Source organism: Apium graveolens, chromosome 4 (assembly GCF_009905375.1).
Source record: "Apium graveolens cultivar Ventura chromosome 4, ASM990537v1, whole genome shotgun sequence".
Classification (NCBI taxonomy): Eukaryota; Viridiplantae; Streptophyta; class Magnoliopsida; order Apiales; family Apiaceae; genus Apium; species Apium graveolens.
Window position 1 is genome coordinate 75,264,476 of NC_133650.1, and position 72,089 is coordinate 75,336,564.

A 72,089-nucleotide genomic window follows, 5' to 3' on the forward strand; every position below is an offset into this window, starting at 1 on the left:
ACCACATAACATCTACTATGCTAGATTCTTTATGTTATTGGCTAACCATGTTGCTGAAGGTTTGGTTATATCAAATGAGAATAATAAACTCAAATGCTGGGCACAAGAGAAAAGGGTCCTTGCAGACCTTTTGAGAATGAACCTCAACAGCCAGGTGCCATTGGTATACTTGCCAATCATGAATGCACCACAGGTAAGTGAGGTAAACACTTCTATAACTCCTACTATTTCCAACCCCATTGTTTCTTTGCCCTCTAGTGTGGCCATGGAATCTGTGTCCTTGTCCAAACAGGTTCCTACCAAAGCCACCAAAACCAAAGTTTCAAAACTCAAGTCAAAGAAACCTACCTCTGTTGTTTCTCAAAAGACACCAGTTATAACAACTACCATAAACTCTGAAGGGAGTGAACAGGGTATGAGTGGTGAGGGGAGGGGTGAACATGAAGAAACCCCCCAGGATAAGGTGGGAGAGGTGAGTGGTACCCAAGCCATCCAAACCACTGTCTCTCAAAAGACTGTGGTAGTTCAAAAGGAGTCCAACACATCCCTAGTTGCATCCTCCCAAAAGGATGTAACTATTGAAAATAGTCCCCAACCAGGGACACAGAACAAAAGAGGGAGGGACACTGAAGCCACACATTCACCAATTAAAGCCTTTTCAAGGAAGAAGAAGGCCAAGACCCTAGTTTCCACACAAGGGACACACACAGCACAGATACATCCACCTGTATCCGAGCCTTCACAAATTCAGCTTGATGTGATTCCAGCAAATGTGGAATCACAGCCCCATTCTCTCATAATAGAAACACACCAATCATCAAACTCTCCATCACTCTCTCTGGATGTGGATATGGTATTCACATCAATTCCTAATTCTCCCTCATTAAAACTCAGGGAGGAGCCCCACTCAAAACCTGATGATCATCATCTTTTAGATGATTTGTTGGATCATCAGCCAATTCTTTCAGATGTAGTTGAAGAATCTGTGTTACCCCACTTAAAATCAATCCACACAGATTCAACAATTATGTCACTTTCTATATCTACATCTTTTCCTTCTTCAACGGATATCTCTCATCCGTTGACGAGTGGTTGTTCTTCAACGGATAAGCTTAACAGCAGTTATCCGTTGATACCATCAGTTTCCACTTCAACGGATACTCCCTATCCGTTGATTGTCTCTACACACATAATAGAAATAATTCCAACTGTAGAGGACATGGCTACTGTACAATCACTTTTAGGTTTGAGGGAAGGGAGTGATCTTTTGAGTGAGAGGCTGGGTTGCTCCCAGGAAAAAGGAGAGGTTGAGAGTCACCATGTGCATGCTATTTCTTCCAGCATGGCAAAAGTGAGTGAGAGGAGTGCCACCTTAGAAGGTGAGGGTGCGGGTGTGAGGGTGTGTGTGAGCCAGGGGGAGCCCCTGATGCAAGAACATAGAGAAATTGAGAGAAATGCAGGTACAGAAGCTATAAGGGTGGATCCAGCCATTGCTAGTGAGTCAATGAAAGTGGATGATGCAGAAAAGGAAAGACAATTTCAGCAACATTACAAAGCTGTCATTGATAACATTTCCTTGGATGCTGACACTTTTACTCATCCTGTTTCAGCCTATCAATTATTGGCTGCTCAGGGCAATGTGGAGGCAGAACAGACATTACACATTGTACACACTTCAGAATCTCTTCTCAGAGACAAAGCTGCTGTTAACAGGCTGCCTTCTCAAGCTGGTGAGCCATCTGAAGAGTTTGGAGTAAATTCTAATGATGATGACTCTAATTCTTTGGATGAGAGCATGAACTTAGGGGGAGTAGCAGGCCCAAGTTCTATTCCTGATCTTCCTGAATGGGCATGGGCAAAAGCATCAACACCAGGAGAGTTTGGTGTCACTTTGGTCAGACAAGTCATTACAATTCAGAAGGCCCTTCAGGAGACTACAGATGCTGGTACCAAGGCAATTCTTCAAGCTCATCTGGAATCTCTGCATCTCTTGCAGTTGCAGCATTTCAAACATAATCTAAGTGTGGATGAGCTCAAACAGGACATTGCTGATCTGAAATCCCACAATGCTGAGAAGTTGGAATCAGTCATACCTTATGGTACTATGCAAGATTTGTTGGGGAGACTGAGGAAAGAATCTGATGCTGACAAGAGAATGGCCAGATTGGAAAACAGGGTTCAAATCATTGAAGATTCTATGGTCACCATTCTTCAGAATCAACAAACTCAAACAAATCTACTCATGCAGCTGGCAAATGCACAAGGCTTGACTCCTACCCTTGATGATAACAAAAAGGGGGAGAATAAAGGGAAAGGGGAAGGAGAGCCATCAACAACAGTTCAGATTTCTCAAGTGCTAGTTCCTGTCATCACCACTTCTCCAATTATTCAAGTCAAAGGAAAGCTTGATGGAATTGATCTAATCCAGATAGCAGCAGCTGAATTGCAAGTCAAAGAGTAAAGGAAGAAGATTGATGAAAAGATGCAACAAATATTTGGTTCTACAACTTCTCAATCACAATCTGTGAAGCACAGCACAAAAGTGGAATCAATTATTATGGAACTCAAGCCAGTAGGGAGGAATAAGGATGGAGAAACTTCTTCCAAAGATCTGAAACCTATGGTCCTCAAGCCCAACAACAGATCCAATAAGGACTCTACAAAGAATCCTCTGAAAGAAGTGGATTTTCCTCTTCCAAAAGCTGATGAGGACAAGCTTTTGGGTAGAAGTATTTCATATCTCAAAGAGACCATGGATGTGACTGTAAGGAGAAATATGGCTATTATCTTCAGAGAGGGAAAGAGCATATGTGTGATGCAAGGACATCCCAAATTCTCAATAGCCAAGAGGGAAGAAACCAGAAGGTTGAAAGAAGAAGCCAAACAGCTAAAGGCTGACAAAAGAGCACAAGCAAAGCTTGAAAAATAGCTAAAGTCAAGTCAGACTGAAGAACAGAAAGAAATTGAAGACAAAAGTGAAGATGAAGCTATGGGGGACATGGTTGGTACTGAGATGGAGGAAAGAAGTAAGGGAAGAGAAGAATGGCAGAAAGGGAACAGAAAGAAGGTCAATGCAAAGAGAAAAATGGTAGATAAGACTGAAGAAACCCAGTCAATATCCAAACCACTACCCTCTATTCCTGAACCCATTGTGCCTGACCCCTTCATGAACATTCATGGTGAAATAATCATTCCCAAGGAGGAACCAATTGATTGGGACACCATCAAATTGCCCCCCTTCCTAACCTCTTCTCCACCATCAAAGAAGCAGAAAAGAAGAATCAAATCAACACCCTCTAAAGCCTCAATCAAATTCACACAGAAGCCTAAGCCTAAACCTCAAGCCTCTAAAGATGATTATGTTCACATCTGTGACATAAAAGAATTTTCAGACATTGAACTCTATCTGGATGAGCTGGAGGAAGTAAGGGGAATAGCTGCCTACAGACAGCTACCAGAAAGACTAGTGTTCAAATACAAAGGAGATGGGGAAAGAACCTGGCCTCTTTACAGAATTCTGAATGAAGGCTACTCTACCTTGATCAGAGTCTACTCAGCCATACAAAGGGATTCTGGCTTTACCAGGACTGCCAAGACTGAGATTCTCAACAAGATTGCCAACATGAGGAAAACTTGGAGGGAGGCTTTGCCTAGAACTTTACTCATTCAAGAAAGAGGAATTACAATTCACAAATCACCTCACTGGTTGATGGAGTTCAGAGACAACAAAGGAGTCAGAAGATTTTTCAGAATTGAAGATCAGCTAAAGATTGCCAGTAATGAAACTCTCAAGGATATGCAATCTAAGTTAGACATCAATGAAGAAGATGAAGCTGAATTCTACAGACAACTTCAACTTCAAATGGAGGAGAATGATAGGAGGCTAGGAAAGAAAATAAGGGATCAAAGGAAAAGAAAGTAATTTGCTCAGGCTAAAGGAGCACCCTTGGAAATAATGTAATTCTTCAATTCTATCTCGGCATATACATTTTTGTAGCACTTTTGAATTTCTGCTTTATTACAGTTTATATTTGTCAAGTGTTTTGTTATTATCAAGCTAACCCCAAATTTATGCCTACAGTTCTAGTAGACATAAATAGGGGGAGATTTTTAGGAATATGTGTATTAGTTTGATGATAAGTTAAGCAAAACACTTAAGTAGAAATCTAGTGTTTGTAGCCTCAACGGATAAGACCATCTTTGCTATCCGTTGAATGAGTAGCTTTACTTAGCAATAAGTTTAGTATTGTAGCACATTTCATTCTCTGGTTTCGAGTTATAATTCTTAGATGTTGTAGGAAACTATCAGTCATGTTGACTACTAATGGATATACAAATAGGAGGGCTAATTTTAAATATTTCATGCCTTGTAATTTTGTATAAGTGAAGAAGTATCAACGGATATTGAAGACCTTCAACGGATAAGAAACAAAGCTTCAACGGATGTCTCTAATGCTTCAACAGATAATATCCATCAACGGATGAGTGCTTCAACGGATAAAGACTTCAACTGATAATGCATCAACGGATAAAGCTTCAACGGATAAAGCCTCAACGGATAAGGCATCAACGGATGAAAGCTTCAACGGATGCTTAGTTCATTAGCAGCTGATAGTGACAATTCACAAGCTGACAGAGGCACATGGGTTGACATAGACAAACTGGAATGTGGAAACCTCTAGGAGGAATCAAGAAAATGCAGCATTTCCATTCTGATGCAAACAAGGAAGTATTCAAAGATTCACAAATTATCCTAGATTGCATTGGATAGAGAAATGAAGAAGAAACATGTGAAGAATCTTTTCAATTGTATTTTACAGTTTTGTCTTCACTTGTAAACTTGGTGATATATATAAACCAAGTAGCAGCTAGTAATTAGATATGAATTTTCCAGAGCTGTTTAGAAATATCCGGAGAGAAAATCATCTAGTTTGTACTAGGAAGCAGCTGTGATTTAATTCTTTGAATCACAGATTTTCTGAAATAACACATCTCTGGTGGAACAACAAATCCACCAGAAAAGTTTTTAAGTTCTTTGTGTTCCTTACATTTGTGTTTGAATATATATCTGTCTGTATCAGCTTCAAGTAATTCACACACATTTGTTCACTTAAACACTTAGCCTTAGAAACTACTCAAAACTTGAAAAAGTTTTGAGATTTACATTCAACCCCCCTTCTGTAAATCTCATTGTTAGTCCACTGGGAATAACAATTGGTATCAGAGCAAGCTCTTAACATACAAAGAGTTTAAAGATCTATTCTGCTAACATCATGAGTAAGAAGGATATTGGTGTAAAGATTCCAATCCTGGAAAGAGATAACTATCATCACTGGAAGGTGAAGATGCATTTACATCTTCTCTCTCAAGATGAAAGCTACATCAACTGCATTGAGAATGGTCCTCACATCCCACACAAGGTGGCCACAGCTGCTACTGCTACAGTTGCTGTTGGACAGTCTATTCCCAAGCCAAAGGCAGAATGGACTGTTGAAGATATTGAAGAGGTCCACAAGGACAAGAAAGCCATGAACATTCTGTTTATGGCCTGGATCAAGATATGTTTGACAATGTCATCAACAGTCAAACTGCTAAGGAAATTTGGGATACAGTGCAGCTCATCTGTGAAGGCACTGAGCAAGTTAGAGAAAATAAAATGTAGCTTCTCATTCAACAGTATGAATATTTTCATTTTGAAGAGGGAGAATCATTGAATGATACCTTCAACAGATTTCAGAAACTATTGAATGGATTAAAGCTGTATGGGAGAGTGTACCAAGTCAAGGACTCCAACTTAAAATTTCTAAGGTCTCTACCAAAGGAATGGAAGCCTATGACTGTTTCTCTAAGAAATTCTCAAGATTATAAGGACTTCACACTTGAAAGATTATATGGAATTTTGAAGACTTATGAACATGAGATGGAGCAAGATGAGCTGTTGGAAAAGGGAAAGAGAAAAGGAGGATCAATTGCACTTGTAGCTGACAGTGAAAAAGTTGAAGCCAGGAATGAAGAAAAGACAATGCCAAGTCTTAAAATTGGCAAAAGCAAATCAGAATCAAGCAAGGGCAAAGAGCAAGTTGCTGAGGATGAAGACAATTCCAGTCAGGATGAATCTGATGATATTGATGAACATTTGGCCTTTCTGTCCAGGAGGTTTGCAAAAATGAAGTTCAGGAAAAACACAAAGTTCACTAAGCCAAACAAAAACATGGTGGACAAAACAAAGTTCAAATGTTACAACTGTGGCATTAGTGGACACTTTGCAAGTGAGTGTAGGAAGCTAAATTCTGAGAAAAAGAAATTTGAACAAGTTGATTACAAAAAGAAGTATTTTGATTTCTTTTCCACGACCGCGTTGTCGGTGTGTCCATTTTTCCTTTCTCGCAAATGTCCCCCATTTATCGGCTTGCAATCATATTCTTTTTCGACACGTAATTCTACCTATCGCACGAGACTATTCTATTTCTTTTGTAATCGTCAGAGAACAGACTCGATGCAAGAGGAGAGTTTGTGAATAAGATTTGGATTGAAAACTGAATAGGGAATAACGCCACAAATGATTGGGAGAATTTGTAAATCAGAAAATTGAAGGAAGAAAAATGAGTGAAGAATGAGACAACCATATTCGTACTCAAGATGGCCAATCCTTCATACTATATGGCATACAACACATGATTAGGTGGCGTCCCACCCGACTCTTCGTCATTTCGACCAAGCGTCATATCACAATACTGTTGTCTCAATCAAGAATCCAGAATTTTAGAAGAGAAATAGTTCAAAAGGAATACAATCAATTTTCTTTCGTTTTCGCCTCATATAATTTATCAACAAAAGAAGCTCATACGTATTCAAAACTCGAGAAGAATATATGTTATCATATTTGTAAAAGAATAACATTATAGATCACCATTGGTCACCATCCACACTTCATTTACGTATGCCTCCAGGGACCATTCGGATGAGAGATTCACCGTTTAGGTTACGTTATAGCTTCATAATGTCTTCTGGAAATGCCTCCATATTCGAAGCTTTAATAATTCGATCATATCGCGTCCTTTCAAAATTTATAATCATTGCTCCCAGTCGCATTCAAGAATCAAGAAAAACGTATACTATCGTATTAGAATAAAGGATATCAGTATTGATCACCTTCCATGCTTCGCCTACATCTGCCTTCAGGATTGTTCGGATACAGGTTTACGGTCTAAGTCACCTCATTGCTTTGAAATGATGCCTGGAAATATCTTCACACCAATTGCTTCAATAATTTAATCTTAATCACGTCGTTCCGAAAGTTAAAATCACGGCTTCAGATTTCATCTATGTCGTGTAAAATACCCATTGATCACGTAATGCCTTTATTTTGTCGATAGAAATATGATTCTTCTCCAATCATCTGGAAGATTCTGCCATTTCCTTCAATCATCCTCCGTCTATTCAAATCACGAATCCCGTTAAATTTCAATAATTTCATAAATTGGGGTAAATAATATTTTAATATATTGATTCATTTATTGATTTTATTTAAACAACATTTACCTTCATTTTTCACATAAAACTTTAAACCTTTCTTCCTGTCAATGGTTCTACTTGATCCTTCGGACTAATAGTACTGAGTTTAAATCCATTATCTTTTTAGGTCATTTTCTGTTGGTAATAGCAAGAACATAGATAGTAATTCGACAACCAAAATGTAAAACTTATTTCATGCAAAATCTTTTAAAAGTTGATTAAGGAAATCTTTTCCAAAATTTTATTTTTAAAGTTTTAAAAATCAAATATTTGGTCGTCATTACTATATAAGTTACTTGCTATTTTTATGATTTACCCATGAACTGTCTAATTAAAAGAATGCCCATATAAGGGTCTCTTCACTTTGGCACTTCTTTCATTGTTCCTTGTAGTCTGCTCGCACTTATTGATTGACGAAACTTTATTTACCGTCGTATATCATTTTATTCCTAACTCGAACCCAATGCTAACGCCTGCCATTGTCTTTCATATTCTCGTCATCGTCCTTGATGTTATGCTTATAATCACGCATTCGATTCGATGTTCTGTCTGTAGATAGGGTCACATCTTTTTGCAAATCTTACCTATACCTAGTAAGTTAAATTACATTCCTCACGCAGCTCCCGATAAGTGATAAGAATCTTCTCGCAACGGTGGTGTCTTCGAAACGCGCAATGTTAGTTCTTCATCAGCTTCCATCCACTAGTTGTCTTCGACGTGGAACTCGTCCTAATACCTAGGTCAACTCATACTAAAGCTCACCTAGCATCTCTTTCACAAGTGCTCACAAAATCAATCGCATCTTCTTCAAAGCCACATGAAAAGTAGGGTAACATACCCAGTCTCCGTCAATCCGTCGATTCCTCATTATTGTATGATCTGAGAACTCAATATACCTATAATGTTGTGATATTCGCCTTACACTTTCCCAACGATCCTATCTTAGCAACTCCATCTCAGATCTACTAACCCTAATTCGCACTCAACTCAATTTATCCTGAGGATGCCTAGGGTCTTTCCTATCCTGTACGACCTATCATTTCTATCTTACTCTCACCTATTCTTATTTCAGTGACCAATAACCTGCAGCTCTGATACCAAAATGTAACATCCCAAATCCGGGGTCAAGATTTGGTGTCACTAAACAATCATTACATAAAATAAAGAAATAAATAAATAACCCCTTTAATCCGGATCGTTTACAGGTTATGGTATAAAACAAGAATCTAACCCTTTACAACTCACAATAACTAAAATACAAGTATAGATACCTTTGAACTAATGCTCTTATCACATTCTTTTAACACCTTCAACCTTTTCGCAGCGGAAATTTTTCTAACTCCTGTTGTCTATCGAAGCTATTCACTTTTTTCCTTATCTGTTTCTGGCATAAATAAGAATTTACAAAGCAAGAGTGAGCCAAAAATGCCCAGCAAGTATATAATTTTGAGTTTCAAACATTAATATCAAAGAAAACTTTCGGACAATATCTTAAAACAATGTTAAACCATTCTATTTATTTGAGTGAGCGAGCGAATAAACGTTGGTTGTCACCAGCCTTTAAATAAAATCCAAAAATGATAAGCGATTCCCCGATTCATCTCCTGAACCAGGGTTTTGTCCGGTTTTTGGAATCATAAAACCTTTTAAGGGAGAGTGTCGTCAATGGCGATCAACAACAAATTAAACTGGACACTAGTTCACACTTATACCCTGCTGATCAGTCAGGATACAGTGCAGATCTATACCTACCTGTATAGATCCAGTCGGGTCCCCAGGCACTACGGCCCATCTCAAGGCACCGGTTATGTTTCGGTCCTTAGGATTAAGTAAAACTCAATCCCCAAAATATCACTATCCAGCCCGTAGAGTGTTTTGATGTCAAATCATTTTGAATTTAAAACATCCCAATTCAGGGTTCGCAAATAACCCGAAAGAATGGGTATTTGCTCAAGAGAGCAATTAAATTATAGGAACAAGAATAAAAAGATCATGCGTAATCAGAGTAATTGCAACGAAATGTAAAATATTTAACTATTCTGAACTTAGAATAGGAGCGAATAATATTTGTAATATTTAAAAGAAGTTCAAAAATACTTGCAGTATTAAAAAAAATCAGGAATACTTGCAGTATTTAGAAGAAAGTTCGGGAATACTTGCCTCAATAAACTTCAATCGCTATTACTAGTTGACTTTGATTCGACTTGATCGTTTAGCTTTATCGTCAAACTACTATTCCATTCTGGATTCGATCCCGACACTCAGGTTCTTCGGTTGGAACTTCGTTGATCCCAACGTCTAATCACTAGATCAATCCTAGCCCACGTTACGTCTCGGGTCTTCCGACTAAGACCTACAGGGTTGGAATACCTTAATTCAGATAACCGCTTAACATGCACCACAATCCTATTCTACCCATACGATTTCATAACCCAACTCGTATTTATATGTATTATCGAAATGCATATAGCAATTATGGTTCACATCTTCGAAACTCGGTTCGGTATTTATTTTCAGAAAATACGTATATTTGTTACCTCGAAAATAGGGTAATCGATTACTTATAAATTATTTTGTGTCACTCGCAATTAAGTTTATACAATATAATCGTATATGGTTATTCGACGTCTTCGATAATTATAGGTTACGTTCCTGTATTTTCGGAATTATTTTCCCAAAAATCGGGCAGCGTCTCCTTTATTTATCGGCCTACCCGTCGAAACAATTCGACGTCAATCACAACACAAACGCAACACCAAACAATTCACAAATCAATTCATCAATCCCATTCACCGATACGAAGTTGTTTTATTACTTATTATTATTCGTTTTTGGTTTCGAAATTTATTTCACAAACAAATTTATAATTTTTTTATTTATAATTTAGGATTCAGAATTTATTCATCACGTTCCACCGTCGACGGCGATAAAATTCGCGGGTTCCCGTTTATAACGGACGTCCAACATGAATTTCACCGATTCGTTATATTATTTTTCTGCGGAAAATCATTAATTTATTATCATGAAACGAGTCAAATAATCCCTGCAGTAAACAAATAAAATATTAATAACAGTCCGATTAAACAGCCACACGCGCGTAACACGCACGCGCCCCCAATATCACAATCAGAAACCACAGAGCACCGGCGAAACAAGCCGGAAAATAAACAAACACAGAACCGACGATCAGGGCAACAGAACACAACGGTGTTCACAAACATAGAACACACACAACTCACACACACAACGCACACACGCACACAATCGCACGCACACACACACGATACACACACAAACACACCCACGCACACACGCATCCTGCACGCGCCACCGCTCGTCGGAAAACACCGGGAGGGCGGCGACGGCAGAAAGAAAAACACAGAAATAACACGCGCACCACATATACATACGTATATGTATATATATATATATATATTTACCGAGCAGGGAAGAAGAAAACGGCAGTGACTCGCCGGAAAAAGGGAAAAATGGCGGTACCAGAGGCACGGAGGCAACTGGCCGGAAAAGAAATAACGACAGAGAACACAGAGAACGAAGAAGGAACTGAGAAGGAGAGGGGATGAGAGAGAGATTTTTTTTTATGAGAGGAACAGAGAGAGTTCGAGAGATATCGAGAGAGGAGAAACAAATAATTGATGTTTATGTGTGTGTGTTTATCTGACTGCCACGAATCAATAAAATGATACACGTGTCCGGAAATTAATAATATGCCCCTGTCTCGATCGATTTAGATGCGATTTACAACTGAATTTTAATCAGGTCCGAAACAAAATAATTTTACAATGTTGCAAATATCCCGAACTTAACAAAACATAAATTTTGAAATTTTAAAATAAATTTTGGGGCGCAATAAATACCCGGATTTAGCGATCGAACGAAACAACGTGCGATTAAAAATACATTGAAATAAATCCATATTACTCTTAAAATATCATAATTATCCTAGAGTAAATAAAAAAAATGTAATTTTCATAATTTTAAAATAATTTCTTAAATGCAGTTTATACATGCTTTTATTAATTAAAAGAAACAACGCGCGAGTGAAATTAACCTCGAAAATTTCCAAAATAATTTTAAAACTGTAGAAATATTTAAAAGTTAATAAAATAAAATTTTCATGATTTTTTTAAACATCTTGGAATTAAATACTGATTTTATAATTAAGTGCAATTCAGAAAATCATTTAAAAATAATTAATCAATAAAATATTGATTTCTAAATTTTATAACTCTTAAAAATAATAAATAAAATTATAAAACAACTAAAATAATTTTAGGAGCAATTTTAGCATTTATGAGAATAAATATTCAATAAAATCATTTTAAAACGAATGATATTCATACAGCTCAATAATTAATTATAAAATTAACCTTTACGTCCAATAATTCACAAACAATTGACATCACAATAACACATAACTGACAGAACCATCACATATTTTATTTATTTAATATTTCGATAATTATATTTACATATCCGGTCCGAAATTAGGTTACTTAGCCGCTAAGTAACTGAAAAGACGATACGATTCTAATACCAAATTTGGATAATTATCAAAATAGAGCTTCCTATAAAATACTTTATACGAAATTAAGGTAATAATGTCTCGCCTTTTGAGAATATGGGTTCTTATCGATATATAAAATGGTTTGCGTATCGAAAATTTCACACTGGGATTCGTACAGGTCAAATCGTACCCCGAATCGAAAAAGTCAAAACATGAAAAGTGTTCAGAATTATCAGATTAGGTTAGGAAGGAGTTTTCGGAAGAGTTTCGGGTTGTAAAAACGCAAAAACGATTGAAGTGGGATAATTTCTGATTCTAAAAAGTAATTTTATAATTATGTAAAAATAATCATTGTTAATTCTATAAATCCTTATAAAATCATATGATTATTCAAAAATTACCAGAAAAATACCAAAAATTATCTAGATTTAATTCTGGATAATTGGAAATTAGAATATCTAAATTTTATTAGAAATAAACCTTCAAATATTATTATCCATCATCAAATAATTCACCAAAATTCACACAAAACTCACATAATAATTATTTATTGATAAAAATAATTACTTAATATTTCCCAGGCGTTACACAATCTATGCTAGATATCATACAATCATCACATACCAAGGTATTAAACAATTAACTAAAGAAATCTATAGTAAATCCGCTATGATCCCATGATCACAATTAGCCCATAATAGAACTCATCGTCACCATGGGTTCATACGAAAGCATGATAAAAACACAACGATATAAACTAATAAAAAATACTTAATAAATAATGAAGTACGTCACAAGAGTATTAAAATACAAAATATAAAGAAAACTAGCATCCACTGTTACAACGAATTAAAAGAATCACAAGATAAATGTATGCTTCCTCTTCTTCGTTGTTGCGTGCTAAAACGGTCTTCTTGATCTTCTTGCCTTCGCTCCTTGTTACTTGTTGTCGAAAACGTCTTCCAAGATTATTTATATAATAGCCCAAAAGAACCAGCGCTAACAGAAGCTCAATAGAACTCGAATTTTAAAAATTAGATTCTGAAAATCCGCACCCAAGCGGCCGCCTCCTCCTTCCAGGCGGGCGCCTGCTACCAGGCGGTCGCCTGCTCTCATCAGGCGGGCGCCTGCAACCCTTCTGGAAAAATTATTATTTTGCTTCTGTTTTTGCTGAATTCTTCGCACATCAACCCGGGACTGACTCCAAGCACTTCCTTAAGCTTATTTTGATGAAATCCACCTATTTAAGCTATTTATACCCTGAAATGCAAAAACACTAGAAAAACGCGTCAAATACACAAAATACTCAAGTTTAAGACACCAATTCAAGCTGTTATGAGACGCTCTAAGTGGTATAAAATGCCACTTATCAACAACATATATATTAGAAGGAACACAAACAAATACGAGATCCAATCTAACAGTGTGGAGTACACATATAAATCTCTATGATGACGAACAACCCATGTCCCAACTTATATTATTAATTAAAATATCATCAATGATCCATTTCATCTTCCATCTCGAGTCCGAACGAATTAATCTACGATGTAAGTCAAGAAATATAAGCAGTTCGTGTCCTGCTGTAGAGTCGACCATTGTATCAATGTGTGTCAGTTGATAGGGATCTTTGTGACAGGATTTATTTAAATATGTATAGTCAACATAAACTCGCCACTTGTCATTCTTTTTTTGTACGATCACGACATTTGCCAACCACTCTGGATAATCGACTTCACGTATCATTCCGTTCTTTAACAGCTTGTCGACTTCTTCATTGATTATCTTGCTTCTTTCTGGTCCAAACTTGCGTCTTTTTTGTTGAATCGGGGTGTAGTTGGGGCCAACATTTAGTTTGTGCGTAATAATGTCTGGACTAATTCTGGTGATATTATCATGTCCCCATGCAAACGCATCTAGTCTTGTTGTCAAAAAATCAATCAAGTTAGCTTCAATGTGAGGCGACACGTCCTCGCCTATCAGGACCTTTATATCTCCACTTGACAACTGTACCTCTGCTAGATTATCTAGCCCTTTTAGCTCGATAGTAGGTGGTTCTTTCTAAACATGTTGTATTGCGGGCTTTAAGCAAGTTTTATAGAACTCTCTCGACATAGCTTGGTCACCACGAATTTGTTGAACTCTCCACGGTGTAGGGAACTTCACCATTTGGTTTAGTGTTGATGGAACCGCCTTCATGTCATGAAACCATGCTTGTCCCAGGATTATATTGTAGGTAGATCCTCCATCAATGACCAAAAATTTCTGAAGCAAATTGATTCCTCCAGCATACGTAGGTAGGTGAATTTCCACCATAGTTCTTTTTGTCTCACCGCTGAAGCCAACGAGTGTGGTGAATCTTTTTTCAATATTTGATTATGTTAATCCCATTTGGTGTAATGTGTCGAACATCATTATATTGGCAGCACTTCCATTTTCCACCTATACTCTCTTTATAAGACAGTTTCCAATGGGCATGGAGATCACCAAACCATCATATTGGGGTGCTACGACATGTTTCATGTCTGATTCGTCGAATTATAAAACAACCGAATCATCTGTTGTGATGTCATCTCTTGAGACTTGTAATGCTTTTCCTCTCACTATCCTTTTAGCTTGCGAGTATGAAGCTCCACAAATTTCAGAACCACCAACGATGTAATTGATTACTTTGTGATGGGGTGGTGGTGGTAGCTTTGTGGGCGTCTTTTCTCTTTGGACGTGATTACTTTTGTGTGATGACATATATTCTGTTAGGTTCCCCTTCTTGACCAGAGTTTCTATCTCCTTTTTCAATGCCACACAGTCATTAACTCTATGCCCGTAGTCTCCGTGGAACTCACACCATAATTTTGAAACATGATTCGATTTGGGCTTATTGGTCTTTGGGGGCCATCTGACATCGTTACCCAGTTTTCCAAATTCCTTAACCAATACAGCGGGCGTCAAGTTAAAATCATAACTGTCAAACGTGGGTGGCAGATTGGGATCTCTTCTCCAATCGGCACGAGTCTGTAACGTGTTTACGTGTTATTCTTCTCGTGTGCTGTGAGAGTACGACTTGTAATCCCTTTTTTAGTCTTTGAGTCTTGACATCGTGACCTTTCTACTCAGCCGATAGTACTTATCCACGTCTTCCCACTTGTCTTCTTATAGGCGTACCTGCACCATGGCTTTAGCTTGGACGACATCCATAGTCTTGCATGGATACTTTGTTAACTCATCGTATAACGGCGAGTCACTTTATAATCCTCTTCTAAATGCCTCAATTGCCGTAGGGGTGTCACATTTTGTTATAGTGACTTTTTCTCTGTTGAACCTGGTCAAGTAATTTCTCAGAGGTTCTCGATACTTCTGATAGACCTTGTATAGATCACTTGTGTTTTTTTCGAATTATTTGCTACTCGCGAACCGTAGGTTAAACGAGTCTTCCAATCTAGTAAACGTCCTGATGCTCCCATTTGGTAATTCCACGAACCATTGTAGAGTTGGTCCAATTAACGTCGACCCAAAGCCTTTGCACATACAGGGCTCTCTATATTCCCCAGGTATAGGCACTGTAAACATTCGTTGTTTGTATTGGGCAATATGTTCTTGAGGATCTTTTGAGTCGTCGTACTGTTTCATGTGAGGAACTATGAAGCATTTTGGAATTTCGACAAGAGCAATATGGTCTGCCAAATGAAAATCGGCATAGCTCATCGGGTTCGCCTTTTCCAGAGGTCTCGGAACATCAGGGATCCGTTGAATCATGTCTTTTACCTCTTGCAGTTCTTTTTTGACTGACTCGGGTATTTCAGTCCTTGATCTAGACTTCCTATATTTTGAATTCCTCCTGTCATTACTCTTTTTAGATTGATCGTCATGATGGCTTTCATCTTGTTGATCAGTGTTTGTTTGTGTCTCTAAGATTTTTCCATCTTTATTCGTCAGAATAACATCATCATCGTTTGCTTGGCGTTCTTCTTCTCCTTCATCATTGAACAGTCGTCGTGCAACAACTTTACTCGTTCGTCGACTTCTGCTCTTGTTGTTGGATTTGATCGTCGTCAGTTCTTTCTTCAAGTCGTTGTTCTCAGATCGTAGAGTTTCCATGTCAACTTGTAGCTTCTTCACGGCTGCCAGTAATTCAATGTTGCCTTCTTGCTGTGAGTCTTCCTCTTGTTGTGGAGTGTCATCGGCCATGTTTATCAATCAATCAGTTTTTAGGAAAATTCCCACAGACGGTCCAAACTATTTTGGGTGCTTTTGGGGTTTAATTCTAAATATATGATCAATGCTTAAATAATATATGAAAATGTATATACTGATTCGATAAAATAATAAGAATTGGTGACCCGAAAAACTTTTAGAAAGAAGAAAAATCGCGGATGGGAATCGTACCCAGCCAAAAGTGATGCCACTATCTTTTGTTTAATACAATAATGTTCTTCTTTTTGAGATACAAGAAGTGTGTTTTGCTTGTATATATTACATTCTCATTTATACACATAATTGTTAAGCATTTTCCAGTAAAGTTTCCTTCTTTTTCTATAATGAGTTGATGCTCTTTTCAAATCTTCATTCCCTATTAATCGGAACCACCTTCCCATGTTTATCACTTAATCATCTATTATTAACTTGGCTAATTGCGTTCCGTTGAGTTGCACCCTCCCGATCGTCATGTCCATCTTTACGTGTCCCCACGTCCAAGTTTACATGTCATGTCGATAACAATAAAAAAATTTGGTTACAACATAGTTGTAAATGATTCTGCCTTCTTAGTTGTTTTTCCGCAAATTTCTTGTCTCCTGGTCCGGCTAGGTTCCGTCTTACTGTAGGTTTTCTGATTGCCCTGCAGATTTTATTATTTCTGCAGTTTTTTCCTCCCTTTTTTTCTACTGACATTTAAGATTTGAATTTTCATCAATTATTATTCCCAGACACATCTTTGTAACAATTTGTCATGCCAAAAAAAACTTTGGGGGACTAATGGTAGTAATCCTGAAGCTGGGAAATGCAATTCATCTCATATTCTAGAGCTGAACAATTCTGTTGTTTATCTATGACTGCTCAGTTTGTTCATTTATTTTGTTTTCCTTTTACGTCTTTGCTAAATGACTTTTAAGGTTTCTGCTGATTATTTTGTCAATTGATGTTTATTACAGTTGTAATAACTTAGTTGTACTACTTGAACAGGAAATGCGTACAAGTAAATATTTTATTGAGGTCAACTTTGTTTATTAATTCAGTCAATTGCAAATATCTGAACTCTCCACAATTCCGGCCAATATTGACGGAAATATGGCCAATGTTCTCATACATGGATGGTTGAATCAGATTTTTTTCGAATATTTGTGATAGGTGTGTATTTTCGCTCACTTGAATGGTTTAATTTGTAATTGATTCTATGTTGTACATATATAAACCTAGCCCACTGTAGAATAGTCAGCCCAACAACAGACTTCAACAGCCTCTAAGATATCTCAATTTCTCACAGAGTTTACAAGTAAAAACTAAAAAGCTAATGAGCCAATGTAGAATGCAGTCAAAGAAGATGCTCTACTGTAATGCGATAAACATTAATATTGTGAATGAACCGAAAACCCGCTAATTATAGGAAACTCGGAGATGAGTCCGGACTCCTGACCCCTAACGTCCGGCATCCCTAGGTTTTATTTAGAGGTTTTATTTATCTAATCATATGCCAATGGAAAACAATTGCAAGAAAAGGTTGTCACAAATACTGGACTGAGTGAACGATTCTGGTAATTACACAGAAATTAGATCTGCAGTACATCATGATTCGTATATGTGTTCTCTATGTATATTTGGATACATGTGTCTGATGAATGAGCTCACTCATATTCATCCAAGAAGAACCTCCTTCCACGGCCTTCATAGCCAACTCGCCAACCTCTTCCACTCTCTTCCTCACAGTCTTCCCCATTTCTCCCTCCATCAACTCTCTCACCGTTCTCTCCAGGCCTTCTCCCTTGACGAAACCTCTCATGCTCCCATCACAAGTCTCCACCATCAGCCCTATCTTAATCTCATCCACCACAATTATCGCATTCAATGGTTGATCTGCCCCCATAGGCCAAGCCAGAATAGGAACCTTTGCACATATGCTCTCCGTCACTGAGTTCCACCCACAGTGACTCATAAATCCTTTCACACTCTCATGCCTCAGAATCCTTCTCTGATCAACCCAGTCTTTTACCACAATCCCTCTCCCCTTAACTCTCTCCACAAACCCTTCGTCTAATTCTTCATTATTTCCCACCACCCACAGAAAATTAACTCGTGAGTTTTCTAGCCCAATCTTAATCTCTTCACTCTGTTCCTTTGTAACTTCCGCCTGGGACCCAAAAGCTACATAAAGAACCGCAGTTTCTTTCTTCGTTTCTAGCCATTTCATCCACGGCTGCTCTTCCTGGCTGACTAATTTTCTTGGCAGTGGCTCGGCCAGGCATAGTGGACCAAGACACCATGCTTTAGGCTTGCGCTCTTTGTTCCAGAACTCCAAGAACCTAGGTTCAAGCTCGCTGCAGCTGTTAACTATAGTACCGTTGCTTTTCAATGCAGCATCAAGTTGATCTACAAAGAATTGGGAACAAACAAGGTGGGGTTCAAAATGATTTGTTGTGAGCTTAATTGAAGGAAAATTTGGATGTACAACTATTTCATTAGATTTCGTCTCCAAAAGAAGTCCTTGACGTTTCAAAACAAGATCGTCATAAATTACTGTTGTGAACACATTCCAACCGCCAAAAGATAGTCGAGGAATACCAAGCTTGAAAGCTGCATCGAGTGTCCAACCAAGAAACAGGTCGGTTACCATAAAATTGATAGTTGGAAGTTCTTTTAATACCCGCTCAAAGTCTGCTTGCATTAACGGAGTGGAGGTGAGGAAGGGGAGAAGTAAAGACCGGGACGGAAGTTTGTCGGTGCTCTCAACCCCAGCTGGTATGCCAGGGACATTGGGAAAAGGAAGATCAACAATGTTGGCTGTGGTGTTTGAGAGTGACTCAAAGATGAATGCGCGGTTAGCAGGGGTGGTTAAAAATGTAACTTGGGCACCATGTCGGAGAAATAGAAGAGCTAATTGAATGGTAGGTATAGTATGGCCTTTTGCCATAAAAGGGAACAACACAACATGAGGAGATGAACCAACATCATGAGTATCACTTTTTGAACTCATTTTTCCTCTTGAACTCTTTTGCAGATTACAACTTAGAACTGCATAAGATTAAAAAGCAGTTCCTATTTACATATGTTGGACGGCAATGGAGTTTACAAATTCACCTTGCTGTCAAGTTGAACTATACGTACACGGTTCATACATAAACTAAAATGTGTATTCAATAATGTACAAATTTAAGATCCGTATCCATGTTTTCAAAAGTAGTTGTAGATAACTGCTCCACATTTATTTTTTTGTTAAACAGGCTGGGGACTCGTGGGTCGACCATTATTATTTGATAATGATTGTTTGTTTGAGGGTGTTAACATTTTCACCCCCCTCCGGAACCCGGATCCGTTCTGTAGAACTAGCAGATATGGCACGTTAACTTTGATGTAACCTACCCATCTTCCAGGGTCAAATTATCCTAAAATCACTTTTACATGCCTAATTTGCAGTTTGTATCACTAACCCGATTAAACCACAACCTTTATTCCTACTAATCTATAATATACCGTCATACAACTACTAGCATACGGTTTCTTGAGGTAAAAGAAACCAACTATGATACATATATATCATCTATAATATACTCCAAATTTACAACTACAAAAATTTACTAATTTAGATAATTCATCTATTACTACTTTCTTTTTTCTTTCTAACTGTTATAAAAATAATTTGTATTGAGACAGTAGAGGTAAATTTGTATCAATAAATTTGTGTCAAGAAGCTGAGTTTCAACAGTGGTAAATTTAAATATGCCCTTATTTCTGTGATTTTACCTCAATCATTCTCTCTATCTTTTCTGATGCGTTCTACTGTGTAAAGTTTAATGACGAATTATGATGGTAGATATGGATATAAGATTGCAAGGACTTGAAAATATATGGTTAAACACATTTATTTGTGTTCATATATTTGATGGTATGTAATGCAATTTAACTTGATACATTCCACTGGACTATTTTCGGAAGAATAGTACTTCTGTTTTGTTATAAAAATTAGAAATGCTTATACCCTTTTCCCCGACTACATTACAAAGTTAGACCTATTAATGCCACCAGTAAAAGAAGTGTTAAGATTAGGGCCAAGATCTACAATCTTTAGCACCTTAATTTACTACAGCAATTATTTAACCATGTTAAACTCTGGTGTTGAGAACCAGACTTCAAACAGATCGAAAGAAATTTCTAAAGCCTTTCTGACAACGTATAGTATAAAAACCATAATATGGTCTGTGTATATATATATTAAACTCAACCAGTGAAGAATATGTAGCTAAACTACATGCTTAAACAGCCTCTCCATTGTCTCAATACTCTAAAAATATATACAAGTAAAAGCCAATGAACCAATATCGAATGAAGTAAAAGGAGATAATAACATAATAATTTGATAGAAATCGCATACTTGCTAGGGACCCGTAGCAAGTCCCTCCCTTGCCACACTGGTCACGCGAAGGACAGATTGAGCACTTAAAGGCGAAAGGTTTGATTGACAGAACTTTTCCCAAGAATTTTGGTCTTGGTTCTCGGATCTGGTAGCTGCTGATGAGATTTGTGATTTCTCGTGAACACTCTGCAACTCCAACAGAAGAGTTCTAGCAGCTTCCCTGGACTCGGGAAGCTGGTCACTGAGCTGTAATGCAGCTACATGGATCAATTTATCAATCCCATACGTCTCCACACCATCAAATCCCTACAGGTATGCATGAAATTAATACCCCGTGCATTTATTACCTCTCAAAAAGCTCAAAAAGATACTAATTTAAAATAATGCCCAGTATGTAGCATGAAACATGATACAATATCAAACTAAAAATGAGCTTGATCAAGCATAAAGTAGACAGATCATATGAAGCTGACTGTTTTTGTTTCAGTTACATAGCTATAGATTAGTACTCCCTCCATCCCATTTTAATAGTCCACTTTGCAAATTTCACACATTAAGAAATAGATAATGCAATGTCTTTTTTTAGTTTTCACACAATTATATAACTTAGTTTTTATACATTATATTACTTAAGAGTAAAGTAAGTGTGTGTGTGTGTGCACACACACAAACACACACAAGTCATTAAATATTGTGCATTTTAAATTTCTATGCAAGGATATATATGAGGAGGGTCTTGTGACTTAATTTAGTCAATAATTTGAAACTATAAAATTTGCATTGGATAGAGAACATGACAAATATTTTGAGAAATATTTTTTTCACAAAGTGGACTATTAAAATGGGATGGAGGGGGTAATCCATTCCACATCTATATAGTTTAATCAATATAAAACAAGTAGAGGAAGAATGGCAAGACACTTAAGTAAAACAAAAAGGTAGAAAGAGAAGTTTATCAAGAATAGTCCTTTTGTTTTCCTAAATTTATTGCATATGACTGATTGCAAAAAAAAACACGAGAAATATACCAGACAAGGGCGAATGCCAAAGAAGGAACAAAAAATCCGATGGTATAAAAAATTTACGACGACTTTTTCTGTTGAATATAAATCTTGGTTGACAGAAAAAACCTGAATCACGAGCAAGTGCTAGTTTTAATAATTACAGGAGGTATCAATTGAACCAGATTTAAAAACATCAAATAAGAGGAAACTTGGGGAATCTATAAGTACAAAAGATATTTATATAAAGAAACGTAGAGGAGGTTATAGTGATGCGTTTGATGTGACCACTCTTTATAATAAAGTTGGGAAATCTATAAGTACAACAGATATTGATATAAAGAAACATAAAGGAGGTTATAGTGATGCGTTTGATGTGACCATTCTTCATAATAAAGTTCTTAAAGAAATTATGAAATTTCTTACCAGTCGAAGAACACTGCGACAAAAGCACATTGACGCCTTTGCTCGAATACGAGGATTTTTGTGCTTAAGATAAGTTTGCAACTTGGGTAACAACAAAACTGGCGAGACCCAAGTAGTCATGGCTATTAAAGTTTTTTCAGCTGCTTCACATACAAATCGTTTGTCCTGTGAAGACTTGAGAAGAAGTTGGACCAGCTGACCAAGAATATTGTGACGTTATTAAAACTAAATTAAAAACAATCACACTAATGAAGTAACAAGTATTTCTAAAAAGAGTGTAGACTTGAGAAGAAGTTGGACCAGCTGACCAAGAATATTTTAAGGTTATTAACACTAAAAATAAAAACAATCACACTGATGAAGTAACAAATATTTCTAAAAGGAGTTAGTTACCAGTGGATCCAGCGAATCAATGATACGATCATTATATGCCTTAAAAATATCCGCTGAAGTCATAACTGCAGTTTTGCAGACAGCACTTCTTGGGTTCTTCAAGGATTTCACAACAAGTGATACTACATTCCCCCTATTATATGTAAAGAAAACATTCTACTCAATGAATAACCTGTAAAGACATCTGTATTATGAATTTTTGCATAAATCTTTAGGTCATGGACAAATGAAACTTACAACATGTCGCTTAACAATTCCTTGTGGAACAGTGAAAACCGCCTTACATTATTGAGGGCCCCACAGACGACAACCCAGTCTTTTGACTCTAGCTCAGCTATGAGAATCTGGAAAAGTAACCAAAATTTTATGAAACCCAATAAAGAAATAGTGATGCAAAACAATAGATTTGAAGATACATAAAATGTAAAGTTTAAGCTACACTCTCGCCTCAAGACTTGTGTTGGGATCTTCAACATCATCCAGATTCTCAGATTCAATGTATTCTACTTCTGCACTAGCTGCCTCTGCCCCATTTCCATTAGGAGATATTTCAACCAAGGGGCAAACTGATTTCGTTATTTCTTGAAGTTTACCATCATTATGTTCAATCTGAGGCTTGTGGAAGGCCCCTTTCGGGGAGTTCTCAATTTGCTTGTGAGATTCAGGTATCTTGATGAGATCGCTGAGCGCGTTATCCGACATTACTAAAGGTTTTAAGAAGGCAAGGCATAAAAAAGACTGATGTAATCAGTAAGAGAATACAGTCGCAGGACTGACTCAGTAAAGAGAAAAACAAAGCAAGCATGTAAAGAAATCATCTGTAGAGTTGCATACTTAGTTTGAATTGCAGCAAATTCAATATTTTTCAAACATGTAGGTAGAAAAAATCCCAGATCCCACAGATGAACTTCAACTTATGTGACCGAATTAGGGATGCATACACATTAAACAAACCACAAATTAAGGAACAAAATGAGCTTAAACAGAAAACACCAAAACAACTGGTCTTTATCTTAATCAAATAGCCATAGGTCTAATATAACTAAATTAACAGAAACAAGTGGTCTTTATCTTCTTCAGATAACGACAGGTCTATTATAATTATAACAGAATAAACCGAAAGAACTGGTCTTTATCTTAATCCAATAACCACAGGTCTTGATAAATGGGAAAATGTAATGGAAGCTTCAAAACTAAACAAATTCGGCATACACATTACACATCAAACAACACACAGTTCGATATATTATCTATAATAATCAATCGCCCTGTAATCAGCATCTCAACTAGTCCATTTCCATAGTTTTGAGAAAATAACTATCTTTAGCATTCATTCCTAGCCTACTCAAAGAACCGACGATAAACAAATTAGGTCATATGGTAATGGCACTCGTAACAAATATGAATATCAAGGTCAATCCATCCTACTGTCATTGAAGTGCTTAACCGTAAGTTGTAACAAACACCAAAAGGTCAACGATCGCCATCACTTCCATTACATTTCCTCTAGTGTGTCTTAATTACCTACATATACACTCAAGTAAACATCGTCTCACACTGTAATCATAACCTACTACGTTAGCCAACAAATCTCAATACGAGTCAATGGCATTCTCTCTTACATTTACGGAAACGACTCCAAAACAACGACACTTGTACTTAATCTTCTCAACTTAATTAAACCTACTGTAGTACTCATTCAATTCAGTTTATGACCTCTTTCAAACTACAATACATAAAATGACAACGCTATATACACACCGGATCATGTAAAGCAATACACGGAAACAGATCTGTAGCGCAATATAACAGAGTTCAGATTACAGGTGATGCTAAAATGCCAAGTAATTCTCGTAACTTTGTACTTAAAGTTCACACTAATCGAGTTCACTACAAAAATCAAACCCTAGGTCAAATCTCTTTCACAATTTATCAGTAAACAAGTAAAATTAAAACAATAAATACATACATTTCATGAAATAGGAAAAGATAACATTAACCTAATTGAAAATGCGAGTTGTAAAATATACATTAAGTGGAGAAAAGATGCCAGAGTAACAGGAGATAGATGAAGAAGATGCTTCAGTGTTATGTTCGGTGGATTATATTGAATGTATGCGTGTATGTATAGATAGAGAGAAATGGAGAGTGAAGAATTGTAGTGAGAGAGAGAGAGAGAGAGTATGTAACCGGCGAGAGTAGAAGACAAAATTACGCCGGTATTAAATAATAATGACCCCAACCTGGGCCAGCCCAGCAGGCACGGATATTACATGTGGCGGAACACCTGCATGGATCCATTAAATTCAATTTTTTTTTTATCTCTGTACCTTATTCCCAAGTTTTTTTAAAAAAAAGGATGCCAAGGCAAAAATAATAAAACAAGTAAAATAATTTCACTTTTCCCTGTTATTATTCTTCCGAGTTTTTTTTTAAGTAATAGGAAATAAATAGTCATGAATGCAAATTTGACATATTTTCATTCTAAAATTTTTACTCAAAAAATGAGATCAAATTATTTTATCTTGTTATCACTTCCGTTAAAAACTAAACTCAGTGCTATTAATTTCGATTTCAACTTCCAATCCTGTCCTATTATATAATATCCCGTAATTTTTAGAATTAGATTAATAATATAATAATAGAATAAAAAGGATTAAAATTGAATAAAAATTTGGATTTAAAATCGGTTTAGAATAACGGGCCTAAAATTTGGATCAGATTCTAATATAGATAACTTGCAGGTTAAGATATAGGGTTTAGTATCGTTATAAATAGATCCTATTCGTCTTCCTCGCCTTAATTATTAAAATTCGTAGTTCTTTTTCTCTCAAAATCAGCAGTCTTGTAAAATTCGTAGAAAATTCATCGTAAGTCGGAATTCAATGATTCAGGACTTTTCCGAAAGGTCTCTTCGTTCTCTACAAGTTTCGTGTTTTCCAAGATAACATTGTTTGGTAGGTCAAAAATAGTAAATTCAGATCTGATCAGGTTTTGAGGTGAGTACTTTTTGGCTTACTTTTATTTTCGGAAAAGTTTTGATACTCTGATTTTTGAATTTCGTATAAGATATAAGAATTCTGTTTCGAACTGTATAAGATATAAGATACGAGAATCTTTTGAAAATTAGTCTCTACATTTTTGAACTCGTTCGTAATTTACGCTATAGTTCTGGAACTAGCCTTAGATACCCTTATTAGGCGCACAAGTGTGCAACTTTAGATACCTATTAAGGGCGCGTGATTATTGAACTTTAGATGCCGACAACTGGCAAAGTGTGGTAAATAAGAATAAGAATAAGAATAAGAATTAGATGCCGGCTACTGGCAAAGTGTGGCCGTAGATCAAGACTGTGGTATTTATAAGAATTATTGTTTCATTCTGTTTTATTCTGTCATGATCTGTTATAAAATCTGCTCTGTTCTGTTTTATATTCTGAATTTTAAATTATAAAACTTTGGGTTGGATCTATTTTTTTTTACAAAAACTATTATTGTTTTGAGAAAAAATGTTTATTAAAACACCCATTATTTTCCGGTTAAATAGTTAGTTAATTTGTACTTGCTGAGTTTTGTAGCTCACCCCTTTTACTATTTCAGGTTTTGTCTAAGAGTTCGAGTTGAATAGCATTCAAGTTTGAGGACTTAGAATTGGAGTAGATTGAGCTTTCGGACTTCCGTTAGCTGCGCTTTCGAATCCCACGGGAGGATAATTTATGATCATGCCTCCTGAGCCAGAGCATGTCGGTTAAATGCGGTTTACCTTGGTTCACGTGATTTGCAGGCTATTGCGTGAGCCCGTGAGGTTTACCTAGTGCGCACCCGAAGGTTAGCAGCTGCGGGTTCCCTACGATAAAATAATAATAATAATAAATAAATATTAAAATTAAAAATTACTATTTTATTATCCGAGTTTTTAATCGAGTACTCTTTCCGAGTACTTCCCGATTATTCCGAGTACTCGTTATTCAATGCATTTGCCAAGTCGAACCGAGTACCGATTTTTAGAACACTGTCTAGCTCACACAAGAGGCCAATAATATCACTCCAAAATAGGAAGGTTAAATCCTTTCTAGATCATTCATATTTCTCATATGATTCATAATATACATGAAGTCCACTTTTATCATTAACCGATCAAAGGCAACTTTTAATATAATCAAAGTATATTAATCATCGTATAGAAATATAATAATTTCAAATCTAAGGATCATTACATCATCATTACTGTGAGAAATTGCTTATGACACAACAGACATGTAAAATCATCATATGTGAGAATTGGGTCTATCCAGCACCATGTATATTTACATATGCCTGTGTTTTCGATTTTAGTATCACAATACCTATGATCAATGAGATGTGATCATCAGTCAACAAACACATTAGTCTTAATGTATTATTATTATCCCTTAATAATAATACTCGTCTAGGGATATTTAGGAATATCGATATTATTCACATAATCTCATTTCTAAGTCACGTACTTAGAGATATATAACATATCATATTCCAATGACACTTATTAATCTAATATTTATATCGCTGTAAATTAAGACATAATGAATTATAAAAAAAAATCGATAGAGCATAAACATTAATAGTCCAACTGTCATAAAGAAAATATAATAGTATTGTCTCTATGGTACAAACACTAACAGTTTAACATTCAAAAAATCCAAATATATTCCTCGGATATCTTTTAAACTTGAAACTTAGGATTTGTCATTCATATTTTGCCTTCTATCATGTCGATTAATTTCTTAATTTTGAATGACTTTTTTTCGGGACCCTTAAAATTGATATGTAATTGATTTATTGGTCAGTTAAAAGTCATAGAAAATGATTTTCAAGTTCAAATTTTTTCCATGTTCTTCTGGGAACATTTATAGAAGTTCACCAAATTTCATAATTTTTCGATGATTTTTTAATTTTCGTTAAACGCATTTTTAGTCGTCGATAAGCGCACCGGCCCATTTTTATTCATTCGTTAAATGTTAAAAACTTCCCAAACTTTCCAATTCAGAAAATTTGAATCTTTAAGATCAATATTTGAGTTTTCAACTTTGTCCCTTAGTCACTTTTATAAAAATTAGAAGTGAGCTTACTTTTCTAGCCAAAAAGTGCATGAATGTTGACTATAAAAAGTCTCTTTATCCCTCATTCCTTCAAGCCTTGGTGACCCAATGTTATGCTGATAAAAATACTCTGGAAACACTCTCTTTTCAGTAGCCAAAGTTACAAAAATGCTTTTTTGGGTTCAATTCATCTTTTGTTCTTGAATTTATTTGTGTAATATGTTTCGGGACCATCGTAGATAGGGCTGAGCAGAAATCCGAAAAAATCCGAATCCGAAACTGAAACCGCTAAAAACCGTTAAAATCCGAACCGCAAAAATTCAATCTGAAACTGAAACCGTGAAATTAAAAATCGAAACTTAAACCGATTATCTGGGTTCTGTTATAGGTAAAAAACAAACCAAAACCCCCCCCCGATCTGAACCGATAATTTAAAATAAATAAATAAATAATATATATTTAATATATATATATATATATGTGTTTTAAAATTAATAAATACATATATTTTTTAACAGAAGTTAAAAGTAGTTATAAGTTTATAACTTATAAGAGTGTCGGACGGTTGGACTGGTGTTGGAACTTGGAATGGATTGGGCTCCTGAACACGGGCTTCATCTTCAGATATTATCACCTGAACTTGCTGTTTGTGGTATTTATTATCTTTATTCTTGTTTTGTAGTATCTTGTTTATTCAATATCTGCTACATATTTTGTGTTTCTTTGTTTTAGTTTTATTTTATGAATGGATTGCCAAGTATGTTCATTTATTCTGTAAACTAGGTGAAAAATTGAGTTTCGCGCGGTTCGGAGAATTTTTTAAATAATTATATAAATAAAGATGTAACAAATATGATATCAAGGATAATGAATAGAAATTAATTAAAAATTTCATAAAGTTTCAAGTCTCGCCAAAAGTGTTATAATACCTCATATGTGATCACATTTCTAAATCATGTACCAAGCTAGGGAAGCAAATTTCCCTCTGATGATTCAGTTATGTTGCGTAGCAAAAGACTAATCTTTCGTTTATTTCTCAATATTCAGCCGCAGAAAATATCTATCATACTTGTTGATTATTCACACTTATATATCATATGAACAACATATTTTTTTAGCATTTGTCTTGAGGTTGAACAACTCATACTTATAGCTTAATGAGTTAATTCACCAACAAAAACAAACACTACTACAGTCTACATTAAGTTTTTGACATTATCGATATACCAGTGATGTTGGCCTATTTATAAAAATTGAGATGGCATTGTTAACCATTTTTTAAATATTAAAAAGGTTATCAAACTGCTAAAAATTTGGGTAAAAAAATTGTATTTATTTACTCCATTAAACGTCATACCCATTTTTAATTCTTGGCACACATTTTCAAAAGCATACTTAGAACTAATCTCGATTCCTTATATTTTGAATATAAATTGAGTAGTAATGATGTTAATGAGTCATAATAAGTTTTTCATTCGTATGTAGACCGGTTTAAACTGTATTACTAAATAGTAAGTTCATAAAAGTACTAAGGCGTAAGAGAAGATTAATAAATTCAAAGAAACTATCTATTCCTAATAAACTATTTATAAAAATTAAAAGGTATATTAAGAAGATGAGTTTGACTCCAAAAAAATTATTTCATACAACAGCAAAATACTTTTAAGTTTAAGCAACATCAAGAGTCTTGGATCACTATGTTAAGCCGTTAATTGTTTTATATTAGCGCATCAGCAGAACATCGGATGTCGATTGCCCAAAAGTAATGTTAAGCCAACAAAATGACCATTCTAAATTGTAAATCAATCTCGACCATGACTGTCTAAATCCTTTATACAATTTAAAGGAGCGTAAGTTATTTTATCAAAATTTTGTCTACACTTTATAGAACGCATTTATATAATATCATTTTTCCACCAAAAATACAGGTATGATATTTCAAATATATTCACAAGATAAAAAGCCTTTCCTATACCAAAATGACATGTGAAAAAAATACTCATGTTAGGTTAGGATTAGCTGTAAACACCAAAAGAAACACCTTAATTATGTGCTAGCTTATATGAATGTAAAAAATATAGGATAAATAACCTTTTTAGCAAGAGAATCATCAAGCTGCTTAGGTAAGTGTAACCAACACATAACAAAATTAGAATCTCACTCCAAAATCTATTCACTATTACTTTGTTCAGATAGTAGATATCACCAAGAAAAAACAGTTTAGGAAGACGCAAGCACTTCCGAGTATAATTCAACTCTAAACTTAAATTTAAACAGTCTCTTCTTTTTTTTTACACGGTTCTCTGTTAATCTTTTATTCATGTTTGCTTGGATAATTTACCTGCCTTGAACTGGATAATTTATATTCCTTGGACTGGTACTTACTATTTTAAAGGCCTACACCAATTTTTGTTTTTTAAAAATTAATAACTTAGTTGATATTGAAAATTCATTACCAAAAGAAATAAAAAATGCCCAAAATCACACCTTTTGTGATAAATATACTAATGATAAACTACTTCACTAACTAATCATATAATTATCTTAGAATTCCCTCAACTTTAAAACTTTTTTTTGCCGGACCTCAACTTTAAACCTTAAACAAACTAATCCAGGTAAATTTCAGAGCTTTGACAAATGCAAAAATCATTTAATAAATATATGTCACGCGATATCATTACAAATCTCAATCTTAAACTTGAAACAAACTTTGTCACCTGAAGCTTAAATTCTTTTGTGCCTATAATCCATACAGTCCTCAAATTACAGGTTACTAGCATCTTGTTAAGTCCATGGCTGTAATCATTGTAATCGTTGCATAAATAAATATAATAATGAAGTATGAAAAGTTACAAACTATAAACTAATGATAGTAAAAATATAAAAGCACTGAACTAAATTATAGATTATAGGACATTTAAATCAAAATGCAAGGTAAGTTTCAACTAACAACATTACCACACATAATCTTTAGCTTTAAGAGATTATGTCCGAGAAAGCTTGATGCATGTAATTATTGGTTGACACGATCAGTCACGGGGGAGGGTCTTCCATTGAGTTCAAAAAAGAGAAGAGGTTTTAAAAACAAATAAGATATGGTTTGGTGGCTTAAGAACACTTGTGAAATATATGTATATATACATGAATGGAGCAGGCAAATGAAAAGTTGTACCGTAAACTATAAACTGATGTGAAATTTCTAAGGACAAATGGAGTCTTAATTAAGAGATTTCTGGAATTTCTTTGGAAGAGTGCTCCACATTAAAAATATTTTGGAAAAATATAAAATACAAAAATTCTATAAAATGAGAGAAATAGGTGAGAAGCAATCTTAGACTTGCCAAATAAGCACCAGAGATTCTCCTTTATATAGATATATAGATGGCCGAAGAGATCAGTCTTTTTATTAACCTAATTTGTTTTAATTTCTGAATAGTTGTTTTTTTCTTTTGATGATAATATTTACATGTATTACATAGGAATTTACAAAATAAAAAGTTAGGAATGAATCTGATTAATCACATATTAACATTGGATTGTTGTAATTTGTTATGCTTTGATATTATTATTTTTGAACAAACGTTCTTTTGACTTTTTCTTTAATTTATCACTTTGTACTTCGTATTTAATTTATTAATTTTATTGGAGACGGTTTTATAACTGAAACCGATCCGATAAAATCTGAACCGAGATTTTTAAAACCGAAACCGAACCGATGACTTCGGTTGCGGCTTTAATTTTCAAAAACCGAAGGTATGCATTTTCAGTTTTATCCAAAACCCGCCCCGATCCGACCCGCGCTCCCCCTAATTGTAGAAACTTAAGAGGAGAAAGATCTTCTAATCTTCACACATAAATTTCCTTATATTCAAGAAACAAAGAAAGGAAAGTACATTATTCTTGATCTAGACCTAAACATTTGTATCTTGTTTTTACCTTAAGTGGTGTAAACTTCATCTTTAGGAATCAAGGAAAGTTTGCATTTGGTGTAACTTTTTATAATCACTCCTTGGTTATTAAATTAACTATGCACTAAGATTAAACAAGCTAGACCACTTGAAATTGAAAAATTAAGTTCAGGAAACCATTTGGCCAAGAACATATATATTCAGCCGAATATAAATTTACAAGCCAAGGTTGGTTTTTGCTAAGTCTTAAACCTTATTCCAAGTGCTTTTCATATTTTTGTAGTCTTGAATATTTAAGTCCATAACCTATGACTTATAAGTCTGTAACATCTTATCTACGAGTGTTTGTCGACCTAACTTATAAGTTGAATTTACTAATAAGTTGAATTTACTAATAAGTTGAATGTTAGTAACGACATACTTTTTCTCAACTTATTTTAATTTTTCACTGATTTATTAACCTTAGTTTTCAAATATATATTTCTAATGTTAATCTAACTTAAAATTCAGGAATTAAGATAATTATATTTAATAATTATTTATTTTAGTTTGTTTAAGGAAATGTTTTTGGCTTATAAGTAAAATTATCCAAACACTTATTGTTGTGTAAGACATACTTGTATAATAACAAGACTAAGTCATATTGACAACCCTAAGATTAAGTTGCTTGATAATCAATATTTGTATTCTGTAATTATATTCCTTGAGTCTATAAAAATGTTTAGTAGATTAGACTGGGGGATTTTTCTGTGAACAGTTTCAAGCTAAGGAATAAACTCTGGAAGAAGATCAAGCCATGATCATGCCTCAGAGAAAAGATGTAGAAGCTTGGAGTTGAATGATATTGTTCTATGAAAAATATTCTAAGTCAAGATCTCGAGAAGTCACAAATCAAGGTATATCGAGAAGTCTAAAATGACTTGTAGAGAAGTCCCAAGAGATATCGATAAGTCATTTCTGCATATAGAGATCTCAGAGATATCGACAAACAATTTTGAAAGTGGATATATTGGACATATTGACACAAAAAAGGGGGTATTTAGATTAATTTTTAAAATTTATTTAAATACATCATTTATTTTAGTAGTAAAAATATTATACTGCATGTTTGATCTCTGAGAAACTGGATTCATGCATCAAACAAATAGAAATGATATATTTTACTTATAGGTTTATTATTTTATAATAAGTTAATGATGAAATGTTTATTAATATTTTAACTAGATTAATGATAAGTGGCATTTTATACCACTTAGAACGTTTTAAAATGGCTTAAATTGGTGTCTTGAAATCAAGTATTTTGTGTATTTGATGCGTTTTTCTAGTGTTTATGCATTTCAGGGTATTAGTTGCATTTCGGAGGAGGAATCATCAAGAATAAGCCTTGGCATGTGTTCACCATTGCGAGAGGAAAAGAACGGGCAGATTACGGCGAAGAAACGGAGCAAACCTGGAATTTTTCCAGTAGGGTCCTGCGCGCCCGCGCAGAAATGCTGAGCGGCCGCGCAGGGTCGGGGAAAAAGCTGAATTATTTTAGACTTCTATTTCTGTTTGGCTTCCAACTTCTATGTAATCTGAGTTTTATGGGACTATTATATAAGTAGATTTGAGACGTTTTTCATAGAGTATTAAGAGGAGATTATGTTTTAGATTGTGTTTTGCAAGAAGCGAAGGAGATAAGGAAGAAGACCGATTTAGCACACAGCAACGAAGAGGAAGCATATATTCTTATGATTCTTGTTTCGTTGTAACGTTGGATGCTAGTTTTCTTGCTTTGACTTATTTACTCTTGTGACGTACTCTGTTTTAAAATAAGTAGTTTAGTTATTATTTTATTGTGTTTGTTATCATGATTTCATATGAACCCATGATGGCGATAAGTTCTATTATGGGCTAATCGTGATCATGGGGTTGCAACGGATTTATTATGGAATTCTTTAGTTAATTGTTTAATACTTTAGTGTGTGATGATTGCATGATATCTAGTATTGGTTGTGCGTATTCGTCTTATGTGCGTCGCGAACATATAAGATAGGGTGTTAATCTCTTGTGAAGCGACGGTGGATCTTGAGATTTAGAACTTGCCATGCTAGCATAGGTTCATGTACGTTGTGCATGATTAGTGGGTAACTCTAATAGTTTTATTTGCCCTATGTAATCAAAAAGGAATAACTTGTGCTTAAATCGTTGTGTTGTCAATTTCTGTAGACATATAGGAACTCAACATAATTGATGACTATTCAACTTCTATCTTAATTGTGGATGCTTGGTAGAATGGTATTAGTACAATGAAAGTTGGCTTTTATCAGTTTCGTGTTATTCGATTAATATCATCACTGTCACATGCTAAAGGTAATAACAATGGCTATAGAAGGAAGTAATAATGAAGTTGTGATCTCATGAGTGTTTTATTATTGATAAATTGAAGTGTTAGTTAAGTGGTTAATTAAGTAGTTAATTATAGTTAATATTTAATCAACAATTTTAAGTGTTATTATCTTAACATTGAGAAGTAATCATACATTGGTGAGTGAGTTTAATTAGACAATAACTTAGTCTGAGTCTCTGAGGGAACGAACTAGAAAGTATTCTATATTACTTGCGAACGCGTATACTTGCGTTAATATTAGTGCGTGATTTCGCCCTAACAAGTTTTTGGCGCCGCTGCCGGGGACTCGGCGTATTTGTTTAGTTTATGTACTTACCATCATTGGTCATTAGGACTCAGTGATTAGGACGTAGTAGTTAATTACTCTTTTCGGTTGTGTTTCAGGTACTTTAGCAAACGTTTATGCAAACTCGTTCTCGTACTCGCAAGAGGACCTTAGATACAGCTGAGGAGAAAGACGAAGTTCTTGATACACCGGAGAAGTTAGATTTTGAGGATTCGGATTCAGGAACTGAGCAGAAAGAACCAGTAAACATGGGAGATCATATTGTTCAAGCTGATCCAGCTCTTATGGATTTTTCTCGGCCTAAAATTGATGACATTCAGTCAAGCATCCTTCATCTGGCTATTCAAGCTAACACCTTTGAAATCAAGCCGGGCACTATTCAGATGGTGCAGAATTCTGTTTCTTTTGGAGAAGCGACAACTGAAGACCCCAACATGCACATAAGGAATTTTGTCGAGATCTGCAGCACTTTTAAGTATAATGGCGTGACTGATGAGGCTATCAAGTTGTGGCTTTTCCCATTCTCACTGAGGGATAAAGCTAAAGACTGGTTACATTCTGAACCAGCTGGGTCAATCACTACGTGGCAAGATCTTGCGCAAAAGTTTCTGGTGAAGTTTTATCCAATGGCAAAGACTGCTGCTATGAGGAGTGCTCTTACTCAGTTTGCGCAGCAACCTACAGAATCTATGTGCGAGGCTTGGGAACGCTACAAGGAAATGTTGAGAAAATGTCCACATCATGGAATGCCGGATTGGATGGTAATCACTGGTTTTTATAATGGTTTGGGGGCCCAATCTCGGCCCATGCTCGATGCAGCAGCTGGAGGAGCCTTATGGGCTAAAAGCTATACTGAGGCGTATAATCTTATCGAGACGATGGCTGTAAATGAGCATCAAAACCCAACTCAGAGGATGACGTCAGGCAAGGTAGCAAGTATTCTGGAAGTTGGTGCAGCCACCGCTATTGCAGCCCAGCTCCAAGCGCTATCAATGAAGGTTGATTCTCTGGCTACGTATGGAGTTAATCAAATAGCTATGGTTTGTGAGCTTTGTGCAGGTTCTCATGCTACGGATCAGTGTTCTCTTGTCAATGAATCTGTTCAGTATGTGAATAATTATCAGCGACAACAGCAGCCTGTGCCAGCGACCTATCATCCTAATAACAGAAATCATCCAAATTTCAGCTGGGGGAATAATCAGAATGCTATTCAGCCACCATATCTGCAAGGAGTAAGTAAACAGTTTAACCCACCTGGATTCCAGCAACCACAGCAGTATGCTACAAGGCAATCATATCCTCAACAGGGAAGTGCAGCTGCACCTACTAGTGCTGATTTTGAGGAACTTAAGCTGTTGTGCAAGAGTCAGGCGGTTTCTATCAAGACCTTGGAAAATCAAATCGGTCAATTAGCCAATGCAGTACTCAATCGTCAACCTGGCACTCTTCCCAGTGACACGGAAGTACCAGGCAGGAAGGAAGCCAAAGAGCAAGTCAAGGCTATTACCTTAAGGTCTGGAAAAGTAGCTGATGCTGAAAAGGCAAAAGAAGTCGAAGCTGAAGTTAGGGATGAAGAATCTAAGCAAAAGGAGAAAGCGGCGGAACCAAGGAAGACTACTGTTGAACACACTCTGCCTGAGGCTAATACAGGGGAGAAATAGCTCTATCCTCCACCACCTTTTCCTAAGAGATTGCAGCAACAAAAGCTGGATAGACAGTTCGGGAAGTTTCTGGAGGTGTTCAAGAAACTACACATCAATATACCTTTCGCTGAGGCTCTGGAACAAATGCCTAGTTATGCGAAGTTTATGAAGACTATTCTTTCAAGGAAGGTGAAACTGGATGACCTTGAAATCGTTGCTCTCACGGAAGAATGCAGCGCTGTTCTGCAGCAAAAGTTACCACCCAAACTGAAAGATCCAGGAAGCTTCACCATTCCTTGCACCATTGGCAATCTAACTTTTGACAAGTGCCTTTGTGATTTGGGAGCGAGCATTAATCTGATGCCCTTGTCGATCTTTAAAAAGCTGGATCTGCCTGATCCAAAACCCACATACATGTCGCTACAATTGGCGGACCGTTCCATTACTTATCCAAGGGGCATAGTTGAGGATGTGCTCGTCAAGGTGGATAAGCTCTTCTTTCCTGCAGATTTTGTTATTCTGGATTTTGAGGAAGATAAGAAGATTCCCATAATCTTGGGGAGGCCTTTCTTGGCTACTGGCCGTACCTTGATAGATGTGCAAAAAGGGGAACTTACTATGCGGGTCCAAGATCAGGATGTGACCTTCAACGTATTCAAGGCAATGAAATTCCCTACAGAAGATGAGGAGTGCTTAAAAGTGGATGTGATTGATTCTGCGGTTACTTCGGAACTCGATCACATGCTAATGTCTGATGCATTGGAAAAGGCCTTAGTGGGGGAATTTGACAGTGATGATGAAGATAGCAACGAGCAATTACAATATCTGAACGCTTCTCCCTGGAAGCGAAAGCTGGATATACCATTTGAATCTCTTGGTACTTCTGACCTTAAGAATGCTGAAGGGAAGCTCAAACCATCAATAGAGGAAGCACCTACCTTGGAGCTCAAACCATTACCTGAACACTTGAGGTATGCCTTTTTAGGTGATTCATCTACGTTACCTGTTATTATTTCAGCTGACCTTTCAAGTAGTGAGGAAGACAAGCTCTTAAGGATTTTGAGAGAATTCAAATCGGCTATAGGATGGACCATAGCAGACATCAAGGGGATAAGTCCTTCATATTGTATGCATAAAATTCTGTTAGAGGAAGGTAGTAAGCCAACTGTGGAACAGCAGCGAAGACTGAACCCGATCATGAAGGAGGTGGTGAAGAAAGAAATTCTGAAATGGCTAGATGCAGGCATCATTTATCCTATTTCTGACAGCTCGTGGGTGAGCCCCGTGCAATGTGTACCTAAGAAAGGAGGTATCACTGTGGTCGCAAATGAAAAGAATGAGCTCATCCCTACTCGAACAGTTACAGGATGGAGATTATGCATGGATTATAGAAAATTGAACAAAGCCACAAGGAAGGATCACTTCCCTCTCCCATTCATTGATCAAATGCTTGACAGATTGGCGGGACATGAGTATTTTTGTCTTCTGGATGGTTATTCCGGGTATAATCAGATTTGTATTGCACCAGAGGATCAGGAAAAGACTACCTTCACTTGTCCATTTGGCACATTTGCTTTTCGAAGAGTTTCGTTTGGGTTATGTGGCGCCCCGGCCACCTTTCAGAGATGTATGATGGCTATATTCTCTGACATGATTGGAAATAACGTCGAAGTGTTCATGGATGACTTCTCCGTCTTTGGACACTCATATGATGAATGCTTGAATAATCTACGCGCCGTACTCAAAAGATGCGTGGAAACTAATTTGGTGCTTAATTGGGAGAAATGTCATTTTATGGTGCGTGAAGGCATTATCCTTGGGCATAAGGTCTCTAGCAAAGGTCTGGAGGTGGATAAGGCCAAGGTGGGAGTCACTGAAAATCTTCCCCCACCTAATTCGGTGAAAGGAATCCGTAGTTTTCTCGGTCATGCGGGTTTTTATCGGCGATTCATCAAGGACTTTTCAAAGATATCTAAGCCGTTGTGCAATTTACTTGAGAAAGATGTGCCTTTCAAATTTGATGATGAATGTTTGGCAGCATTCGAAACTCTCAAGGAGAGTTTGATCACGGCACCAGTTATTACAGCACCAGATTAGACAGAACCATTTGAGATGATGTGTGATGCGAGTGACTATGCGGTAGGTGCAGTTCTGGGACAGCGCAAGAAAAATCTCTTCCATGTGGTCTACTATGCGAGTAAAACTTTAAATGGGGCCCAATTGAACTACACCACTACTGAGAAGGAGCTTTTGGCTATAGTCTTTGACTTTGAGAAATTTCGATCTTATCTGCTTGGTACGAAAGTGACAGTATTCACTGATCATGCAGCTATTCGCTATCTGGTTTCTAAGAAGGATTCGAAGCCGAGACTCATTCGTTGGGTGCTTTTACTTCAAGAATTTGAGTTAGAGATCAAAGATAGAAAAGGTACTGAGAACCAAGTAGCTGACCATCTCTCTAGGTTGGAGAATCCCGATTCTACTTCACAAGATAGGACGTTAATCAATGAATCTTTTCCGGATGAGCAGTTGTTTGCAATTCAGGAGGAAGAACCATGGTTTGCAGATATTGTAAACTATCTTGTCAGCAATATAATGCCTCCTAATTTGACATCCGCGCAAAAAAAGAAGTTTCTGCATGAGGTGAAGTGGTATATGTGGGATGAACCATATTTGTTTAGACAGGGAGCTGACCAGATCATCAGGAGATGTATCCCGTTCTGTGAGACGGAGGGGATATTACGAGACTGCCATTCCACGGTTTATGGTGGACACTATGGAGGTGAGAAGACGGCAGCTCGTATTCTGCAAGCAGGTTTTTTCTGGCCCACCTTGTTCAAGGATGCTCATCAGTTTGTTTTAAGGTGTGATCGTTGCCAAAGAGTGGGAAATTTGTCAAGGAAGGATGAGATGCCATTAAATGTGATGCTTGAAGTCGAGGTCTTTGATGTATGGGGAATCGATTTCATGGGGCCTTTTATCTCGTCTTGCAATAATCAGTACATCTTGCTGGCAGTCGATTATGTCTCAAAATGGGTCGAAGTTAAAGCTTTACCGACAAATGATGCAAAGGCAGTGCTAAATTTTCTTCATAAGCAAATTTTCACAAGGTTTGGAACACCTCGGGTAATCATAAGTGATGAAGGATCGCATTTTTGCAACCGTAAGTTCACTTCTATGATGCAGCGTTATAATGTGAATCATCGAGTAGCTACTGCCTATCACCCGCAAACAAATGGTCAAGCGGAAGTGTCTAACAGAGAGATAAAGCGCATTCTAGAAAAGGTTGTTTGTCCGTCAAGGAAGGATTGGTCTTTAAAGCTCGATGAAGCTGTTTGGGCTTACAGAACAGCATACAAAACTCCACTTGGGATGTCACCGTTTCAGTTGGTGTACGGTAAGGGATGTCATCTACCGGCGGAGCTTGAGCATAAGGCCTACTGGGCATTGAAGAAATTGAACCTGGATTTAGATGCAGCTGGTAAGAAAAGAATGCTTCAGCTTAATAAACTTGATAAATTTCGACTTCAAGCGTACGAGAATAACAAAATGTATAAGGAAAAGGTGAAGAGGTGGCACGATAGGAAGCTACATCCTAAGTTATTTGTGCCAGGGCAACAAGTTCTGTTATTCAACTCTCGGCTCCGACTTTTTCCTGGGAAGTTGAAATCAAGGTGGTCTGGACCTTTTATTGTCAAAACTGTGTTTCCACACGGAGCGGTGAAATTTTTGAGAATGATTCGGACCAAGCATTCAAGGTTAACGGTCAGCGGTTGAAGCACTACTATGGGGACATGGCAAACCGAGAGGTGGTTAGTGCCATTTTGTTGACTACGTGAGAAAGGTACGGAACGTCAAGCTAATGACGAAAAAGAAGCGTTGCGTGGGAGGCAACCCATGAATTGTTGTTACAGGAACCCTTAGAAGTTAATAACCTATCCAAAAACACAAAAAAATCAGAAAACAGGGGCGAAAACAGGGGCTGAAATTTTTTTTTTTCCAGAGACCCTCTGCGCGCCCGCGCAGCTATGCTGAGCGGCCGCGCAGCTTTCTGCGCGCCCGCGCAGAAATGCTGAGCGGCCGCGCAGGGGTCGAGTTCCAGAAAATTTTTTACAGTTCAGAAAAAAAAAACACAAAAACCCATTACAGCCCATAAACCCACGAATTCTTTTCCCATTACCCCATGATTTTATCCCTCAACCCCACTCCTAATCTAATTTAACATACTCCACACCCTATATATACATACACCTATCCCACATATCTCCCACAAACTTCCTACACTTAAACCCTCACATAAACATCAAAAATCAGTTCTTACACACTTTTATTCACAAATCAATGGCACCCAAGAGAGCACGCACTATTGACAGCAGCAGCACAGTTCCTACTGCTGATTCATCAAGGGGTACTGCTGCAAGGCCTCGGTTAACTGACAGAGCCGCGGAGGAGGAGTACACTAGGCTGTTGGGGAAGCCGATTCTGAAGGAGAGGGGGTTTTTACCATCAGGGAGGGATGGTGAGTTGTTGCCCATGATTGCAGAGAAGGGGTGGATAGCTTTTTGTGAGTCACCCGAAGCAGTACCGATGAGTGTTGTTCGCGAGTTCTACGCGAACGTGAAGGCTGAAAAGAATGGGTTTTCTGTAGTTCGTGGGCTGACGGTTGATTATCATCCTGCGGCGATTCGCCGTGTGATTGGACAGCGAGAGAGGAAGCCCGAGGAGGAGAACTGGAATAAAAAGACTGCTGAGGACTTTGACTTGGATTTGATTTGTGCGACTCTCTATCGACCGGGCACAGTTTGGAACCGCAGTCCAGCCAATAATGAGCATCGTCACTTTCCGGCGATCGCCATGAACAGGTATGCCCGTGCATGGAATGCATTTATATGTGCTAATATTTTGCCTTCTTCACATGCACACGAGGTCACAGTTGAGAGAGCACAGTTGTTGTGGGGAATTCTGAATGAGGAATACTATGTGGACCTTGGTGAGTTTATCTACCAAGGAATTCTGAAGTTTTTGAGGGGAGCAAAGCATATGAACATCCCTTATGCATCCACGGTTACGAAGCTATGCCGAGCAGTAGGAGTGAACTGGCCGGCTCATGAGCAGTTGCAGTTGCCAGCAGCTCCGATAGATTCTGGCACTCTGAATGGGATGCAGGAGTGGACCGGTGGTGAGCCTGAGGAGCATGGGCTGGGTTATCATCTTCCAGGAGGGCGTCCAGCACGAGGTGCTACTATGGCTAGGCCAGGGCGTGGTGAGGCTGGTTCTTCGAGAGCTCAGGAGGGTGCTGGGATGGGTGATGCCCAGTATAGGAGGCTTTCACGGAGGATGGATGCCATGTATGAGACGCAGAGCAGGTTTGCTCAGGAGCTCACCCTTGCGTTAGGGACTGCTTTTCGAGGCCTTGGAGCTGATATCCAGTGGCCAGTTTTTGGTGAGGACTCTGCATACCCGCCGCCTGATACTCCACCCACTGAGGGTGATGATGATGATGACTCCGAGTAGGTATACCCTGTGTTCCTTTCTACTACCTTCACTGGGGACAGTGAAGATTTTAAGTTTGGGGGTGGTAGTTAAGGAATATTTTGTGTGTGTCATATAGCTGCATATTCATGATAGTTAGTTCATATAGTTGCATAATTTTTGCCATGTAATTTTTTTTATATATATAGCTTTATTTGTTTGTCATATCATATAGCTCATGCATATACCATGATCCCTTTAGCAATGATTTATCGACTGAATTGTGATATTGATGCGAGTGTAGTGATAGCATTAAAGTGATATTAAGTTGTGTAGGTTGATATGCATGCTAGAAGCACTTGTATTGTCACTAAGTCTTAGAGAATGCTTAAGGACTAGATTGTTGTTATGATCTGATTATTTTCGAGGATAATCTATTTATTATGCTTAGAATTTGATAATAGGTTCTCAGTGGTAAAGGCATGAAAAAAAAATGGAGTAAAAATGGAATTTGTTGCTAGTTGTGGCTAGGCGTCAAATGGCTAGTAGCCGGCTCGCATGTTATGCGAGTAGTCTAAGGTTGAGCAAGATGGAGTGAAACGCACTTGCTCAGAGTTATTAAAAAAAAAAAAATTTGCATAATTGATCAAGAGTGGGCTCTTTGGTATTCGAGTTATTAAGTTCTTAGGGGACTTTGTGCCTAGTGACCTAAGGCTTTTAAAGTCTGGGATCCGCTAACCTAACGCTCGTTACATGGATACCATTGTATAAGTCTTTTGTGGACCTCACTCATTGCACGGTCAAATAAGCATTTGAGTTGTAAATAAAAAGCACGATTCCGTAGTAAGCTCCAGAGTTCTTGTAGTGTTGTATATCACTTTGTGCCTAGAATTTTTATTCTTTGTATAATCGTAGGATTGTCTTGAGGATAGTCTAGTCATAGTAATTGGTCTAGTTCCAAAGCATATCTGTTAAGCATTTGCACACACCACGTTTCTGGCGGTATGTCCGTTTGCATGAGTTTATTGATCTTTAGTGTCTAACTGCATTCGTTGAGACGTGGCAATTTGGTTGGTTAATTGTAGTAAGGGGGATCGTTGCATTTTCATATAGATTGCATTCATGCATATTTTTATTTGTTTTTGAGTCTATGACGCTTGAGGATAAGCATCGATTTAAGTTTGGGGGTGTGATAAGTGGCATTTTATACCACTTAGAACGTTTTAAAATGGCTTAAATTGGTGTCTTGAAATCAAGTATTTTGTGTATTTGATGCGTTTTTCTAGTGTTTATGCATTTCAGGGTATTAGTTGCATTTCGGAGGAGGAATCATCAAGAATAAGCCTTGGCATGTGTTCACCATTGCGAGAGGAAAAGAACGGGCAGATTACGGCGAAGAAACGGAGCAAACCTGGAATTTTTCCAGTAGGGTCCCGCGCGCCCGCGCAGCAATGCTGAGCGGCCGCGCAGCAGCCTTGCGCGCCCGCGCAGAAATGCTGAGCGGCCGCGCAGGGTCAGGGAAAAAGCTGAATTATTTTAGACTTCTATTTCTGTTTGGCTTCCAACTTCTATGTAATCTGAGTTTTATGGGACTATTATATAAGTAGATTTGAGACATTTTTCATAGAGTATTAAGAGGAGATTATGTTTTAGATTGTGTTTTGCAAGAAGCGAAGGAGATAAGGAAGAAGACCGATTTAGCACACAACAACGAAGAGGAAGCATATATTCTTGTGATTCTTATTTCGTTGTAACGTTGGATGCTAGTTTTCTTGCTTTGACTTATTTACTCTTGTGACGTACTCTGTTTTAATATAATTAGTTTAGTTATTATTTTATTGTGTTTGTTATCATGATTTCATATGAACCCATGATGGCGATAAGTTCTATTATGGGCTAATCGTGATCATGGGGTTGCAACGGATTTATTATGGAATTCTTTAGTTAATTGTTTAATACTTTAGTGTGTGATGATTGCATGATATCTAGTATTGGTTGTGCGTATTCGTCTTATGTGCATCGCGAACATATAAGATAGGGTGTTAATCTCTTGTGAAGCGACGGTGGATCTTGAGATTTAGAACTTGCCATGCTAGCATAGGTTCATGTACGTTGTGCATGATTAGTGGGTAACTCTAACAGTTTTATTTGCCCTATGTAATCAAAAAGGAATAACTTGTGCTTAAATCGTTGTGTTGTCAATTTCTGTAGACATATAGGAACTCAACATAATTGATGACTATTCAACTTCTATCTTAATTGTGGATGCTTGGTAGAATGGTATTAGTACAATGAAAGTTGGCTTTTATCAGTTTCGTGTTATTCGATTAATATCATCACTGTCACATGCTAAAGGTAATAACAATGGCTATAGAAGGAAGTAATAATGAAGTTGTGATCTCATGAGTGTTTTATTATTGATAAATTGAAGTGTTAGTTAAGTGGTTAATTAAGTAGTTAATTATAGTTAATATTTAATCAACAATTTTAAGTGTTATTATCTTAACATTGAGAAGTAATCATACATTGGTGAGTGAGTTTAATTAGACAATAACTTAGTCTGAGTCTCTGAGGGAACAAACTAGAAAGTATTCTATATTACTTGCGAACGCGTATACTTGCGTGAATATTAGTGCGTGATTTCGCCCTAACAATTAACTACACTTGTATGTTGTGTTTCACGAAGTAAAATACAAAAAGTTCTCTTCCAAAAAATAAATTATAAATAAATAAATAAATAAATAGAGGTTTTTAGAGTTTTATGCATGTTATTGGTAAATATAGTTTTGCTTACAACCTATAAATTTAACTTAAAATTTTGTGACATTAAGGTATGAGTTCATATACAATGTGGGGTTGAATGTGAGATTGAGATATTTTAAAACTTCTTTTGGTTACTTTTCGCATCTGTAGAGCTCGATTATATATTATATATGCATCAAATATATTTGTGTGTGTTGTGGAATAAAAACCAGGGTGTGTTAGTAATTAATGCTAGGGTTTGTAAGCTTCGAGCTTTAATGGTTGTTCTCGCGTTTGGGACTGTCTATCCTCGCAAGATACCTACGTATCTCTGTATTGTATAAAATCAAGGCAAAAATGTAGTTCTGGATGATGCCCTTGGGGCTATGACAGTGAGGAAACATCAACGACGTAGTGGCTTGTATGTCCTTATTCGAGGATTAAGCCAAACCGTAGTTCTAAGTTGAGGGGTAGAGTCATTTATATAGAGATGAGTCTAGGGTTAGACTTGTTTTGGGAGACTTGGTGGACAAGTCTCCAACTTAGATGATAATTAGGACTCCCATAAGGGAAAAAATTCCAAACCTCCCTTGTAGGAGTGTGTGTTCATTCTGGACACATGTCTTTGCTTTTTTAGCCGTATCGGGCCTATCCTATTAACAGCTCATGTTCGTGGACCTTGATGACCTCTTCTAGTGGGTCTTGACTACTTGGGCCATCTTGAGTCTGCTACGAGCTTAGACCAGTCTGGTATGTATTGGGCTTAGGACAAGAAGCCCAAGTATAATTAATATGATATTTAATGTGTCTTTAGGATGTATTTTCTATCCATATCATTTCCCCCCTAACTTCTGCGGTAACTACTTGAGTTTCCGTGGAAGTTACAATAGTCTTTTTATGACTCAGGGTACTTTCAGCCCTTCTCGGGTATCGACCCTTCATGGATATCGGTCCTTCATGAGTATCGGCCCTTCATGGGTATTGTCATCTTATTGTAAAATGTAGAGTGACCTACACGTTTACAACGACTTGTATACTGCGAGTATACACACTTAAGGCCTTTGCACAGGCTAATTGAATAGTGTTTAACACTAAACTGTCCTAATCGGGACTAAAAAGGGAGTGTTTATCACCTCTTAACCTTCGTCAAGGTTAATTAAAGGGTGAAAGATGCTAACAGGCCCTAATTGGGGCTAATCAGCCCCAATCGGGGCTAATGTCCATGTATAAGCTGTTAACTACGCTTAGAAGAGCCTAATTTTAAGCTAGAACACTCTAATTGGCCTTAATCGAGGCTAATCTGCCCTAATCGGGGCTAATTTATCTTAATCAGGACTAATTAATATACACAAGACATTAATTATCCCTAAATCACACTAATTATATGAGTGAATAGGTTAAACGACCCTAATCAGGGCTAATTATGTCATACGAGTCACTAATTCCCCTTTATTCAGGTTTATTACGTGTAATATACACTAATCGGCCCTAATCGGGGCTAAATCTCACTAGTCGGCCCTAATCGGGGCTAAATCTCACTAGTCGGCCCTAATCGGGGCTAAATCTCACTAATCGACCCTAATCGGGACTAAATTTAAAATCCTGAAATTAAAAAAAAAATCAATTTTTCCCTTTTTTGCAAATAAATTCAAAAAATTTCTCATGAGGGTCTCTGGGAAACTGGAAGGACCCCCTGGACCCACCTACAGGAGGTCCTTCTTGGCCAAAAAGGCCCCTATTTGGCCTGATCGGCCTCTCCTGATCGGACATGGGGCAGAACCTCTTGTTGGCCATGGGTGGATGTCCTGTAAATTTTTTTACAGAACCTTATACCTGCCTTCAAGCCCTTCATGCGGCCTGCTAGGCTTTTTCTGCTCTTGGTCGGCCATGGAACAAACCCCATGGTGGTCTTAGAGCCCCTTGTGGTTCTTCTATCCTTGTTTCTATGAATGTTCTGTACTCATTCTACTGAACGTTCTGTAGTCATTCCACTGAACATTTTGTACTTGTTCCAATGAACGTTCTATACTCCATCTAACTTGTTCTCGTAGACGTTCTAGTCTTTAAAAAATGTGTTTTCACTGAGAGCCATACTTTTCAAGAATTTTCAAAAAAACTTCACAGGAGGGCCACCGAAAAACCTTCAAGAGGCCCTGGGCCAATCATATAGGAGGTCCTGGTCGGCCAAAAAGGCCCTCAATGTAGCCTGGTCGGCCAATCCTACTCTTGGTCGGCCATGGAGCTACCTTCAGGGTGGTCTGGTCGGCCGGGAGGAGAACATTCTCCGAACTTGCTACGGTGAACGTCCTACTCTTTACGAAACTTGTATCCGTGAACATTCTAGTCTTCAAGGAACTTGTTCTCGCTGATGTTCCGATCTTTATGGAATTTGTTCTCGCAGATATTCTAGTCTTTACAAAAATTGTTTTTGTTGAGAGCCAAATTCCCAAGAATTTTTAAGAAATTCCCTAGGAGGGTCACCAGAAAGCCTTTAGAAGGCCCTATAGCAAACCATAAAGGTTCCTGCTTGGCCAAAAAGACCCACATGTGCCCTGGTCGGCCAATCTTGCTCTTGGTCGGCCATGGAACCACCTCTAAGGTGGTCATGGTCGACTGGGAGGTGACCGTTCTTTGAACTTGTGGCGGTGAATGTCCTACTCTTTTTTGGTGGACGTTCTACTCTTGTTCTCGGGAATGCTTTGTTCTTCACGAAACTTATTCAGCTAAGAACCTGATCTTTTTCTAATCTTCATAGGTTTCACTAATCATGGTGATTAGTGTAATTATTCTTCAGTTAAGACTAACGACTTATGTTTAGCCTCAGCCAGGCTTTTCTTGGAAGACTGATACGATAAGCGATGCTCTGCATCACTTTCTTCGATTATTATGTCCTTTTTTCTGATTTTCTGATCATTTTATTCACCATTTTCTGGTGTTTTTTTGAGAGGTACCTGCTAACGCGAACCAGGAAGAGTTGTGACCTGCTATAGCAGGTAACTCTTTTTCTATAAAAGAAGTTGAGAAGTGTTTATTCTCATTCACACTTTCGTATCTCAACTTCTCTCAAATTCTCTGAAGTTTTTTAGAAGCTCTCAACATCTCTCAAGTTCTTCCAAGATGTCTCAAGGTCCTAGGAAACCTTCCATCTCAACCGAAAAGGCCATGCAAAAGAGGGCTACAATCCGTTCTTTGAAAGGTATAGGTTTTGTCTCCCCTTACTCCATTAATCGTTGCTCCAACAGCTTGAAGAGTATGTTGGATGAGCGGTTTGATGAGTACCCGAGTACTGTCCATTTTGATGCATTCCGTCATAAGAGTGTGCTCAATGAAGAGGACGTCGAGGAGATTCGGTCGAGTTACCCCTGGCCCGAATGCATAGAGGTTCGCAGGGCTAAGCCTAACGAGAGGACTTGCAACCTCAGCCCCCAAAGATTATATGTGTACAAGGAAGACCTAAAGTTCGGGTTAAGATTTCCATTGCACCCTTTTATCCTGAGGCTTCTCACCGAGCTGAAGATCCACCTATGTCAGTTTTATCCCAACGGGTGGGCTTTTATCATCGTCTTCATAGTGAGGTGCAATGATCTGGGCATCCCACTGAGTGTACCAATATTCCGAAATATTTTTATGCTGAAGGCGTCTACTTTGAACAGGCCTGGATGGGTCATTCTACAACATAGGCCTTATGTTCCTCACATTGTGAATACGAGTTCTCTTCATGACTCTATTCATCGTTGGAACAAGAAATTTGTGGTCTTAGAATGGAAGGATGGAGACTAAGGGTATACTTCAGACACAATTTTAGCAGTCCCATTGACAGCTCTCACTACATCCTTCATCTTTCAGATGTCGAGCTTCACAACCGTGATCGCCTTATCGATGATGATGGGAGAACCCCTTGAGTTCGTCATAGAGACCAAACTCGTCGAGGTTGGCATTAGCAGCCTCTCTCGAGAGGGTCTTTATTTTTATTCTACATTAACTTTGTGCAAGTTTGTTCTTATATATATTTTTCTTTCATCTCATTTCAGCTGATGAGGCTCTTGATGCCATGACTGATAAGAGCGATGTGGTTACAGGGAGGATGGTAAGGGATGCAGCTAAGCAAGTGAACCATATTTCCAAGGTCCCTGCATTTCTTGAAGCTTCTAGCTCTAGTAAGAAGAGGGCCAAAGATTTTGACGGGAATATGAAAATTTCTTTTGAACCTTCATGGGAATCTCTACCAACGATTCGGTTCCTGGGAGTCCAGCCCTAGCTCTTGAGTGGTTAAAGAACTGTGTTACTCCCCCTGACCTTCTGTTCGTCTCCTCGGGTGAGAAGTTGCTTGAAGCCGAGGTGCTGGGAGCTCATGCCTTGTACCAGGTGAGTGTTTGTGCCCTAGAGACAACATTATGATGTTTTAGTTTAAGACATTAGGATTATTAATGTTTATGTTCTATCGATTATACCCTTATAATTTATTAATTCTTAATTTACTGCGATATAAATGTTTGATTAATAAATGTCCTTGGAATATGATATGCAATTCTATATCTCTAAGTACGTGACTTAGAAATGAGATTATGAAAATAGTATCAATATTCCTAAAGGTCCCTAGTCGAGTATTATTATTAAGGGACAATAATAATGCATTAATACTGGTGTGTTTGTTAACTGATGATCACATCTCATTGATCATAGGTATGATGATACTAAAGTCAAAAACACAGGCAGATGTATATGTACATGGTGCTGGACAGACCCAATGTGAGATTCTACATGTCTGTTGTGTCATAAGTAATTCTCACAGTGATAATGATGTAATGGTTCTTATACGTGAAGTCATTATATTTCTATACGAGAATTAATATACATTGATTCCATTAAAAGTTATCCTTGACCGGGTAATGATAAAAGCGGACATTGGGTATATTATGAATCGTATGAGAAATATGAATGATCTAGATAGGAGTTAACCCTCCTATTTTAGGAGTGATATTATTGGCCTCTTGTGTGAGCTAGAATATGAAATGCGTGGTCACGCTCAAATGTTAATTTGATATGATAGTCTACTCATTGATCAAAGAAACTTGGATTAAACTATGATGAGGATGATACATTACATGCCTCTAGTTTAATCTATAATATTTGGTTAAAGGGATTATATTACATTGTACAATATTCACGAAAGGTTTAATCGATCAGTGATTCAATTATTATTACTTGGGTAGCAATGATGTATTACTAGATGCCGCTCATTGTTTATGATTTTAAATTATATTTAAAATTCATTGTCAATGTAATAATAACCTATAGAGTCACACACAAAAAATGCTTGAAGGATTATTTAATTTAAATTGGATTTAAATTTAATTAAAGTAATTTGAATTATTTATAATATTAATTAAGTTTGATTTAATTAATTATATAAATAATGATTTCAAATTTACTAATATTAACTATGAAATTTATTTGTTAAATAATTAAGTGAGACTTAATTATAATACAAATAGGAATTTTGAATTAATAATAACTTCTAATTAGTTAAGAGTTATAATTCATTTTTCTACTTTCTATACAATATCTCTTATGTGGCTGATTTTTTGAGTGTGCAAGACTTTTACTAAAACCCTAGCCACCAAGAGAAAAGATGGAGGGAGCAAGAAGAAACGAGTTTGTGCTAGTACACATCCAATCCTTGAGTTCAAGCATTCGAGTGGATACCGATAGAGCGTAGATCGCGAGAGCCGGATGCGTGGTGATTGAACAAGCTTTGGATTTCAATTAGTCAACTAATTGGGAAAGCTTCTTAAGGTAAACATTCCGATCTACGAATTAAATATATGTTTTTGCATGGATCCTGCGGTGGGTTTCGAAAACTCTGATTTTTTACGTTTTTAATTACTGTTTTCGTTGCGTTTATGTGCTCGACACCCAACAATGGCATCAGAGCTACTTGCGAAAAGTGTTTAATTCGTTTATGTGTTTACTGGTTTTATAATGATAACATGTATACAATATCTCATGACTGTTATGTATGCGATTTTATATGTTATACATATTGTTATGTTTATATATGCATTTATATGTATATATTTTGAATATATGATATTCATGAGAGTTGAATAATCATATGATGATTATATAATCTATATATATATTGATATATACATGTTTTGTGTTTGTTCTTATTATAAGAATCGTATTTGATACGATTTTGAATCGGATGCAGCGGATTTGTTGAAATCTGTGTCTGGTGTCCGAGTTTGGCGAACGAATACGCGATTTCATATGAAATCGAGCGTCTGAACGTAACTAATAGATAAAGCTATCATCGACTGATCTGTGAGGCATTTGACATCGTTTAAGCCCTGTAATATGCGATTTAATGTTATCATATTTAATTTCAAATTTTCTAATTTTTTCAATATTTGATTTTTATGATTAGATAATGATGGGTATGATATGTTAAGATCAGATTATGTGCTTTAACATGTTATTTTGTGTTAATTGAGTATGGTGGATGGTTATGTCTTATGACCTTAGGTTAACGGTTTTGGTATTTCAAATATGGCTTGCATGTCGTTTAATCTTGTAATTATTACATCTCGAATGTAACTCGAGTTCTTCTTGTAAGTTCATAAGATTAGTTTTCATAATTAATTCTTGTAATGTACATGAAGATATGAAGATTTGAAGATCAAGGGTAATCCCACACGGAGGCCATCCAAGGAAGTAATACAAGAAAGAAGACATGTAATAGTTAGCCTGTATTTATTTTCCACCTTAGATTGACGTAGATCTTTGTCATTAGCTTGATAAAGATCACATAGGATGAAGCCATAACCAACCACGTTTATTTATTTCACTTTACATATATATGCGCATATGATGAATGTATGTGTAGAGTAGTTTATAAAGATGCATGCTTAATTAGATAAATGATGTATGTATTAGATACGACACCCATGCCATGCTTGCTAAACAAGATAAAATCTGTAACGATTCAAGATTTTAAAATGAACAAACGATTATGAGATTCTCGTGTTTATGAAACACGGAATAAAATACAAATTTTCTTTGTTTCTGACATGGGCCGATTTTGTCAAAAGCGAGTTCATTGAACTTGTAAGGTTGTGGATTTTAAGTGAGACCGTTGTGACTCCCTCACTACCTGAAAATCAAACCATTGACGAATGTTGATTTGAAGTATTTTATTCAAGGAAAAATTGGGAATCTCTTTATGATGGGATCATGATCATTTTAAAATTAACAAAACCCTAAAGTTAATATTAAGTTGATCAGATGCCTTCCAATAAGTCTAATACGTTAACCCTAGATCGATAAGGAGTGGGTTCGCCAAAGCGAAGTACTCTCATTTATCATGGGAGATATGTTGAAGTATATTTATACTTTTGACTATTGGGTTTGACTTAACTAAGTTATCACAATAGGATTGTGAACTTAGAGGCATAGAGTTTGGCAAGATTTATTAGATAAATATGAACAAATGTTGTTCCACCAAGCTATCCAAGAGTTATATAGTTGATATAATTGACAAATATTGTCTACCTAAATATCAGTTTTGGGAGAAAAGCCAAAGCTGACCTAACGCGTGGTGAAATATGGATCTTGGCTCACTAGAAATGATATAGAAGATATTTTTTCCGAATTAATAGTTAGGGCTATTGATTTGATAAAAATAGTGGGAGATATATATTGTGAATATATATATATATATGTGAATAATCACTTGAACATAATTTAATGATTATCTGTAGACTAAATCATTTTATGCACTTTAATGTTGTAGATATCAAATGATAAATAACACAAATAACTTCTCTATGTAATAGTCCTTGAGAAGGACAAGCTGACATGAAATAATTTCCTCAATTGACACGGGAACTTGAGGATTGTCCTCAGGTTCAAGGATGTCACTCAAACCCCTCCCTTATTTCTTCTAGCTAAGAATGAAACATGTGTAGAACAAAATCCTTACCAGAAGCAAATTAATTATGCAACTGATGTTTCATGTCTCATGCTTGTAATTATGAGTGTTGAGCTTTAGAAGCAACAAGAGCATAATGATACTTATGATATGATTGAGCACCTTCAAAAGATGTTTGAAGGATAGACTCGTCAGATAGATTTGATAATAATAAGGCACCATACTTTTGCATTAATGGGAGAATGATATCCGGTTGGACCACATGTTCTAAAGGTGATAGGCATATGTACCTTGATATTTTGGGTTTCAAGAATGGTCTAGAGACTCAGCTTGATTTGATCAAATAATCTTTGAACAACTTCTATTCTCAGTTTGTTAAGAACAAAAGGAATAAGATAGACAGAACACTCACTGAGTTGTTAAGCATGTTTAGAACTGCTGAAAATAACACGGTAAAGGCATGAATTACGTCCATATTGATGATGTACACATGGAATGCAAATGGAAAAGGAAAGTGGAAAGGTAAGGTGAAGATTTGATCTTATTCAGTGCCAAACCAAAGTCCAATCCCAAAGGGCTTTTGAAGCCTAATAGTGGTGTTGCTAAAGGAAATGATTGTCATTTCTGTGGAAATAACTGGATGAATGGAAGTTAAATTGTCGAGCTTATTTGGAAGATCTAAAGAAGAAGACTAGCAATGGTCAAGCTTCAGGTATAGGTTTAGAATTGGAGAAAAAGTTGTTGCTCTAGTTGAAGGAACTCGATACCTAATGTTGCCCCTAAGGCGAGAATGAGAATTTGATAAATTATTATTACGTGCTTGCCTTTAGCGGATACATTAAGTCAGTTTCTTGTCAGGACAAGAAAGGTTTTCATTTTAATTAAATAAAAAATAGTTGTTTATTCTATTTCAATGATAAGACTTATAATGTTGCACAACTAGTTAACAATTTATATGTTCTAAGTTGACTCAAATCAAACATTACCTCTAGCATTGTCGTTAAGCCATATTAATGAGAAATGCATTTCTGAGTTACATATTATTGAATACTTGGATAAGTTTGATTTTGAATCATACGGAAGATGCGAACTTTGTCTCATTGGCAAAATGACTAAAGCTTCTTTTACCTGATCAGGTGAAAGGGCCACCGAACGATTATGACTTATACATAATGATGTATATGGTCGAATGCGTATTATGGCAAAGGGGGCTTATACTACTTTATAACATTTACTGATGATTTCAGTAGATATGGATATGTGGTTCTTCTGAATAACAAATCCGATTCTTATGAAATGTTCAAAGAATATAAGGCCGAAGTAGAAAAGAAAACAAGGGAAAAGTATAAAAGTTTTACGATCAGATCGTGGAGGAGAATACTTAAACCTCAATTTCAAGAGTTTCTTGAAGGAGTGTGATAGTGTATCATAACTTACTCCTTCAGGAACACCTCAATGTAATAGTGATTCTGAGAGGAGAAATCGTACCTTGTTGGACATAGTGCGATCGATGATGAGTCAATTGGATCTTCCATTCAGTTTCTGGGGTTATGCTCTAGAAACGGCTGTATATACACTTAACCAAATTCCGACTAAAGCGGTTCAAAATACTCCGTATGAGATATAGAGTGATGAATGTCATAGCATGTCATTTATGAAAATTTGGGGACATGAAGCATTTTAAAACGTTTAGCCTCTAACAAGCTTGGACCAAAATTAAATAGATGTTATTTTGTGGGATATCCAAGTGAGACTAGGGTATAGTTTTATAATCCTTTCGAGAAAAAAGTGTTTGTTGCTCGAGCCGCTGTATTTTTTGAGGGAGAATTACTTTCTAAGAAAATCAATGGGAGGATAATACATCTCGATGAAGATCGAGAACCACATGATAACATTGAACTAGAGTTGGAATAAGATCAGGATGTACATTAAAATGTTGAAAGTAATCCTGTTTAGGAAACACAGGTTATTCGTAGATCTAGTAGGATTCACCATGAGTCCGGGAGAAATTATGGATTTCTTTTGACTCAAGATGGTGATGTGATGCTTACGGATAAGGATAACCCTCACACCTACCAAGATGCTATGAATAGTCCAAACTCCGAGAGATGGATGGAGGACAAAAAAACCGTGATGAAATCTATGTATCAAAATAAAGTATTGACTTTAGTTGATTCACTCGAAGGGGTAAAACCTATAGGGTACAAGTGGGTTTTCAAGAAGAAAACTGACATCGATGGTAAAGTATAGACCTATAAGACGCGACTAGTGGCAAAAAGTTTCAAATAAATTCATGGTATAGACTATGATGAGACTTTTTCACCGGTTACTATGGTCAAGTCCATCAGGATTTTGTTAGCAATAGTTGCTTACTTTGACTATGAGATTTGGCAAATGGATGTCAAAACTGCTTTCTTATATGGGAGCCTTGAAGAGGATGTATATATGATACAACCTGAGGGTTTTGTTGATCCAAAGTTTGCTAAGATAGTTTGTAAGTTGCTTCTATTTATTTATAGATTGAAGCAAGCCTCAAGGAGAATGAATATTCATTTTGATGAAACGGTCAAAGAGTTTGGCTTTATTCAAAATGAAGATGAACCATGTGTTTGCAAGAAGGTTAGTGGGAGCCATGTGACATTCTTAGTATTATATGTAGATGACATATAACAAATAAGGAACCTTCTCTACAGGTTGTTAAGACTTGGTTGAGAAATAATTTCTCGGTGAAAGACTTAGGCGATGCTACCTATATATTAGGGATCAAGATCTATAGAGATAGATTGAAGAGATTAATCGACCTAGTCGGAGTACATACATTGATAAATTATTGCATCATTTTATGATATAAGAGACAAAGAAAGGATATATTTCGATGTCTCATGGGATATTGATCTCAAAAGATGATTTCCCCCTAAATCATTAAATGATAAGGGCCATTTGAGAAAGCTCCATATACTTTAGCAATTGGATCTATAATGTATGTAATGATATATACTTGTCCTGATATTTCGTATGCTTTGAGCATGATGAACATATACCAGTCTAATCCAGGTGAGGGTCACTGGATAGTTGTCAAGAATATTCTTAAGTACTTAAAGAGGACTAAAGATTTATTTTTGTTATATGGAGAAGATAAGGAACTGGTTATAAAGGGTTCCACAGATACTAGTTTCTTAACCTAATTTCTGGATAGACAAGGATGATTATGTGTCTATGTCTGGTTTGTGTTTTTTCTAAATATAAGTTATGTTAGCCGAAGTGGTTCATAATAAGAACATTGATGATTCTATAATGAAAGCCGAATATATTGATACTTTTTTAAACAACCAAGGAGACTGTTTAGGCATGTCCTTAGGCAATATTGCCTTATTAATGAGATTAATGATTAAGGAGATATAAATGTAAAGTGCATATTATGATAGTGTTGCAGACCCACTGACTAAGGCTTTGTCGCAGCAGAAGTACGATGGTCATACTAGTTCCATGAGTATTAGATACATGGGTGATTAGCTCTAGTGCAAGTGGGAGATTGTTAGTGTTTGTGCCCTGGAGACAACACTATGACGTTTTAGTTTAAGACATTAGGATTATTAATGTTTATGTTCTATCGATTATTCCCTTATAATTTATTAATTCTTAATTTACTGTGATATAAATGTTAGATTAATAAATGTCCTTGGAATATGATATGCAATTCTATATCTCTAAGTACGTGACTTAGAAATGAGATTATAAGAATAATATCAATATTCCTAAAGGTCCCTAGTCGAGTATTATTATTAATGGACAATAATAGTGCATTAAGACTGGTGTATTTTTTAACTGATGATCACATCTCATTGATCATAGGTATGATGATACTAAAGTCAAAAACATAGGCATATTTATATGTACATGGTGCTGGACAGACCCAATGTGAGATTCTACATGTCTGTTGTGTCATAAGTAATTCTCATAGTGATAATGATGTAATGGTTCTTATACGTGAAGTCATTATATTTCTATACGAGAATTAATATACATTGATTCCATTAAAAGTTATCCTTGACCGGGTAATGATAAAAGTGGACATTGGGTATATTATGAATCGTATGAGAAGTATGAATGATCTAGATAGGATTTAACCCTCCTATTTTAGGAATGATATTATTGGCCTCTTGTGTGAACTAGACTATGAAATGCGTGGCCACGCTCAAATGTTGATTTGATATGATAGTCTACTCATTGATCAAGAAAACTTGGATTAAACTATGACGAGGATGACACATTACATGCCTCTAGTTTAATCTATAATATTTGGTTAAAGGGATTATATTACATTGTACATTATTCACGAAAGGTTTAATCGATCACCGATTCAATTATTATTACTTGGGTAGCAATGATGTATTACTAGATGTCGCTCATTGTTTACGATTTTAAATTAGATTCAAAATTCGTTGCCAATGTAATAATAACCTATAGGGTCACACACAAAGAATGCTTGAAAGATTATTTAATTTAAATTGGATTTAAATTAAATTAAAGTAATTTGAATTAATTAGATAAATAATGATTTCAAATTTACTAATATTAATTATGAAATTTATTTTTTAAATAACTAAGTGAGATTTAATTATAATACAAATAGGAATTTCGAATTAATAATAACTCCTAATTAGTTAAGAGTTATAATTTATTTTTCTACTTTCTATATAATATCTCTTGTGTGGCTCATTTTTTGAGTGTGCAAGACTTTTACTAAAACCCTAGCCACCAAGAGAAAAGATGGAGGGAGCAAGAAGAAACGAGTTTGTGCTAGTACACATCCAATTCTTGAGTTCAAGCATTCATGTGGATACCGATAGAGCGTAAATCGCGAGAGCGGGATGCGTGGTGATTGAACAAGCTTTAGATCTCCATTAGTCAACTAATTGGTAAAGCTTCTTAAGGTAAACAATCTGATCTAAGAATTAAATATATATTTTTCACATGGATCCTGCCGTGGATTTCGAAAACTCTGATTTTTTACGTTTTTAATTACTGTTTCCGTTGTATTTATGTGCTCGAAATCCATCACCGGGTACATTTTAACTTGTATAATTGTTTTTTCAAGTGCCCTTATTTTGAAATTTCCAAAATATTGCCTTAGAGAATCCTTCAGGGGGGTCTGGACAATCCTATTAGGAGGCCCTGGTCGGCCCATTTGGCCTTCAATGTGGCCTGGTTTCCCTTTCTGGTCTTGGTCGGCCAGGATCATTCTTTCGAGAATGTGCTGGTCGGCCAAGGCTCTATATGTTGGGGACTCGACCCTTTTGAGTCTTATTCGGTCTTTGTATCTTGACCCTTATCTAAGTTAGCCTTTTTATGACTCCTCTTTGTGTTTTCCTTGTAAGGCCAACGCCTAGTTTGTTGTCTCCTCTACTCAAAGCATCAAGATGAGGAGTGACTATGCAGCGTTGCAGACTTTCATGAACAAGATGAAGATCTCCTCCGATGAGTGGGAGTCTAAGGTTCACCAGGCGGAAGACATTGTTGTTGTCTTGGAGAAGAAATGCTTCAAGGAGATGAAGAAGAGGAAGCATGAGTGGAGGTATCTTGTGAACGTATATCATTGATCCCACGAGTTTACTTAGATGATGGATGACCATGACGACCATATGTGCTTCGTGAACTTGGCCTTAGGATGGTAAATGGGCGTTAAAGACGTTCATAGCTTGTATGCGGACGTGGTCGATCCGAGTCGCTTTACTTGCCCCTGGAGATGGCTGTTATGGACCCATCCGGGAAGGCCTCCAGGTCTGTTCCCGAGACTTCCCCCCAGCGGTCTCAATCTAGTTCAAGCTGCGTCGGTTCTGGTTCCAAAGGTAAGGCCCCTTCAAGAAATCCCAGCTCTAAAGCGGCCCTCTACGGGAAAATCAGGGAACCGGTTCCAAGGAGCAGCGGCTCCCCCTCTGAGGCAGGTTCAGATGAGGAAGAGGATGAGGAGGAGGATGGGGATTCCCAGAGAGCGGGGAATGATGAGGAGAAGGACTCTTCTGAGGAGTGATTGTGATAGCCTTGTATGGCTTTGAACGCCACATGTGGCTTTATTTTCAGAACTTGTTTATTTTAACTATATAAATTTGTAACCTATAGGTCCTTCGGGACTTAATTTATTATCCTTCGGGATCTTTATTTATGCATTTCGTTTGATTTCATTTTATACTTGTCTTTTATTTTTGGCATTTGGTCCTTTGGGACTTGCATTCTTTAGATGCTCGTACTTAAATAAATTGGTAGACAAGATGATAGAAATAAACTTGAATAAATAGATAATATCTCTGGAAAACGGATTCAACCCTAACATAAGATGGTTTCGTTGACCTTATTCATATATTTAATACCAAGTACTAGGAATACGTTACTAATTCCCTAAACATAATAAACCTTCAGGTTTGAAGCGTGCCAAGTGTGGGGCACTTCATCGCCACTCAAGGTTTCCAACTTTTAGGATCCTCGTCCTAATGTCTTCCTAACCTTATAAGGCCCTTCCGAATTAGAGGCTAGCTTTCCACTCTCCCCGACTCCCGAAGCCTCAATCTTCCTTAAAATCAAGTCTCCTTGTTGAAATAACCTTTTCTTAATCCTTCTATTGTAATAGAAGGAGGCTCTTTGTTGATGCTCTGCATTATGGGCATTGGCCTAATCTCTGACCTCGTCAATAAGATCGACCTCATGCCTTCTTCATTGGTTTTTGGTTCATAAGCTCCGACCTTAGGCGATCCATGGGTGATCTCAAGGGGCACCATAGCCCCGGCTCCGTAAGCCAGCCTAAATGGGGTAGCATCTATTGTCACTTTGCTAGTGGTACGATATGCCCATAATATAGGCATCAACTCATCCACCCAAGTGTTCTTCGAGCATTCGAGCCTTATTTTAATTCCATCAAGGATGATTCTATTTGCAACTTCCGAGTGGTTGTTTGCTTGTGGATGTGCAACCAAGGTGATGTGAAGCTCTATGCTGTTATCATCATAATATTATCTGAACTCCGCATTATCAAATTGTCGCCCATTGTCTGTGACAAGGATGCGAGAGATACCAAACCGGCATATTACATTTCCTCAGAAGATTTGGGTAATATGCTTGGTGGTTATCTTGGCTAGTGCCTTAGCCTCAATCCACTTTGTGAAGTAGTCTATGGCTACCACGATGAACTTCCTCTGTCCCGATGCCATAGGAAATGGACCAAGTATATCCATTCCCCATATTTCAAAAGGGATGGGTGTGTTGATGGATGTAAACCTCTCTGGGGGCTGTCGTACTATCGGAGTGTGCCTCGGGCATCTGTCGCATTTCTTTACATATGCCTTTGCATCGGCTAGCATAGTTGGCCAATAAAATTCTAATCGGGTTATCTTGTGAGCGAGGGCCCTACGCCCCAAGTGCTATCCACAGATTCTCTCATGGGCTTCCATAAGTGCCTCCTCTGCTTTAAGAGGTCTTAAGCACTTAAGTATGGCATAAAAAAGGACCTTTTGTAGAGAAGGCCTTCAATCAATGAATATCTCAATGCTCTCATCTACAGCTTGTGTGCCTCCTAGGCATCATCGGGGAGCCATCTAGTCTCAAGGTGGGTTTTGATTTGATCTATCCAATAACTTGCCACACCAACTGGTTCTATCAAATTTATGACATGTATGGTAGGGGTCTTCAGACCTGGAATTAGATTCTTCTCTGATAGTTCTCGATTTCAGACGAGACGAACTTGGATAGGACATCGGCCATAGTTTTCTCCTCTCTCGGAATGTGTTCAGCATACCATTAATTAAACTGAGTCAGTATTCCCTTCACGACTCCCATGTACTTGGCCATAGTATCATCATTGGCCTCAAACTCTCCATTGACTTGAGCAACTACAAATCTTGAGTCTCCACAGATCTTAAGGTTTTTGGCCCTCACGGCTCTAGCCAAGCCTAAGCCGGCTATTAATGCTTCGTATTCTGCTTCGTTATTTGTAGTTGGGAAGTCCAACTTCAAATCATACTCAATTATGAACCCTTCGAGGCTTTGCAAGCTAGGCATGCACCCATATCGATTATATGTGCTTTAACATGCATATATATATGTAATAGCATAAAAATCATGATATACAACCTAATTTTAACTAGAAAATAATAAAATTGCCTCCTAAAGATTTACAACCTCTCCAAGTAAATTTCTAAAATAAAATACTTGACACACACAAATACCTAAATTATAAAGATTTTAATTTTCTAATTTATTCTTACACTTATCAAATTAAATAACTTGCAAAAAATGTTTCCGAAATATTCTAAATTACATACTTAAATAAATAAATTAATATCTAATATCAAACAAAAAATTAAAAATATAATTTTGGATTTTACATTCTTCCGTCTTTAAAAGAATTTGGTCCTCAAATTCAAATAAATACAATTAAATTAAATAATCCACTAAAAAAAGAAATCATACCTTAATTGCGGTAGTTCTCATTTCATGTGAGCTGAAACACATGTCCTTTACCCATCTTATTATCTGCTTCCTTCCTTCGTAGCAGTGGCAGGTTGTGCGAGCAATTCGATATTTCGTGTCCTACTTATCCGCAGTGAAAATAAGCTCCTGTATTCCAATGGCAGTCCTTATCGGTATGATTCTTGCCACACCTCGAGAACCTTTCTCGATCACCTTAACCTCCAATATTATCATATACATGTGACTTCTTGGTCGGTCCCTCTTGAAAAGATCACCCACCAGTTTGAGCGAATCGTCTCTTATTCCAGCTGCTATATACTTTTTCAGATTATGTCAAGCCTCTCTTGATCACTAAAACCTTGTTGAGGATAACCTCGCATGTCTGAAGTTCAAAAGATGCCACATAGTTCCTGATGTCGCTTCGAAGTCCCTCTTCCAATCTTCGTGGTCGACCACTCTCATAATCAAATAAGGTCGAAGCGTACTCCGCAAGCTTTGTAAATTCTGCTTCGTATTCAACAATGATTCTTCCACCTTGCTGAAGTCAAATGAAGTCCCTCTTTTTCTGCAGATGAACTGTTCTCATAAAGTACTTTTCCTCCAAAGCCTTCTTAAACTTTAGCCAAGTATACGGTTCAGGTTTTTCTTCAAGATTCGTTGCTGTCTCGTTCTTCCTCTTTTTCATGAGCCACCAGTCGTAAGTGCTTCCTTGTAATTGGTACACAGCTAAGGTCACCTTCTGCTGCTCATTGCTCCCTAGAAGTCCGAAAGCTTTTTCAATCTCTCGGATCCACATCTCGAAGATAGCCGGTTCTATAGCTCCATCAAAGGTTGGCGGGTTCAAACGCTTGAACTGAGAGATGATATTAGGCTTTGGTTGCTGATTCATAAGCATCGCTAGAGTTTCAGCCGCTGGTCAAAGACGTTTCCTTCTTCATCATTGTTGCCCCCATTGCCATTGTTGTTCTATTTTTTATTGTTGTTTTGATTATCTCCGTCCATCTTTTCTAAAACACACAAAACAATTTTTAAAGTTTTAGTCAATGATCAAAAAGCACAAATGCCAACATGTCAAATAATCAAACAAATAAATGACTAAATCCAAATAATTTTCTAAGATCTATATGATAGTCCATTGGATCGAGATTTTAGGAAATGTACTAGTCAAATACCTAATACACTCCAAAGGACATCCTGCTCATGACACCAACTGTAACAGCTCGAATTTTTGGACTATTAATTCTAAATATACAAATTAAATAAAACACATTCTTTTATTCGGAAAGTCAAAATATTACGAAGGTCAAAGTAGTGATCAAATACAGTAATCAAAACTATAAAAATGGAGACGCATCTCCACAAATCCGATAATAATTGTCTAAACAGATAATCAAATTTATTCTTATGGTATGAAAGTCTTATTCAAAACTAAATAGCTCGAAATTCACGAAGTTCACATCCTTATTCAAATCTAGAGCTTAACAACCTGAAATAGAGAAAATGGATGAACTACACAACTCCACAAGTACAAATTGACGAACTATTTAACTAAAAAATAATGGCCGTTTTACTAAAACAAATTTCCTCAAAACAATAATAATTTTTTAAAACATTTTCCAAACTAAAGCCAACCCAAAGTTTTATACATAAAAATTCAGAATTTAAAACATATGAGAATTCATAATATAGCAGAGTAGAGTAAAACAAAATGAAATGATAATTTTTATAAATACCACAGTCTTGATCGATGGCCACACTTTACCAGTAGTCGGCATCTTATTATTATTCTTATTCTTTATGTCACACTTTACCGGTGACTGGCATCTAAAATTCAAAAATTATGTGCCCTTAATAAGTATCTAAAGTTGCACACTTGTCCTACAATATAATGTACAAAATATATTTAATTAGTGATTCTATAAATAAATTATGCACAAGTTTATACACAAACATTTTGCTAGAAGCTAAAAATTTAATTGATAGAAGCTAAAAATTTCACACTTATATAAAAAACTAACAAAGACATACTCCAGTCAAACGGAATTATAAGCATGCTGATAATCTAAAAACAAATTGGCTATAGAACATAATTAGACCAGGATCTGAACTAAAAAAACAAAGAAAAGTAAATGGTCTTTAAATGGCCCAATGTCTTATTAACGTTTAAAAAGGACTCCACAAAAGTTTTAACATCTATATATATTTAATTAAAAACTTTGTGTTTTTTTTTTTTGAATAACACGTACACAAAACACAACTTTGTGTTTAATCATGTACATCATAGTGACCAACTAACCTAATGTACACATTCAAGCATTTTGGCCACCAATTTATTATTATTATTACTGCTAACAAACAATTAACAAGTCTTACACCCTTGCATCGTACTTGAACATGCTCTAGCTAACCATTTGAATTTACGAAACATGATGACAAAGTTTATCAAAAAGAATCATAAAATATTCAGAATTTAATAATATAACGGTACCCAAGAATTTAATAAATCTATAACTTATTTTTTCATAAAATAAATACCTAAAAACTTTTTAAACAAGAACTAGTTCATTAATTAGATGTTGTAGCACATATAAATTCATGTTATAGCATATTTTAATTTACTTAAAATAATGCTTTAGCATGCACATACATATGTAATAGCATAAAATCATGGTATACTTAATCAAAACCAGTGCATAGAAACATAACTAGTACAAAAGCTAAAATACATGGCCAAAAGCATAGCACCACTAATCAATTACATGCACGTGACTCGTATACTAATCAATTAATACTAGACGGCCGGAGCAAAGTCGTACATGTCGAAGTTGAGAGGTTGTACGAGTTTTTTTATTATTGTCTAATAGGGTTCTTTTATTGGCACACAAAAACCTAATTATAACTAGGAAATAATAAAATTGCCTCCTAAAAATTTACAACCTCTCCAGATAAATCCCAAAAATTAAATATTTGACATGCATAATAAAATAAAAAAATTTTAATGTTCTAATTTATTCTTACACTTATCAAATCAAATAACTTGCACAAAAAAATTCATAAATATTCTAAATTAAAGATTTATCTAAACGAATTAATACCTAATATCTATAAAAAATTAAATATAAAATTTCAGATTTTACAATCTTGGAGCAAAAAATCTTCTCCATACTCAAATTTGAATTTAAGAGCCAATTTAAGAATATATTGGAGATGTTCTAAGGTACTTCTCAGAACCTATTAATTAAGAAAAATATAAAGATCTGGATACTCCATTTATTCTCTATGTATCTATTATATTTTTTTCTTAAATGAAAAAAGAGTGCATGCTTTATAATACAATAATGTACTAAGATAAAAGGAATATTCCTAAAATGACCTAACAACTTGTGTGCAGTACATTGTTTTTTGCCACTATTATGGAATATGTAATTCCCCACCATAATAATATTTATGTTACACGACCCTTTGCCTTTTTATCCTAACCCTTAATCCTTGTGTAAATTCTAAGTTTATATTGTAGGCTTACCAGATGTTATTCAAAATTCTATATCTCTGAATATTTCGGTGGACTAATTTGTTTGTTTTCGTATATCTGTAAAATATTGTTCCATTTATACTCAGTATTTTATCCAGTTCTCTAAGTGAAATTGGTTGGTCGAGATCTCCTATATTGTGATATCAATCATTTTGTTGAAGTGTTCAAAATTTTGAAATGGTGATTGTCTTATCACAACACCACATCACTATATAGTTACAAGAAGTTAGGACATTTCGACATCTTTGAAGTCTACGACATACTTGACATCTCAAAATATAAAAACATTATGACATGTGATTTGACTTAGCTGTATTAAATCTCTACAAGAACTTATACTTGTCGAACTCTTAATTTTGCGGTAGCAATCTTGAGTTTGTGACATGTAGAGAATCTCATATATCTCGACATAGTACTTAAAATATTTTTTAATTCACGGCAACCTTTATTTTTTGCAAGATTTATTCTTTAGTATTTGAGGCATGGTCAAATAATGATCTTCTTCCAAAACTGACTTTATTGTAAATTATGTATTTTGTGAAGAGAAAAATATTCCAGTAATATCCTATCCCTCTTTTACTTACTTCACTATATTATACAGAAGGTACTTAATTTAGCAACACACGACATGAATTGGGGAGCCAGTATGACTGAGACTTGTTGTCTCAACTATTATCTCAGAAACAATAATAGTAGAGAGGATTCATGATTCGATATTGAAGGTTGTGGTTTTAGAAAAGTTAACCCTGTGAAAGATAGGTTAGGGTAGCAGATAAGAAGTCGCCTTGGGAAGAAAGGGTAATTCAGTGATTGATGAATCACTTGAAGGTGATAAGAAATCATCCCTGGAGTAATGGTTGGTTGAAATTTGAACCATGGTGCCTAGAGGAGTCTAGCATTCCTTAAGCTTGACTTGAATTACTAGTGGGTTTTGTGTAATTGGTGGTTGTTATAGCCGGCCAAGTTTCATTGTATAGCAGATTGGTGTTAATGAGATAATAGAGCAGTGACGGGAAGTGGTTAGTTGTTGTTGTATTGAGGAGTCATGCTATAGTGTTAGTTCCTTTGTATTTTAGTTTTCCTGAACTGTTATTGATTCTGCTACTGCTATTGTTGCTCTGATTGCTAGTGCTATTAATCTAGATTTCTTTTGTACATGGACCTCGATATTAAGGACATGGGTAATTTATTGGGCAACATTTTCCTGATACAGGTGCACTGTTTAAAAACGGTGATATTTTGTTAAATGTTTTGTTATGTTTTAAATAAATAAACTTATTTATATGTCTCAGGAAAATACCACCTAAGAAAGCTACCCAGTCTAAAAAAATAATAGTAGTTTTGCGAAGGGTCCAACTATAAATGAAATTCTAGATTTGTTTCACCAGCCGTAGCAACAACAGTTGCAGTTAATCTAACAGGTTTAGTGGCGGTAACTAATGTTGCAGTAGCAACAACAAGGAGTAAACCCAAGTGTTTGTTTCAAATCTTTTCAGAATGTTAACCCTTCTAAGTTTAAAGGTGAACCTAATCCAGTAGCTGCTGGAGCATGGTTAAAAGGAGATGGAGAAAGTTTTCAATTTGGTCCAAGTAAGTGAAAACTTTAAGAATGAGTATGTAAATTACTCCTTAAGGAATGAAGTGAATTATTGGTTGGAATCAATCAGAGCGTTAGAAGGGAAGGCCCCGTTTCATGGGCTAGGTTTATTGAGTTGTTTTTGGAAAGGTATTTCCCAGATTGTGTGCGGAATTGAATGAAAATTTAGTTTCTAGAATTGAAACAAGGTGGAAGAAGTGTGTTGGAATTTGGGGCCAAGTTTACAGAATTGGCCCGATTAGTTCCTGAGTATGTAAGTACGGAGAGTTAGAAGGCAAGGAGGTTCCAACAAGGGTTGAAGCCTGAAATTCGCAAAGGAGTTGTGGTGTTGCAACTCGAGACATACTCCTCTATGGTTCAGGTCGCCCTGGTAGTGGAAGGTGACCGGAAGTTGGTTGTTAAGGAAGAGAATGATAAGAAAAGGAAGTCTGGTGGTGCTAGGGACAAGGCAGATCAAGAAGAATCTAGTCAAGTATTGTAGAATCAGTTTGGCCGAAGCAGGAGTAAGAGATTCCTGAGACAGAGTTTTTCTCAGGCTAGGTCTAGTGCTACTTCAGTTGTTTCCACTCCAGCTCAGTCAGTCAAATGAGCAGTGGATTATAAGTCTGTGAAAGGAGACACAGTGGTACGTACAAGAAGAATGTGCGATGTTTCAGGCATAGACATAAGGGTCATTATGCATCAGAATGTAATCCAGGAAATCAAGGAGTTGTGGAACGGGTATTCAAGGTACTACATCCCAAGGGAACATCCAGCTCAGCTAGAGATAGAACTTTCAAAAGAACCAAGAAATCAAGCATTTAGAAGTTGGACGTAGTTGCAATTGATCTGACACCCTCCGAGCTAGAGGGATTTGATGTGATTTTAGGATTGAGTTGGTTGCCCTGTATGGCAATGAGTGGTTTCAGAAGAAGCAACGTATAAAGTGTACAGAAGCTGATAGTAAGGTAAGTTTCTGGATGCAGAAGCAATTTCAGGCGTGACTAGCGCATATAAAAGATAATAATAAGAAAGTACCTAAGTTGAAAAGAATTTAGACAACAAGTGAGATTTCAAAGGTTTTATCGAATGACTTATTAGGATTACCTCAGAACATAAGAGATAAATTCTCAGTGGTTACTGTACAGAGTCGGGCTGGTGTCAAAAGCCCCGGATTTTATGAACCAGTAGGAATCAAGTAATTAGTTAAGAAAACTTCAGAATTGGGAAATGAAAGAATAATGAGACAAGGTGTATTCTGTGTTGTGTACCAATGTGGTTTATAGGAAAGAAGAATGGACATATGAAGATTATATGCTAATTATCAGAAGTTGAAAAGTTTGAGTAATAAATAAATACCCCGGAGTGTCTGGAGGCAAGTGGAACGCAATAATTAGTTGGTAATTGTAAAATTTATGAGAAGGAGGAGAGTGTGCATACCAGTGATGCTGTAGAGAAGAAGAATGGAATTATGAGGTTGTGTAATGATTATCGGGAGTTTAATAACATAATAAATAAGAATAGGTAACCTCTATAAAGAACTGGTTACTTATGTGACCTAATTAAAAGAATGTGTTATTTCTCGAGGATTGACTTAAGATACAACCTGAGGACATGACAAAGATTGCGATCAGAATGAGTTATGAGCATTGTAATCTCTGGTGATATTATGCGGAGTAATAAGTGCATCAGTTATCTACAAGTAATCAAGGAACATGGCGTATAAGGAGTATTGGATAAGTAAATTGTATTTATTGATAACATCCTCAGCTATCTAAGGATTAAGAAGATCTGTGTAGAACGCCCAAGGATTTTCCTACGAAGATTAAAAGGGAAAGCTATCTTGTGAAGCCTTGTATGGACATAAGCGTGGGTCCTCACTCTATTGAGAGAAAGTGGAAATAGAGATGGTGTTAAGTCCTGAACTAATTCATTTCATCCAGAGTATAGTAGTGTTGATTCGGAAGAGAGTTGAAACAGCCCGGGATAGACAAAGAAAGAAAGCGGATTTGCATCAAAAGAATATGAATATATAGAATGAGGATCGTGGTACAGGAAAAAGTTTTACCTTGAAAAGGGATTGGTTAAGTTTGAATAAAAGGGACAAGTAAAGTCCTCACTGTGTTGAACCATTCGAGGTATTGATACATATAAGTAAAGTTGCCCCCGAGTTGTCGGGGCTGCTGCAATTGCAGTATATATATAATGTGTCTTGCGTATCAATATTAAGGTGATATGTACCTGATTTGAACCAAGTCGTTGATTGAGAGTCAAGGGGCTCTCATCCGAATTTATTTTGCGTGGAATGATTGATTTGAATTCTAGTTCGTTAAAAAGCGAATCCCTAGGAATGCGTTTATATCTATACTGAGTGTGGTTTGAATAGATCCTTGAATAGAAGAGCCTATTTAGACGTTAGAGTCATATATGCTTGACAAATATCCTCACTTAATTAGTTGAGTCAGGTTCTGAGGATAAAATCTTTTTAAGGGGAGAAGGATGTAACGACTCGTATACTTTTATATTTAATTAAAGTATAATTATGGAATTATTAAATGAATAATATATGTGTATAACTTCTGTCAACTATATGTTGTTTTACTTTTATCTACGTGTGTGAATTATAGTGTCCAGGGTGGTTCGTGTAATAAATTATGGACTTGTATTAAATTGCTTTCACTTTTAAAGTGGATTTAATACAAGTTTATTTGTGTAAATATGTGGATTGTCTCTAGAATTATTTTTATGACCTTATAATTTCAATATTTAATTTTGGGATTTTATAAAATTTAGAAATCAATATTTCATCATTTATTTAAACCTGTATGATTTTATGATTGCATTTATTTGTAAAATCTATATTTAATCCTCGAATTCTTCAAAAATTATAAAACTCATATTTATTTAAGTTTGGGATATTCCGAGAATTTTAAATTTATTTTGGAAATTTTTGAGATTAATTTCACCCGCGCGTCGATTCATTTAATCATTAAAAGCGGGTATAAATTGCATTTTAGAAATTATTTAAAAATTACGTAAATTATGTTCTTATGAACTTCGGGATATTTATAACATTTTAAGATTATTTTTGTGATTTTCTGAATTTATTTTAAGTGCAACTCAGTTCGTTTAATTGTCAAATGCGGGCCTGATGCGCGATTTAGAAATGATTTAAAATTCTTGGAACTTTCATATTACTGTTTTTATTATTATTTCGAGAATTTTCAAAACTATTATGATGATTTGTCAGTATACTGTGGCCCTTAAGTTTGCTCGTCAATTTTGTAATTACGAGTCAAAAGTAAGCTCTCGGGTATTTTGTGCAAGGGGGCAGCAGTTTTTAATAATAAGAAAATAAGAAAACAAAAGGGATAATCACAATTATCCTTATCTTCCTTTTCCATCTCTGATTTCTTATTACTCCCTCTCGGTTACTACTCATCTTCTCTCTACTCTCTTTCTCCTTTCGTTATTCTCGCTTTCTTCCATTTTAATTCCCTGCAATTGCTCTATTGCTGTTGCCGGATTCTAGAAATTCGCCGCCATTTTTTTAGCTCCGGCGACTTGATTGTGCCGGCCGTAATGCCTTGGTTCAGTTATGGTTTTAGGTAAAAAATTTATATACACACAGGTGTGTGTATATCTTGGTGGATGGTGTTGTAATTGTGCGAGTTCGATACCTTGTTTTATTTTCCCCGCGAATCACTGCCTGCTCCTTGTTTTCACGGAATGTATGTATATGCGCGTGTATATACACGCGTATGTATGTGCAATCAAGTATTTATGCTGTTGTGTTATCATGGTTGCCTTGCTTTACTTCCGGCTGCCTTATTTCTTTCCGATTACCTTAATCTCTATATTGTTTTGGTTTTTGTGATTATTAATCGAAACTGGTATTTTCTGCTGAGAATTCATTGAGTAATTTTGTGATATAATTATTCTTCGTGTAGAATATTTATTTTATCGGTGAAATTATGTTGGAAACCCAAAACTAATCGGGTACCCATAAGTTTTGCCGCCGTCGACGGTGAACTTCGGTGAGTCGATGGTGGACCGTGATGAATTAATTCTGAATCCTAAATTATAAAACAATTAATTAGTTTATAAAATTATTTTTCGGTACGATAATTAATTATTGTAAACCGAAGTCGGGCACATAATTTGGATTGTGATTGGTGGTTGTTGTTTGATTGCCTGATTGATTGGTTATTGTGACGTCGATTGTATTCTACGGGTAGTCCGATAAACGAAGGAGACGCTGCCCGATTTTCGGGAGAGTATCCTGTGGAATATCGGAACTACCACTCGAATGTAAATAGTTATATAGTTATAAATAAATATTTTGTATAATATAATTGACAACTTGTTCCTAAAACGAGGAATATATGCATTTTCTGGAAATGAATATTGAATTGAGATTTGAATACATGAATTATGTGTGTTCCGTGTACTATAGTAATGTGCATATAATTACGAGTCGGGTTTGAATATCATTGGGTAGAATTGGTGTCGAGGATATGTCAAGCATACCTAGACGTCTAACGTAGGGTATTTCGGCTCTGTAGGTTCTAGTTGAAGGACTCCAGAAGTGAAGTCGAACTAAAGATAACCTAGTGATCAGTCGTTAAACGTAACGAGGTTCCAAGCAAAGGACCTGAATGTTGAAGTCGGATCCAGGATAGTCTGATAGTAAGGCGATAAAGCCGAGTGTCCAAGTTAGTCCAAGGTCGATCGGTAATAGCGGTAAAGCTCTGCAAGGCAAGTACCCCTGACCATTCTTTTATGGTTCAGTGTATATGAATAGCTAAATGCTTGTTAGGAATATATGTATTAGTTTGATGATAAGTTAAACAAAACACTTAAGTAAAAATCTAGTGCTTGTAGCTTCAACGGATAAGACCACTTTGGCTATCCGTTGATGGAGTAGCTTTACTTAGAAATAAGTTTAGTATTGTAGCACATTTCAGTCTCTGCATTTGAGTTATAATTCTTAGAAGTTATGGGAAATTATAAGTCATGTTGACTACTAGTGGATATACAAATAGGAGGGCTAATTTTAAATATTTCATGCCTTGTAATTTTGTATAAATGAAGTAATATCAACTGATAGATTAAAGGCCTTCAACAGATGAGAAACAAAGCTTTAACAGATGTCTCTGAAAGCTTCAACGGATAACATTCATCAACGGACGAGTGCATCAACAGATAAAGCTTCAACTGTTAAAGCATAAACGGATGTCACTAAAGCATCAACGGATAAAGCCATCAACGGATGAAAGCTTCAACAGATGCTCAGTTCCATAGCAGTTGATAGTGATAATTAATAAGCTGACAGAGGCACATGGGTTGACAGAGACAATTGGAATGTGCTAGCCTCTTGGAGGAATCAAGAAAAAGCAGCATTTCCATTCTGGTGCAAACAAGGAAGTATTCAAAGATTCACAGATTATCTTAGATTGTATTGGATAGAGAAATGAAGAAGAAACATGTGAAGAACTATTTTATAATTGTATTTTATTTTTGTCTTCACTTGTAAACTTGGTGATATATAAACCAAGTTGCAGCTAGTAATTAGATGTGAATTTTCCAGAGTTGTTTAGAAAAACATAGAGAGAAAATCATCTAGTTTGTACTAGGAAGCAGCTGTGATCAATTATTTGTATCACAGATTTTCTGAAATACACATATCTAGTGGAACAACAAATCCACCAGAATAGTTTTTAAAGCCTTTGTGTTCTTTACAATTGTGTCTAGAATATACATCTGTTTGCACCTGCTCAAAGCAATTCACACACATCTGTTCATCATACACTTAGCTTTTGAAACTGCTCAAAACTTGAAAAAGTTTTGAGATTTACATTCAACCCCCCTTCTGTAAATCTCATTGTTAGTTCATTGGGAATAACTATTGGTATCAGAGCAAGCTCTTGACATACAAAGAGTTTAAAGATCTATTCTATTAACATCATGAGTAAGAAGGATATTGGAGTGAAGATTCCAATCCTGGAAAGAGATAATTATCATCACTGGAAAGTGAAGATGCATCTACATCTTCTCTCTCAAGATGAAAGCTACATCAACTTCCTTGAGAATGGTCCTCACATTCCTCACAAAGTGGCCACAGCTGCCACTGCCACAGTTGCTGTTGGACAGTCTATTCCCAAGCCTAAATCAGAATGGACTGATGAAGATATTGAAGAGGTACACAAGGACAAGAAAGCCATGAACATTCTGTTTAATGGTCTGGACACAGATATGTTTACTAATGTCATTAAAAGCCAAACTGCTAAGAAAATTTGGGATACTGTACAACTTATCTATGAAGGTACTGAACAAGTTAGAGAAAACAAAATGCAGCTTCTCATTCAACAATATGAATATTTTCATTCTGAAGAAGGAGAATCATTGAATGATACCTTCAATAGATTTCAGAAACTGTTGAATGGATTGAAGCTGTATGGCAGAGTGTACCAAGTCAAGGATTCCAACTTAAAATTTCTGAGGTCTCTACCAAAGGAATGGAAGCCTATGACTGTTTAGCTAAGGAATTCTCAAGATTATAAGGACTTCACACTTGAAAGATTATATGGAATTTTGAAGACCTATGAACTTGAGATGGAGCAAGATGAACTATTGGAGAAGGGAAAG

General features: G+C 36.4%; 2 protein-coding genes and 1 non-coding gene across 4 annotated transcripts; all 3 read right to left on the minus strand.

The window, feature by feature from the left end:
- Window positions 1-17,380: 17,380 nt before the first annotated feature.
- LOC141718070 (UDP-glycosyltransferase 90A2-like) lies at window positions 17,381-19,395 on the minus strand. The gene has a single exon (XM_074520426.1). It carries the CDS (start codon window positions 19,224-19,226, stop codon window positions 17,844-17,846), a length of 1,383 nt encoding a protein of 460 aa, XP_074376527.1. The 5' UTR covers window positions 19,227-19,395; the 3' UTR covers window positions 17,381-17,843.
- Window positions 19,396-20,421: 1,026 nt separating this feature from the next.
- On the minus strand, window positions 20,422-24,627 carry LOC141718071 (uncharacterized). Of its 2 annotated transcripts, none has more exons than XM_074520427.1 (6): window positions 24,454-24,627; window positions 22,871-23,127; window positions 22,661-22,767; window positions 22,424-22,556; window positions 22,031-22,225; window positions 20,422-20,909 (listed from the first exon to the last, which is right to left on the minus strand). In XM_074520427.1, the coding sequence occupies exons 2-6, from the start codon at window positions 23,123-23,125 to the stop codon at window positions 20,625-20,627; spliced, it is 975 nt and encodes a 324-aa protein (XP_074376528.1). In that variant the 5' UTR covers window positions 23,126-23,127; window positions 24,454-24,627; the 3' UTR covers window positions 20,422-20,624. The 2 variants fall into 2 exon arrangements, with proteins under 2 accessions (XP_074376528.1, XP_074376529.1); XM_074520428.1 differs by having other exon boundaries at window positions 24,424-24,627.
- A 10,097-nt stretch (window positions 24,628-34,724) lies between these two features.
- LOC141722290 (small nucleolar RNA R71) lies at window positions 34,725-34,831 on the minus strand. Its single transcript, XR_012575309.1, has one exon. It is a non-coding gene; the product is annotated as a small nucleolar RNA R71 (small nucleolar RNA).
- Window positions 34,832-72,089: the final 37,258 nt, after the last annotated feature.

Bases quoted from the DNA above. Each gene is read 5' to 3' on its own strand.
- LOC141718070 (XM_074520426.1), bottom strand. From the start codon at position 19,226: ATGAGTTCAAAAAGTGATACTCATGATGTTGGTTCATCTCCTCATGTT.
- LOC141718071 (XM_074520427.1), bottom strand. From the start codon at position 23,125: ATGTCGGATAACGCGCTCAGCGATCTCATCAAGATACCTGAATCTCAC. The intron at 22,768-22,870 runs GCGAGAGTGTAG...TTACTTTTCCAG, and splicing joins ATCCCAACACAAGTCTTGAG to ATTCTCATAGCTGAGCTAGA. The intron at 20,910-22,030 runs GTAAGAAATTTC...GCATACCTGTAG, and splicing joins GTCGCAGTGTTCTTCGACTG to GGATTTGATGGTGTGGAGAC.